The 72,089-nt window shown below is 42.6% G+C and overlaps 1 protein-coding gene and 2 non-coding genes across 6 annotated transcripts; all 3 read left to right on the plus strand.

The window, feature by feature from the left end:
• The first annotated feature begins 1,028 nt into the window (after window positions 1-1,028).
• Window positions 1,029-25,837, plus strand: KANSL2 (KAT8 regulatory NSL complex subunit 2). 4 transcript variants are annotated; one of them, XM_073614083.1, is made up of 10 exons: window positions 1,029-1,180; window positions 4,088-4,337; window positions 9,200-9,378; window positions 10,213-10,330; window positions 14,559-14,722; window positions 22,245-22,411; window positions 22,654-22,750; window positions 24,711-24,964; window positions 25,045-25,221; window positions 25,522-25,837. In XM_073614083.1, the coding sequence occupies exons 2-10, from the start codon at window positions 4,090-4,092 to the stop codon at window positions 25,639-25,641; spliced, it is 1,524 nt and encodes a 507-aa protein (XP_073470184.1). In that variant the 5' UTR covers window positions 1,029-1,180; window positions 4,088-4,089; the 3' UTR covers window positions 25,642-25,837. The 4 variants fall into 4 exon arrangements, with proteins under 4 accessions (XP_073470184.1, XP_073470187.1, XP_073470186.1 ...); XM_073614086.1 differs by having other exon boundaries at window positions 25,045-25,203; XM_073614085.1 differs by having other exon boundaries at window positions 10,216-10,330.
• On the plus strand, window positions 24,127-24,256 carry LOC141130743 (small nucleolar RNA SNORA2/SNORA34 family). The gene has a single exon (XR_012242505.1). It is a non-coding gene; the product is annotated as a small nucleolar RNA SNORA2/SNORA34 family (small nucleolar RNA).
• LOC141130742 (small nucleolar RNA SNORA2/SNORA34 family) lies at window positions 25,312-25,445 on the plus strand. Its single transcript, XR_012242504.1, has one exon. It is a non-coding gene; the product is annotated as a small nucleolar RNA SNORA2/SNORA34 family (small nucleolar RNA).
• Window positions 25,838-72,089: the final 46,252 nt, after the last annotated feature.

The following is a 72,089-nucleotide window of genomic DNA, read 5'->3' on the forward strand; positions in this document are numbered from 1 at the left end:
CCTATAATAAGGCTTACCTGAAGCTACCCTGGATATCTCCTAAACCTGCACAGTTTAGGAGATATCCCTTGTATCAGCATGTGCCGACGTCATTGGCACACGTGCAGTGAAGCAACGGCATGTCCATGCCGTTGCTTCAGCTAGTATGCCATTACCGGCGGCTACCGCGACCATTCACGGGAATTACGTCTTTGCGGCTCTGGCCAATCATAGTGCTGGAGCCTGTGATACCCAGAAGTAACTCCGGGAGTGATGTCGCTGGTTGGAGCGGTGTTACAAGGACTGCTGCGGGGGGCTTTGATCTAAGGTGAGTATTACATAATGAGCTAGTATGCCATGCACACTAGCTCATTATGCCTTTGTCTTGCAGGGTTTTTTTTTTTTCTGGGGGGTTTACAATCACTTTAAGTTGGGAGTGTAATGAGAGATTTGCAGCCTGTGTGTGTTCTCATTCCACGTTTCCCCTCACAAAAAATGCTGACACATCGCTGATAACACTCTTGAGAGGGAAATCTCAGGGCTTCTAACCCGTCCACATTACAGCCACATACCTCCCAACTGTTTGAGAAAGGAATGAGGGATACCTATTAGTAAAAGCATGAAGGCAAAGGACACACACCCTCCTGTCATGCCCCCCTTAAAGGAGAATTATACAAAAAAAAGTTTAACTAAACGCACAAGTGCTTCTTTTTACCACTACTATTCCTTTATATTGTTTTTTGAAGCTTACAAAATCAGCAATTTAGAAATCAGATGAAAGGTTTAGCACTGGGAAACACTTTTTGAAAGATAACAAGTGCATTTTATATACAACTATATAGATCAGACCAAAATGAGGGACAAATGAGGAAGAATGAGGGACATTGCTCCAAATCAGTGACAGCTGGGAGCTTATACAGCCACGTCTCTAGAATTCTCAAATGCAAATATGGCGGCCAAGTGCCGACATCTCAAGCATGGGAGAAGCGCCTCGCTCTGTAATTGGAGGGTTGAGGGTCTCGCGATATCTAGTGATCGCTGCCATCGAACGAAGCAGCTCAAGCCAGCAAAGCACGTGACTTCCTCTTTTCGTACACAGATTGCGAGAGCCAACCAGGGCGCCCAGAGGCGTGTCCGGGCGGGAGATGATGACTCGGAGCCCTCAGAGATCTTGTCTCAGTGTGAGGAGAGCGGCCGGCAGGTAAAATGGCGACTTGAGGGTTGATGAGAGCTGAGTCACTTCAGCCTGTGGGGTAACGCTGGGATAGGTGTAATAGGAGGGGCCTTTTATCTTATGTCGCTCCCTGGCTTTAGTTGAGGTATCATTAAAGACGGAAATAAACAGTGTAGGAAGAAATTTGTCTTTTTGTGTGCGCCTCAGCCAGCCGGAGTGTATAATAGGCTCGTGTGTGTCTGAGAGGAACGTTGTAGTGCTGGGCCAGCATGAGCAATACGAACCTATGTAGAGCCTTTGTGCTGGGATACAAGAGGCACTACTACTACTTGTAGCTATGTGTTCCATGTATATAACGATAAGGCCTCGTGCTCAATTTCTCACAACACCTTTTTCACCTGGCAAGAAAAATCAGCCTGAAACCCGCCTAAAGCCACGCTCAATTGCTAAACGCACATGTCTAGTTTTTTTTTCTGACAAAGCTCCTCTCCTGAATATGCTGGTGACGACTTTATTTTTTTTTTTCTGCCTGTGAACACTCCTATGTGTGTGCGGACACATGGTCTAACATGGAGGTCGGTTTCAGGCAGAATTAAAAAGCGAAACGCCTGTAAAAGTGGTGTGTGTGTGTTTTTTTTTTTTTTTTTTTTACCACTTCAGCACCAGAAAGATTGACCCCTTTCCTGACCGGGCCATTTTTTGCGATTCGGCACTGCGTCGCTTTAACTGACAATTGATCGGTCGTGCAATGTTGTACCCAAACCAAATTGATGTCTCCCCCCCCCCCCCCCAAATAGAGCTTTCTTTTGGTGGTATTTGATCTCCTCTGCTGTTTTTATTTTTTGCACTATAAACAAAAGAATATCGATAATTTTGAAAAAAAAAAAAGCATTGTTTTTTGCTATAATAAATATCCCCCAAAAACATATAAACACTTTTTTCCCTCAGTTTAGGCCGATATGTATTCGTCTACATATTTTTGGTAAAAATAATCGCAATTAGCGTATATTGATTGGTTTGCGCGAAAGTTATAGCGTCTACAAAATAGGGGATTTATAACATTTTTTTTAATTCTATTTTTACTAGTAATGGTGGCTATCTGTGATAAATTTTTTTTTTTTTTTTCGTGACTGCAACATTAAGGCGGACACATCGGACAATTTTGACACATTTTTGGGACCATTGGCATTAGTACAGCGATCAATGCTATAAAAATGCATTGATTGTAAAAATGTCACTGGCAGTGAAGGGGTTAACTGTGTTTCCTGGGAGGTGATTCTAACTGAAGGGGACTGACTAGAGGAAGTGACGGATTGTGGTTCCTAGCTAATAGGAACACACGATATGTCATTCCTTTTCAGAACAGGGAAGTGTGCGTTTACATATACTCGTCCCTGTTCTGTGTCTCCTGCTCACGATCGCTCGTGGCCGGCGGTCATCGTGACCGTCGGCCAGGAGCATCGGCACCCTCGCTGTGCAGCAGGCATGCGCTTGCTATCCCGGCCCCGCGAGCCAACATATAGCTACGTGGTTTCACGCAGGGGAGCCAACCTGCTACAGTGTGACTGCAGCGGCTGGTCGGGAAGCGGTTAAGCACTAAAGTTAAGTAGAGGTCGACCGATATATCGGCTGATATTTGGCGTTTTTTACTTAATCGGCATCGGCCGATTGTGCTGATAAAAAAGGCCGATTGTAACTTCAGCCGTGACTTGCAAATGACGTGTAGAAGCTCTCAGTTTAACCATTTAAAGACTAAATCTTTTCTGACACTTGTTGCTTACAGGTAAAAATCCTGTATTTTCTCTTAGGGGTTTTCCCTTAGAACCCCCAAACATATTATATATATATATATATATATATATATATATATATATATATATATATATATATATATATATATATATATATATATATATAATTTTTTTTTTTTTTTTTTTTTTTTTTTTTTTGCAGAGACCCTAGGGAATAAAATGGTGGTTGTTGCAATATTTTATGTCACACGGTATTTGCGCAGCGGTCTTTCAAACGCAATTTAAAAAAAAAAAAAATACAGTAATGAATTTAAAAAAAAAAACTAAGCAGTAAAGTTAGCCCATTTTTTTTCGTCCAAAAGTTTTGATTACCTGTTTTTGTGTATTTAATATTTAAGATAGTGTTTTTTTTTGTTTTTTTTTTTTCTTCTAAATTATACATACAAGTGAACTGATCGGAGGTTTGTTTTGTTTAATGTTTAAATGTAAAAAATTTTCTGTATTACTTAAGGCTGCTTTCACACTGGAGCGGGCAGGAGTTGATGGTAAAACGCTGCTTTAGCGGTGCTTTACCGTCATTTTAGAGTTGCTATTCGGCTGCTAGCGGGGCGCTTATAACCCAGCTAGCGGCCGAGGGAGGGGTTAAATGCGCCCCTGAAGCGCTGCTGCCAAAACGCTTTGCAGGCGCTTCGGCAGTGGTGCGCATTCATTTCAATGGGCAGGAGTGGTGGAGGAGCGGTATACACCGCTCCAAAGATGCTTCTCGCAGGACTTTTTTTTACATCCTGCCAGCGCATCGCCTCAGTGTGACAGCACTCAGGATATCACACTGAGACTGCAGGGGAGCCGTTTTACAGGCGCTCTTTTTAGCCCAAAAGCGCCTGAAAAATGCCCCAGTGTGAAGGGGTCTAACTGTTAGATTTTATGAGATGAAGGGGAAAAAAAAAAAAAATCGGCCAAATATATCGGCCCAAAAAATCGGCATCACATATCGGCCACCGCGATTTCTAAATATCGGCATCGGCCAGAGAAAACCCCATATCGGTCGACCTCTAAAGTTAAGGGGATGTTGGGAATGAGTTGCGGCATGTGTGTAGGCTGGCTCTATTGTATGCATTTGACATTTTTTTTTTTTTTTTTTTTCTTTTCTTTACAAATTTTGTGTTTTGGTGTTTGTCTTTAGAAATGAACAGGATTCGGATTCACGTCTTGCCCAGCAGGGGGAGACTTACCCCGGTGTCCAGGACCTATGAAGCCCTTTCCTGTGCCTACACACACCGCCCATGCTCCCAGCCACGCATCGAGGGCTATGAGTTCTGCATCAAACACATACTGGAAGACAGGAACGCTCCCTACAAACAGTGCAGCTATGTGTCCAATAAGAATGGGAGGCGCTGTACCGTGGCCGCTCCTAAACCTGACAAAAAGGATGGGTAAGATTTGCCCGTTTTTCCTTGGTCTGAGTGTTTAGAAATGGCTTAGATGTTTACATTATTATTTAATATTACTACTACAGTAACGGCATTAATTTATGCAGCGCTTTACATATTATACATTTACATTAAACCCTGTCCTCAAGCGGCTTGCAATCTAAGGTCCCTAACTTGCATTCATCCATACACATACTAGGGCCAATTAACCTGCCAGCATGTCTTTGGCGTGTGGGAGGAAACCGGAGTCATCAGAGGAAACCTATGCAGGCACAGGGAGAACATGCAAACTTCGGGCAGGTAGTGCTGTGGTTTGTATTCAAATCTACAATCTTTGTCCTGCTAGGCGTAAGTGTTAGCCACTGTGCGGCTATGTTTACATGATGGAGGTCAAAACTTAGTGCACAAAACTGACATTTTAGCCATGTCACTGTACAGTGACATGCAATCCTATCCTGTTTGCTGCAATAAAATAAATGTCTGCATTTGGTCACATCTCACTGCACTACATCTTCAGGGTACATTGCAGTATGATTAGGACACATAGAAAACAATTTTCTGTATGTCCTAGCATGGAAAACTGTTAGTCTCCTCAATATATGTGAACTGGCCCTCAGGGGCTACATTCGCACTAGCAGCAAGAATCTGCAAAGTCCTGCATCAGAAATGCTAGGGGACTGCATGCAAGACAATGGCAGGAATGGTGGCCGCAGCTATTTGTTCACATAGCGATTACTTGTTGTGGCTGGATACACACAATGTGTCTAGCCATGAGGCAGACACAATTTAGCGGAGTTATATTAGTTTATCTAAAACATATTTAATGAAAGTACCTAAATTATGTCTAATTTACTTTCCTGTGATTCTCTGGATAGTAGCTCTAAGACCAGGAGAGGGAGGGTCAGCGTTTGCGCTAATTGCACCTTTGCTGCATTGCACAAGGTTGTCAGTCTTACACTCTTGGAACATGTTAACAGGAGGGGAAAACAGATATGACCTAACCAGGTGCAAAAAAGAGGGTACTGGCCACATCACCGAGTGAAAATAAAAAAAAGAAAATGCCTGATTGAAAAAAAATGAATGCAGACACTAAATCTAAGTATTGGGAATCTGCAAGATATTACCTTTTTTGTTCTTGGTTTTAGATGCAATTCAAGGAAATCTTTGACCTCTAGGCCGCTGGCTTGTAAGTCTGCTGCAGGCAGGGGGAAGCATGTTCTCAATCTTCAAGCTCACTCCGATCACACCGCAATGGCTGCCCTACAAGCAGCAAAGTAGCTCATGGAGCTTTTTGCTGCGTTCCAGTTTGTGTGTTTTTTTTTTTTTTTTTTTGTTTTTTTTTCCATATGGCCTAACACGTGTCTGCTTGTGCATTTGTGCTGCCATTAACAATTAAAGGCACTGCAAGAGTGATGCACATTCTTTTGTGCATTCTGGGAACGCACAGGTGTTAATGGAGCCTCATAATTTTTTTTTTTTTTTTTTTTTTTTACATGACAAAGGGTAAATGTAATCGGGGTATAGACCTTAATAAAAACTTCACAGGTGTTCTAATTCCTCGTTTTGTCTTATACTTTAAACTTGGCCTTTTTATAACAATGCACAAGGAGAGATACCAAAAAGGGTTAATCTGTCAGGAATTTGTAAACAGCCAAGAACTGCACGGAAACCAGGATTCAAGGAACTGATCCTGGATAATGCCTTAAAAAGAAAATGGGTTTATCCTTCTGATTTTTTTGGGGGGGGGGGGGGGTTAGACAAAGGCATTGTCCGGAGAGGTACTGTCACCTCTAAACTTGCCTACGCAGGGACAGATGAGTGTCTCTGCAAGGCTCCTGTCCCCTCCTTTTTTTTACTTGCCTGATTACACTCCTTTGCCGCTCCTTCCTCTGTTGCGACCTGCACTGAATGGTGTTGGCGACCAGGGGCAGGGGTGTTGACACTCTGGTCTTGTGACATCACTTAAAGTGGTTCGTTTTTTTTTTTGTTTTTTTTTTTTTAATTTTTAAAAAAAATTAGGTTAGGAGTTACAAAAACTGGAGCTGCTGACTTTAAATAGGACACTCATCTGTCCCAAGATCCAGTGATGTTATCACTCGGATGGTTTCTTCACCGGGCTTCAGTCCCTGGCATACTAGCTGTAAGGCCCCTTTCACACTGGGGTGGGAGGTGCGTTGGCGGTAAAGCGCCGCTATTATTAGCAGCGCTTTACAGTCATTCTAGTGGCGGTATTCGGCCGCTAGTGGGGTGGTTTTACCCCCGCTAGCGACCAAGAAAGGGTTAAAAACCACCGCAAAGCGCCTCTACAGAGGTGCTTTGCCTGCGGTATTGCCGCGCTGCCCCATTGATTTAAATGGGAAGGAGCGGTGTATACCGCTCTGAAGATGCATCATTTTTTCCCGTCCTGCTAGCGCACCGCTCCAGTGTGAAAGCCTTTGGGACTTTCACACTGGAGACACAGCAGCGGCTGTTTCGGGTCGGTTTGCAGGTGCTATTTTTAGCGCAATAGCGCCTGCGAACCGCCCCAGTGTGAAAGGGGCCTGAGGCTGTGGGGGATGGGGGGCGAACTTTCGCTCAGATGCTGTGGGGGGGCGGGTACCTGCCAAACGCCCCCCCCAAAACATAAAGTGCCAAATATGGAGGAGAGCAGAAGTCCTGCTTTAAACCTAACTCGCAGGCCTGAGCATTGTCACAGGGAAGCATGTGACATGCTCCCTATACCTGGAAGTGCCCAATAAAATCATTAGTTGCAATTGAGCAGGGAATGACAAGAGGGGGCACAGGCAGAGTGAGTACAGTGGGGAAAGTAACTATTTGATCCCCTACAGATTTTGTAAGTTTGCCCACTTACAAAGAAAATGAAGTCTTTCATTTTTATCATAGGTGTATTTTAAATGATAGAGACGAATATAAAAACAAAAATCCTGAAAAACACATGATGCAAATATTATAAATTGAGTTGCAGTTTAGTGAGTAAAATAAGTATTTGATTCCCAAGCAAAACATGACTTGGTGGAGAAACCCTTGTTTGCAAGCACAGAGGTAAGATGTTTCTTCTAGTTCCCAGGATTGCACGCATCGCAGGAGGGATTTTGGCCCACTCCTCTTTGCAGATCTTCTCTAAATCCTTATAGTGGATGTAAACCCGATTCATGAAATTTGACCTGGGCACATCTATCTATAGTGTTTTCTTATCTCTCTCCAAAGCATTGAGTCCTGTGGCTTTCTCCTGCTTGTTAGCTTTATCAGCCTGATAACTTCTGACAAGTTCTCGGACACAGGAGATAAAAAGAAGCCTGAAATTTTGTGTCGTGGGAGGTTGCTATAGATTAGCAGACAGCTTGCCTTCTCACAGCAGAGCTCTGCACGTTACTTCCTTCCTTTGCCAATGTGGAGGGGGGGGGGGTGCCTTTCCTCCAGCTGCCTTGTCTGTATACCAATAATCCACTCCCAGTGCTGAACAGGAAGAGAAAACCTGTAACACAATGTGCACTTTTTAAAGGATATATAAAGCTGAAGACAGCAGTTATACAGGTAAAACTTAGGTAGAGAGATTTGTCTCATCTCTGTATCACCTGTGCCTATTCACTTCACTGGGTATATGTCCCCAGTCTCTGACCATCTCCTGTACCATGTCCCCAGTCTCTGACCATCTCCTGTATAAAAATATTTAAAAAAAAAATAAGTTTCGGTATCGGCACCAAAAAACCCATTGGGTGCGCCCCTAACCACAACCGAAAAAAGTATTAGTTTCAGAGCATTTGTGGGAGTACCGATACTCGTTTAACCCTATTTACCACCAAAGGGTCTTTGTCCTGGAAAAAATGGGTATAATCCATTTTTTAAATAAACACTAAATGACTTTATATTTAACTACTTCAGCCCCGGAAGATTTTACCCCCTTTCTGACCAGAGCACTTTATACAATTTGGCACTGCGTCGCTTTATCTGACACTTGTGCGATCATGTGATGCTGTACCCAAATGAAATTTGCGTCGTTTTTTTTTCCCCACAAATAGAGCTTTCTTTTGGTGGTTGATCACCTCTGCGTTTTTTATTTTTTGCTCTATAAACAAACAGTGACAATTTTGGAAAAAAATTTTTTTTCACTCTTTTGCTAGAATATCCCCAATGTTTTTAAACACGTTTCTTCATCAGTTTAGGCAAATATATTTTCTTGGTAAAAAAAAAACGCAATAAGCATATATTGATTGGTTTGTGCAAAAGTTATAGCGTCTGCGAACTATGGGAAAGATTTATGGCATTTTTTGGGGGGGGGGGGGGGATTGTGGCAGACAGATCGGACACGTGACACGTTTTTGGGACCATTGACATTTATACAGCGATCAGTGCTATAAAAATGCACTGATTACTGTGTAAATGTCACTGGTGGGGAAGGGGTTAACGCTAGGGGGAGATCAAGGTGTTAAATGTGATCCCTCAGTGTGTTCTAACTGTATGGGGATAGGACTGACTAGGGGAGGAAACAAATCGTTCCTATGTACTAGCAACAGATGACGTCTCCTCTCCCCTGACAGTACAGGGATTTGTGTGTTTACACACATTCCCGTGCACACGATGGGTGCATGGCCAGCGGCGATCGTGCTCGCCGGCCACGCGCATTGGGTCCTCCGCTGCTCAGCAGGTGCGCATGCCCCCTGTTGACTCTCAAAGGGTGACGTACCCATACGGGACTCTGTGCACCCGTGCCACTTTGCTGACTTATGTCGGCGTGAGCCGGTTGGCATATGGTCAAGAATTCATGGGCACTGAACATGTCACTAACAATTTGAAGTTTACACCTGCTGCAAAATAGATGTATAGTGGAATGTTGTCAATAGTTAATACTGACATTACTATTGCAGAATTTCATTCTGTGCTGAACATGCACGAAGAAATGTACTGGCTCTTCAGGCTCAAATGAAGAAGTCAAACACCGGGCCAACCAATGAATCTTTGCTGTACCAGTTGAGTTCCTATGCACGTGGAGAGCTGGGCACCCAAAACCAGGAAAGCAGCCGAAGCGAGTCAAGCCGGATACTTGGTATGTTACCCACGTTTGTAACAGTGGTAATATGAAGATGATGGTTTCATTATGTTCAGCTCATAATTTGCTCAGGTCAAAGAATGCCTTCCATATCCTCCTGTAAAAAAAAAAAAAAAAAAAAAAGAAGAGGTGTAGGCTACAATGCACTAACAGTAGTTTGAGGTTGATTCATACTTTTTCATGGGATAGGTACAACCATACTTTGTGTATTACTACTAAGAGAGAAATATGTGCTATGGGAGTTAGGACTAGATGACCCTCTTCCTTAACGTGTTACTAAACCCAAAACAGTAAAAGCAGTCTGTATATGCAATAAAGCATGCTTGTTATACTCACTGTGGAACCTAAGGGATTAATCTCTGCATTGTGTTAAAAGCTGTTTCCTGTCTCCCCTGATCTCTTTCCACTGTCTCCAGAAAATAACCTGATATTTACAGAGCCAGGGGACAGGCTGCACATGCTCAGTTTGGTGTGTATTGCTAGAGGTTTTTTATTTTTCTTGGGAGAGTACATGTGATCAGCACAGGGCCAAGAATGTTACACCTGTATTTAGGGTGTAATATGCTCCTGCACCCCCGTGATCTACTGATTGCAGGTGCAGTGCTCTGAAGGCTCCTCTGAAAAAAATAAATGCACTTTTTTTTTTTTTTTTTTTTGGAAGAATTGTTTTTAATTTTTTGTTTACTGTCTTGTAAAGGATCAGGGACGGTACATCCAATATTGCTAAAATTGTCTTTTGCTGTGGCTTACAAATGGTACCATTTTATTGGTTTAGTGATTGTAGTTGTGATAGAAAAGTCTTATATTGGGAATCCTTTTATTTTCATAAAGTAGACGAGGACAGCTGCAGTGATAGCGATCATGAGGCAGTCACTGTGGATCAGACATGGATGGGAGATCTTGACAGTGAAGCTGACAGCCTGGACAGTGATCAGGAGGACCCGCTGAAGTAAGCATAACTTATTTACTTCCATAATGTTAAGTTAGTCTTGACATAATATCTGGTTACATTGCTTAACACTTTATGTATTAGACTATTATTTACCAATCCTGCATAGTTACCGGGGGTGTGTTTTGTTTTGTTTTTTGTTACCAGTATGTTTGGCAACACATTTTTACATCTCCTTCTACTCACCGGTCAACTAGATGTTGCTGTCCTTCCCTTAAAGCAGTAGTAAACTATGTTAAAAAAAAAATCTGGTCTCCCTGCTGGGTAATGTGCTAGTGTGCACTGCCTACTAGCACATTATGGTACTTGCCTGTGAAACGGATGCCTCCAGCAATGCCCTGTCACCACTGACGTGGAATCCATCTTCACCTGGTCTTCCTTTCTGTTTGCGGGCTCTGGCTGTTTGGCTGAGCCGTGATAACATCACTCCTGTGGCATAGCTCTCAATGGATGGCATGTGCCTGCTTCACATGTAAATATCTCCTAAACAGTGCACATTTTAGGAGATATTTACTGTACCTACAGGTTAGCCTTACCTCTAAGTACGAAACAAAAGTTTACTCCCACTTTAGGATCTAGCAACTGTGCTCATTCATGAATGTGTTAATTTAGCCACCAAATGATTTATAACACACTCATTGTACCAATATTCAGTCTGCGCAATCCAATATGTGAACCACAACAAGATATAGTGTTAAAAAAGTTGTTGGCCGACACCCATAAGTGATTCTAAGCTATACTAAATAGCAATTTTTTTTTATTATAAAGTCGAGTGGAAACAAGGTAGGTTTAAAATATGCAGTCACTAAGGCCGGGTTCACATATATGCAAATTGAATGCGGGTTTTCCCGCATTCAATTTGTATGACAGGTGAGTGTAACGGCTCTCGATGTAGCGGGTTCACACAGGTCTGTGGCGGCTGCGGTCCGCATTCAAAAAGGGTCCTGTGCATATTTTGGGTCTGATTTCAAGCAAAAAAATCAGACCTGAACTGGCGAACGTGCACAAACATGTGGCCGCACATATGTGAACCTGGCCTAAGACTGTGGGGCCTTAACACCAAAGTGGAACACTTTTGCTTTCAATTAAAGTCAAATGCCAAGAGTTCTCTTGGAGCCACCATATCTCTTTTCAACTTTCCGTGCTCACAATTTGGATGCCAATTACTCAGTCATGCAATGCTACCCAAACAACATTTTTGTGTGAAAAAAAAAATGCTTTCTTTTGGTATTTAATCACCACTGGGTTTTTTTGTTTTTGTTTCTATGATGACATTTTGCAAATAAGTAATTTTTGTTCATAAATTTGGGCCAAAATGTATACTGCTACACTTATTTGGGTTATTTTAACCAAAGATATGTATTTGGTCTGTGTGAAAGTTAGTCTACAAGCTATGGTGTCAATCATTGAAATTTGATCACACCTGATGTACTGACAGCCTATCGTTTCTAGAGTTCAGGAAAATACAATTACCACCCCCCCAAATTACCCCTTTCCAAAAAGAACAGTCCAAGGTATTAAGAGGCATGGCGAGTTTTTTTGAAGTTCATTTTTTCTTTTTTTTTCCCCCCACAATTCTTGGGAAATCTAAGAAATTATCTTTTCCTTCCACACAGCATATGCATACTTCCAATTGCACCCCAAAACACATTCTGCTACTAGTGTGGCGATACCACATGTGAGACTTTTACACAGCCTAGCCACATGGAGAGATCCAACATGCAGGGAGCACTGTCGGGCGTCAAGCATAAATTGTGCACAAAATTTCCTAAAGGACCTATTAAGGCCCTGGAGCACCAGGATAAGTGAATTGCCCAAAAAATGACCAATTTTTTGGAAAGCAAACACCCCAAAGTATATTCTATGAGGCATAATGAGTCTTTTTGAACAGGGTTTTTTTTTCCACGTTTTCCAAGTCTTTGGAAAACGTGGGAAGAAAAACTTTTTTTTTTTCCACACAAAATTTGCCAATTTATGATAGTTCTAACGCAGCATGTACATATCAGAAATGACACCCCAAAATACATTCTGCTGCTCCTCCTGAGTATGGTGCTACCACATGTGTGAGACTTACACAAATTGGCCACATAGAGAGGTCCAACATTGAAGTAGTACCTTCAGGCATTCTAGGAGCATAAATTACACCTAATTTCATTCCTGCCCATCACATTTTGAAGGTCCTGGAGCACAAGGACAGTGGAATCACCCACAAAATAACCCCATTTTGGAAAGCAAACACCCCAAGGTATATTCTGAGGCATGAGCTGTGGGTACTCGTATGGGCTGGTGACGGGTACTCCTTTTTATTACTGGTGGGCAGCAATCAGTGTGTTGGTGTGCACTTTAAGCAATAACGAGCTGTTACCGCAATCTCCTCCTCACACACGTTACCTCTCGGAAAATGTCACACAACACCTAGTCCAGAGTTTATTGTGCTTGACTCAACATCTGGTTGGTCACATTAAAACATGCGAGAGGAATAAAAACCTAGATGGTGTGAAATCTCAAACAGAACCCCTTAAAACATCAACTTACCCACAGCATAAACTTATATTTGCATGTATCTGCTCTGGGCATTAAGCTCAGCCACCCAGATGTATGAGTAATGTATAATATCATAGTGGACATGAGCTGTGGAGAAACATATAGCCATAACTCCGATGGGCAGACCTTTGTTCGACCAGCTTCAGTCGTACCGACTGCAGTACACAAAGGCCGAATGTCTGACGGTTTCTTTTGAACCAGCAGATGGCCTCCGACATTCAGCCCATGTGTACGTGGCTTAACAGCCGAGTCTGGTTTTTCATCCTGACCGGCTATCTTGCTGGATATGAGTGTGCTCCGTCTTCCCATGAGACCCACTTGTTACCTAACCAGCTTGGCACTGCAGCTTCATATAGGCAATTGACCCATGACAGGATAATAAAGGATTCATTTCAGGGGAGCAGCATAGTAGCGAAAGGAGATTGGAACACTTAACCTGACACACACTGGAAACCTTCTGAAATCCTAAGCACTTAACCAATAAAGGATACATTGTTTACACTTACAAAGAGCATAAGACTCTATAGTGAGCACTGGAATCTCCTTTGTGTTTTGTCTAGTTATAATGGATATTATAATTCAGTGGCTAAGTACTTAGTATATTCGCTTAGCAGCACTAGAGTCCTTGGTTTGAATCACAACCATGGCATTACCTGCCTGGAGTTTGCATGCTGTATGTATGTATATGTGTGTATATGTATGTATATGTGTGTGTATATATCATTTGTCAATGGAATAGACTTCCTGTGTAAGTGAAAAAAGTTTAACCACTTAAACACTAAACCTTTTTCTGACATTTGGTTTCAAGTTAATAATTTTTTTTGCTAGAAAATTACTTGGAACCCCCAAACATATATATTTTTTTAGTAGACACCCTAGAGAATAAAATTGTGGTTGTTGAAATATATGTTTTGTCATACTGTATTCGCACAGTGGTCTTTCAAATGCAATTTTCTTTGAAAAAATTACTTTAATGAATTAAAAAAAAAAAATCTAACCAGCAAAGTTAGCCTTTTTTTTTTTTTTTTTTTTTTTTGTATAATGTGAAAGATTTTACGTCGCGAGAATCGTGAGAGAATCGTGATCTTTTTATGCTAAGCAAAAAAATAGTGATTCTCATTTTGGCCAGAATCGTGCAGCTCTTAAAAAAAAAAAAATATATATATATATATATATATATATATATATATATATATATATATATATATATATATATATATATATATATATATATATATATTATAAATATATATAGATCGATATAGAAGTGCCTATAATAAAATGGTTAATTTGTAAGCTCACGTGAGCAGGGCACTCCGGTCCCTCGTGTTGAATCTAAATGTAACTGCATGGCTTCCTTTTCATATTGTAAAGCAAATTTGCACATATAAACATGCTTTGTATGATAATTTACATTTTATCTGTTCCCGCCTCGGAAGAGAATTGCTTTTAAATAAGCATTAGTGGACCTTCTTGTCTGTCAGTTTGTGTATCCTTGACTGTAGGGGACACTAGGATGGTGTTTTTCTTAGTTGGCTTTTTTTCCTCTGAGATGTCATATGGGCTCCTTGATGCACTGATTATTTGTTTGAGATTTATCAATACAAGAAATAAAAAACAAATACTACAACTTCCCTCCTTCTCCTTTTTTTTTTTTTTTTTTTTTTTTTATCACTTGATGTAGGCATGCTGGAGTGTACACCGCAGAGGAAGTCACACTCATAATGCGTGAAAAGCTAATCCGTTTGCAGTCTCTCTATATTGACCAATTTAAGCGGCTACAACACTTATTAAAGGAAAAGAAAAGGAATTACTTGCACAGTGTTAAGGCTGAACATGAAAGTTTTGGTAAGTGTAAATTTTACTCTTAAGCATGCACAAACTGAAGAACTATAAGCATTCCATTTGCCACCTTAACATAATGCTGTATAATAAAGCAATGGAAAACTGTTTAGTCTGGATTTTTTTTTTTCTTTTAGAACACTAAAGCCTGAACTACATTCCTCTTTCAAGGTCTTAACCACTTGAAGACCAAGCCTTTTCTGGCACTTTGTTCAAGTTTAAATCAGTATATTTTGCTAGAAAATTGTTTAACCCCCAAACATATATTTGTATTTATTTGCGCAGACTACGTCGCACTGTATTTGTGCAGCGGTTTTTCAATCGCAATTTTTTTTTTTCTGGCTTTCTTACAACAACCGATGTGGCTAAGCAGCCACTCGATTGTTATCACAAGCAGCGGGAGGGGATGTCTCGTCACCGCCCCCTCCTTCCGTGGCTCTCCTGTCCCACCGGGAGACCGGAGCGACAAGCCAAAACGTCCCCTGGCTGCCCGGAGACACGCACAAACTCAGAATCTACTTTGATCGGATTCTAGTAACCCGGAAGCGATGTCATGACATCACTTTCAGTTTACAGAAGCCCCAAAAATTGGGCAAACTTTATTTTATTTTTTTTGTTTTGAGTTTTTCTTCCAAAATTGCATTTGAAAGCTTGCTACGCAAATAGTGTGACACAAAGTATTTCAACGATCGCCTTTTTATTCTCTAGGGTCTCTGCTAAAAAATGTTTGGGGGTTCTAAGTGTGTTCTAGCAAATTACTGATTTTAACTTGTAAGCAACAAGTGTCAGAGAAAGGCTTTAGGCATGAAGGGGATAATGAATTAAAAAAAAAAATCTACCTCCCAATTTTTTTTTTTTGTAATATGACAGATGTTATTAGTAAAGTGATACCCAACATGTCACATTCTAAAATTGCGTATGTTCGTGGTATGGTGACAGACTACGGTACTTAAAAAACTCCATAAGCCCCCTTTCACACTTGTGGGACCTAAAAGTTGTGCGATTTTCATGCGACTTGAAGCAATGCCTATGTAATTTAAAGGTCTATGGACCTCAAGTAATTTCAAAGTCTGACCGAAGAAATTGCACAGATATGAATGGTACTTATTGGAAATCATTGGGTTCGACTTGTCATGCGACTTTGCAGTCCCAAGTCGCACAGGTGTGAAAGGGGCCTTAGCGATGCTTTAAACACCTTTTACAGGTTACCTAGTTAGAGGAGGTCTAGCACTAGAATTTTCTTTATCATACATCATGGAACACAGAGCCTTAAGTAATGTGTTATGGGCCACCTTCAGGTGTTGACACTGGTATACCCTATACAGAAAGTTGACTCCCCTATATAACCACTCCTTCCAGGAGTACCTCGGTTTTTTCGCCAGTGTCTAAGGTGTTGGTAACGAGTGAAGATTTGCTCTGAGGATCTCCAGGAGGGATCCATGCTAGATTTAAAAAACTTCCACAATCGGATCCATCCACGCCACTGCGGCCACAGGATGGTACCCGGGCCTCGCATAGAAAAACAAGGTTTTGCCTGTAACGCTTCTCTTGAGGGCTGGACCCTAGGAACCAGGACGCTTTTTGGTCTTGCTACATTACCTAAAGTTGTCCTGAGGGGTGCTATACAGGTCCAAAGGAGTGGAACCCCTATTAAAAGGGACCCGGTCTTTAAAGGTTTAACTACGCTTCCCGCCGTGATGGGTGAAGTTTGGCTCTGTCTGTTTTCAGCAGTATCCTGCAGCGAGGAAAAGAGAACAGCTTAGGAACTGCAAAGTCCACCTATGCCTTTTCTTTCATATTAACAGTATAATGCCTTTAAAGCCTCCTCTAGAGGGAGTTACAATACACTACCCTTTCAATCTGTACTACAAACCGCGTGTGTCCTAGCAGCTGGAGGGGGTTCTTTAGTCCTCTCCCCTCAATTGGAAAACTGAGTGGCCGGTACAGGTACTGTGAAGGTACAATAAACATCCTGTAAGCAGTGGGAAGTGTGACATTTCCCTGAAAACAGCACACTTATAATAGCCTCAGATCGCTAAGAACCCCCTCATCCCCCACCCCCAACATCGAGGGGTGCGGGCCACTTTTTTAAAAGGAAACCTTTACTTGCTTTTACACAGGGTTTTTTCTCATAGCATGCCGCATGGCGGCTGCAGCCTCTCCTCCCTGGTCTTTGTCTCAGACCTGTAACGCGCGAGCTGTGTCTTTCCTTGAAAGAGGAGGGCGGGTCGGGAAAAGGAGGTGTGGTTAAAGGGGACAGCGCCATGTGCGGACTCGGCATCCTGTGAAGCACAGGCAATCAGGTTTACACCTGAGAAGGGGGGATGATAAAAGCTGACGATCTTATCACTATATGTCTACAGAGCAGCTGAAGGAGAGCCGCCACAGGAGCACTGGAGCACGTGAGAGGTGTACACAGGCATTTTCAGTACAGGAAAAGACAGTATTGTTTAGCATCAGTTTAAACTGTGCTGCCATTGTTTGTACTATTTACTGCAATAGAAGAAAAAACATTCTTAGAGTACCTCTGCTTTTGTGCTTTGCACTATGGCTTCCAAGGCTACTACTAAGGCAAAAAAAAGTTCCACCCCCAGGCGATGGGAACTCCAGTCATGCCTCCACACTGTCATCCTCTCTGGAGATACCTGACATGGCAAGCCAGGGTGAGTCTTTGGAACCGATTGGTGGTACAACTGCTTTTCACACTTCAGCTCCTGCATACGTGACTGAAGATGCATTCTCCTCTACCTTACAAGGCTTAGAAGGAAGATTAGCGGCTTTAATCGCATCCTCCATTCAGGGGAAGTAGGAAGTGTGCTAAATTTCTGTCCCACTTCAAACCCTTTACCAAGGGAACAGTGCGGACAGGATGAGGAATTGCCCTCAGACGATCGACAGAAAGAGCAAACCGATTATTCCTCTGCGGAGGAAACAGTTGATTCAGCTTCACAATCTCAGGTACAAATCCTTACGGAGATGGTTCGCTCCAGTTTCATGCTACCCCTAACAATCAGCTGAAAGTCCGGTTTCTTCCTTGGGTTCTTTGAAACCTTCACAATCTTTGCATGCGTTTCATGTCCACGCGTTACTAGAGAAGCTTATTTATGCTGAATGGGATCATCCGGATAAGCATTTTCTCCCTCCAAAGAGATTCTTAGTTCTCTATCCCATGGAGGAAAAAATTCACCAAAAGATGGAAAGTTACAGCAGTTGATGCTACGATTTCCAGTGTGAATAAGAGTTTGACTTGTCCAGTAGACAATGCACAAATGCTTAAGGATCCAACGGATAAAAAAATTTGAATTCCTGTTAATCCTCTTTTTCCTTGGCAGGGACTACTCAACCTGCAGTTGCCCTAATAGGCATCTGTCAGTCCTTAAAGGCCCAGTTTACAGATGCTCTTAAAGAGGTCCCTGCACAACAGGCCCGTGAGTTGGCCGAACTACCAAAGGCGTTATATTTTGCTATAGATGCTATGAAAGATTCTATTCACCAGGCGTCCCACCTTGTGCTAATACACATGCGTAGAACCCTTTGGTTAAAGAATTGGGCAGCCGAAGCACCTTGTAAAAAGCTTCTGACTAGTTTCCCTTTTCATAGGGAGCGATTATTTGGCGATGATTTGGATAAATACATCCAGACAATTTCTAGTGGAAAGAGTACTCTTTTGTAAGTCAAAGGAAAGTATAAACATCCTTCATTTAAACTGACTTTTTCTCCTGTGCCAGGGGCATCCAGAACACTAAAGCCTCATCATGAAGAGGCGTCCAACCCCCCCCCCCCCCCCCCCCCCCCCCCCCCCCCCCCCAGAGTAGGGTGAAGACTTCTGAAATACTCCGAAATCTGGCAAATGGAAATTCAGGACAGATGGGTTCTCTTCACGGTGTCTCTAGGATGCAAACTAGAATTCCGGTAGTTTCCACTATTTGAGATCAAACGTTTCCAGGGAAAAAACTATCCCTGTTTCAAGCACTAGACCGGTTATTGGCTCAAGGGGTAATCATACAGATTCCCACACAAGAACAAGGTTCTGGGTTTTATTCAAACCTGTTTATGGTACCAAAGACAAATGGGGTATCAGACAAGGGTGTCCCAAAGCCTCAGTTGGTGGTTACTAACCCAGAATCTGCTCAAAGGAAAATCCTTCAGACCAATTATCTGGAAAGTAGTAACGACAGATGCCAGCCTCTCAGGCTGGGGAGCAGTTCTAGAGAAAATGACTGTCCAGGGACAGTGGTCAAGATCCAAAAGAACCCTTCAACATCCTAGAGATTTGGGCAGTGTGTCTGGCTTTGAGATACCTGGACTTCCAGGTTAAAGAATTGTCCTGTCAGGATCCAATCCGACAATGCCACGGCTGTGGCCTATATCAATTACCAAGGGGGCACCAAGAGTCTCAGCTCAGAGAGAGGTGAACCATATTCTAACTTGGGCAGAAAAGAATGTCTCATGCCTATCGGCAGTTTTCATCCCGGGTATAAAGACTTGGCAGGCGGACTACTTAAGTCGCCAGCAGTTATTCCCAGGGGAATGGTCTCTTCACCCCGACGTCTTTCGGGCTGTTTGCCAAAGATGGAGGGTCCATGGCTCTTCCCACTAAGGCCAGACCTGCTTTCACAGAGGCCGATATTCCATCCTACTTTACGAACGCTAAATTTATCGGCCTGGCTATTGAGACCCACATTCTGAAGAAACGTGGGCTTTCCAGGTCAGTTATCTCAACTTTGCTTAATGCAAGGAAGCTAGCTCCCAGAACTATATATTATACAGTTTGGAAGGCTTATGTTTCCTGGTGTGAATCCAAGGGTTGGCACCCTCGGAGATATATCATAGGCAGAATTCTTGCCTTTCTACAATTAGGCGTAGAGATGAAGTTGGACCTGAGGTCTATTGAGGGCCAAGTCTCAGCCTTATCGCTTTTATTTAAAAAAAAATAACGCATTCTTTAGTCCGAGGTTTTATGCAGGGGGTGATGCAAATTAATCCGCCGGTTAAAACACCTTTGAGCCCTTGGGACTTGAATTTAGTTTTGTCAGTGTTACAAAAACAGCCATTTGAACCAATACAGCATATTCCCTTAGTCCTTCTGACAAGGAAGCTGGTACTTTTGGTTGCTATATCCTCAGCAAGGAGGGTTTCGGAATTGGCTGCTTTTTCTTGTAAAGAGCCATATTTGATTATTCATGAGAACAGAGTGGTGTTACGCCCTCGTCCAGGTAGTTTTCATGTTTTCACCTGAACCAAGATATTGTCCTGCCATTGTTTTTTCCAAAACCATGTTCTAGGGAAGAAAAGTCACTACATTGTCCTGATGTAGTGTGAGCAGTGAAAATCTATTTAAAGGCAACTGCTCAGATTCGTAAGACTGATGTCTTATTTATTCTGCCAGAAGGTCCTAAGAAAGGACAGGCTGCGTCAAAATCCACTGTCGCTAAGTGGATTTGGCAAGTTATTATTCAAACTTATGATTTAAAGGGTAAGATTCCCCTTTTCTGGTCAAGATGCATTCTACCAGGTTGGTTAGTGTTTCTTGGGCAGTGCGTCAGCAGACCTTCATGGCTCAGATCTGCAAGGCCGCAACTTGGCCTTCAGTGCATCATTCACAAAATTTTATCAAGTGGATCTAAGGAGGAATGAGGATATCTCCTTCGGGCGCAGTGTGCTACAGGCAGCAGTATAAGTCCTCAGGTCTGGGGGTCCCCTACAGGTTGTCTCCCTCCCCTCAAGTAGCATTGCTATGGGATGTCCCATTAAGTAATTACTTAAGGCTCTGTGTCCCATGATGCACGATAAAGAAAATAGGATTTTTATAAGGGCTTTCCTGTAAAAGCATGGGACACAGAGGTCCCTCCCCTCTTTTTTATGAGGTTTAAGTATATTGCTTGGCTACAAAAACTGAGCTCCTCTTGGAAGGAGGAGGGGTTATATAGGGGAGTCAACTTCCTGTATTGGGTATACCAGCGTCAACACCTGAAGGTGGCCAATAACCTATTAAGTAATTACTTAAGGCTCTGTGTCCCATGATGTACTGCAAGTAAGTTTACGGGTAAGCTGTTATAAAAATCCTATTATTGCTCCTGTGGCGATACCTCATGTGTGGTGCGAACACCGTTTATATATATATATATATATATATATATATATATATATATATATATATATATATATATATATATATATATATATATATATATATATATATATATATATATATATATATGTGTGTGTGTGTGCGTCTTGCATATTCGTTCGCTTCTGCACACAAGCACTGAGGGATGGGGGCACTTTACATTTTTTTTTTTTTTTTTTTTTTTTTTTTTTTTATATAACTTTTTATTCCTATTACAAGGAGTGTAAACATCCCTTGTAATAGAAATAGGGATAACGGGTCTTTATGCAGAGATCTGGGGTAAAAACACCAAATCTCTTTTTTTTTTTTTTTTTTTTTTGCTTTTTAAAAAAAAAAAAAACTGATTTATTTTTGCTTACAAAAACAAATTGTGTTCTGGTCCAGGGTGGACCTAGTGATGTCATGTCACTCCGGTCCTCCAAGACCATAGAGGTTATGAAAGACAATCTAGTCCTTTATCGCCTCTGTGACCTAGCCGGCTGCACCATTAAATCATTTCTCGGGTGAGCTGGAGAAAACAGTAAGCCTGGGGAGGAGGAAGACTGCCCGCCGCTTCTGAAAGTGTTCCAGAGGCTCATGAGATGCTCGGAATGCTTTTAAAAGAGCCAGCCGCTGGCTGAAAAAACAAATACTGGATTTATGGCTATCTTCAGCCATAATCCCGGTACACCACTTGCAAACTTGGAAACACCACTTGGGCGGCACAGTGGTGTAGTGGGTAGCACTCTCACCTAGCAGTAAGAGGGGTCACTGGTTCAAATCCCAACCACGACACTGCCTGGAGTTTGCATGTTCTCCCTGTGCCTGCGTGGGTTTCCTCCCACACTCCAAAGACATGCTGGTAGGTTAATTAGATCCTGTCTAAATTGTCCCTAGTATGTATGAATGCGAGTTAGGGACCTTAGAGTGTAAGCTCCTTGAGGGTAGGGACTGATGTGAATGTACAATGTATATGTAAAGCGCTGCGTAAATTGACGGCGCTATACAAGTACCTGAAATAAATAAAATGATAAACTGCTACTACCCAGCCATACTCATACTTTTGTAAAATCTGATCTTTTGAGTGTTTTGACTTTTTATGCCTCAAGTAAAATGTGTACTAAGCAGGCAGCTCTGGCCCAATCCTTATTTCAAAGGAGAACAATATGTTTGGAAAAATCAATTAGAGTAGAGGGGGTGTCTGTAGAGGTTTTGGACTGACTGTAGGTGTACAATTTTCTGACCTGACTATAGTCACCTGTCAATCATGTCTGTGTGCAGTACTACATTCATAGCTGTCATGTACTTTTCAGTGTCTGACAAGATGCATCTCACACCTCCATGTATTACTACTTTTTTACATTTTATTTGTAGTCTATTTTGGTCAGTAAGTTGTATCTTTTTTTTTTACCTTTTTAGGGAGTAGTCTTCTTACTGGACCTGAAGGTCTGTCTCCAAAGGAACGTGAGAACCTTAAGAAACTAAAAGCGCTGCGTAGATATAGAAAGCGATATGGGGTAGAAGCTCTTTTACATCGGCAGTTAAAAGAGCGACGTCTATTAGCTACAGAAGGTGTATCGCAGCAGGTAGGTCGTTTAATTACATTGGAGCAGGTGTTAGAACTAGACCTAAGTCTGACCCCACGCCTACATAATGTATGTTCTCATTGCCTCGGTCTAGATTTAATTCTGGCACTCTTGTTTTTTCCTATAACCCAATTTTAAATGGCTAGTTCCTGCAGTATAGAGAACTGTGGAATGTCTTTTGTAAGCAAATTGTGTATTTCTATTGTGACATGTAGAATTTGTGCTTGTGTGATTTTTATCAGGGTCACACGACCAGATCCAGTCAACGTTGCCTGGCCTTTGTAGAGGATGTGCGTTGTTCAAATCCAAGCCTGCCTATGGCTAGACACTGCCTTTCACGTATCCTTTTATATTGAGTAAAGTTTTATAGCTGTTACATGAAGTACATCTCTTTTTTTGATTTCTGCTTCAAGGATTTACTAAAACATATGTAGTCACCGTAAAATATTCCGAAAATTGGCATTGCGAAACAATTTTGGTTGATGAGCTATACTTTACCAAGCAATTGTACATTTTGCTGTGTCCCCGATAGGATGATTCACACTATCACCAGGACTCCCCAATGGAACACAGACAGCAAGAACTGATTTTACACTTTTATTTAAGTGACCCATTACAGGGATACTTAATCTAAGCCCACAATGTAAAAGCAGATGCTCTCTACTTTCCCTCCTGGTGGCTTTTGTCTGCAAACTCTACCGCTTTGCAGATCCATATACAGTGCTGCCATGCGTTATAGCGATGCACATTTAAACATAGGTGCTGTGGAGTGGGCAAGCATCCATTTGTGGTCATTCACATGCGACAGAAGTTACTACAAAAGGAAAAAGGTTTGGGATTTGAGCCATGGCCTGATAAGGTCATATACCTCCATCCCTGTCAATATGAAAGAAGAAGCAAGGAGGGTGAAGCATGTGGTTGCAAATTAGTAAAATGGTCTATAGTAAATGTTTATTACTACATATTTCTTGATGTCAACTTCTGAAACCGCTCTACATAATAAATTGGTATAAGAATGACATCACATAACATTTCAAAGTTCATGCATATACATACACATATTGCAGAGTAGTGCCTGCATAGCCTATGGCCCCACTAATCCCTGTTATGATGAATAAAGGTATATATGTAATAGCATGAAAATCTGATAAGGGCATAGTTTGTATAAAACACGGCATCTGATAGCTCTACGCGATTCGTGGCTTTGAGGCACTCTTCAGGAGCAAGCACATGATGTATCTGTAATTAGAAAATGAATTGTCTTAGAGCGCATCATTTTGCTATGGGTGCAGCACCATCTATTGGCTAAAGGGGCCAAGGGACACAGGGTTTCCTTTATTTTTGTATACTGTACTTCCTTTCCTTTTTTTTTTTTTTTTTTTTTTTTTTTTTTTTTTTTAGACCTTTGGACCCAAAAAAGTAAGATGCTGATTTATCAATGTTTTTCACTAATTGCACTTCCCCACAGCCACCTATGGGATTTGGCCATTCAGGATAGATTTAAAGAGAAACTACAATCCTTTTCATTCTTCTTGGATATAAACATGAAAGAAAACCTTAGGTTTCCCTTTCGCATTTATATCCCAGATCTGTTGTTTATCTAAAATATATATGTTATGCGCTGACATGTCAAATGATTATGTACTGTAAAACTCAGTCATTTTTAATGAAGACCTAGAAATGTCACCTTTCCAACCAAAGTCTTTTGTGGGACAATGGCCCTGAATCAAGACTGACAGCTTGTGGCTGTGAGTTTCAAACAGGAGCCTATAGAAATCCTTCCTTTGGTCTGTTTGCTGTGCTAATATACTTAAGGCTCAGCCTATTCAGATGGAAGAAACAAAATGTTGGCTACATTACCCTCCTTTTTGCTGGCTAGGGCCGTCACCTTTTAAATGGGCCTTGAGGCCTCAAGCCAGTAGGCAGAGCGCCCAAACTTGTACAATGCTGACTTCATCAACTTGCCTTCCAGCTATCATTAGTTGATGGAAACGGTCGGTCGGTATTTTTTTTTTTTTTTTTCTTTTGAAATGTGCCAAATTACCATTGCTTTTGATTACTTTTAGATAAATTATAGAAAGTAAGACATTAATTTTAATTTGCTGTAGCAAAGTCCCTTTTTTTTTTTTTTTTTTTTTTTTTTTCCCCTTCTCTCTCTCATCAGTGTGTGGTATTACTTAGGCACTTGAAGCGTTTGCTAAAAGGAATGAATAGTGTTTTTAGGGTATCTGTTTTATTATCCCCATATCTATATAGTTTTCTAATGTTTTTGTAATTTCTTTAACCTCATTCTGAGCAGATATCTGTCAGGACAGCAATCAGGTCCTTTTTAAGATGTGTGCAGGCTCTGAAGAAGTTCCTTGTAACAAACCACTTCCAATTAGCCTATCCGAAGAACCTTGTTGCCCCTTACATTATCGGTTACCTTCTCCAATGTACAAGTCTGAGCCAGTGTTGCCTGCTCCAGAGCAGATGGATGTGTCTCCCATGGAGCTTTATTTGAGTACGGCTGAATTGCAGCCTACAGAAAACCTGCCCCTTGAATTTAGTGATGTGAGTCCTGTTCTGCAGTCTTCATATTCTCATTCTGGATAATGGATCCAGATTCTTATGATTCTTTCTCCTTCTGTTAGGACCTTGATGTAGTAGGGGATGGAATGCAATGTCCTCCATCGCCTCTGCTGTTTGACCCATCTGCAGACATGGCCATTTCAAGAACACCAATTGACATACTGGCTGATGATACAGAACGGAACAGTACAAGTCACTCTTTACGCACATCAGAGTCACTGGTGCGTTCTATCGGACAGGTATATGTTGTATCCTATACATTATAGGTCATTTATATACAATAAAAAGTACACATTTCCCACACATGTCACTGTGCTGGCTGAATTAACATTGCCCTAAATCAAGGCTGGTGGCTTACTGTAGCTTCTGGCTTCAAGCAGGTGCATAAAATAACTTCTTCCTGTGGTCTGTTGGCTGTGAAATTATTTTTATGACCAAGCCTATTCAGTTGGAAGAAATAATGACATTTTTAAAGGTTTTGTATTTATATTAGAACAATGTACAGTAAGTAACTAAATATATTTTCTTCTGTTCTTCAGAGTCAAGTCCAGTCACCAGAAGAGTCCCATATGCAAATGACAGACCCAGTCAGTGATGATGCAATAACACCAACCATGTCCACAGCCAATGGGAATGCAGAAAGTGCCTCTTTCAGTTGAGTTTTGCATCGTGTTAGGCATGGTACCATTATCAAAGTTTATTAACAAATACTTTTTCTACCTTCATATGAAGACTGGATAGAACCACTTAGTAATGTTAAGCTCCATTTTGACAAAACTGTAGAGCATGATCACATCTGAATATTAACCTACCTATACATTCAAAAATAAAATTGAGTGGTTCTTTTATGAAGAATGTTTGTGTGGTTTGTTTGTGGTGCCGCCCCCCCCCCCCCCCCCTTAACATTTCATATATGTTCATTATTTCTTCAAATTCCTTCTATGTCTACCATCTCGTGTAGCAGAGAAGGGTGGAGTTTGTTATGCACTATTCACCTCCGCTTCCTTTTATTTTTTGTAAAAATTATTTAGCTTAATACATAACCCCCCCCCCTAAGAAGGTATGAGCTAAGCCATCATTTTAGGCCCAGAAGACCATATAGTGAAGATGTGTTTATTTGTATGGTACATAATTAAATATGCTGCTGATGAACCAAATATAGCTAGGTATTCAAGAGTATATAACTAAAGAAAAAAAAAAAAAAACTGACCGATCCCTGCATTAACACAAGTGCTAATCAAATCTTCTGTTTAAGACCGTGGTACACACATACCTAAAGCCGGCCAGTTGCAGCTGCACCAACCCACCTAATGTTGAAGATGCTTGGACCTTAAGCATCGATGTCGGGCTCCTGAAAATACAGTGATATCTGTCTTCTGGGAGTGCAATAAAACTTGTTATGCCTCATGTACTTTGCTGCTGGTAAACAGACGTTCAGAGGCAGTTGGATGCTTTTTTTCTCTGCCAGTGAACTCATCCAATGTTATCTTATGTGTACATGTACACAGGTTCTTTTATTGTTGCTTTTAGGCAGTTGCGTTTTTATAGGCTTTTCTTTTGAAGGCAAAAAAATTAGTTCAGAAGCTGAAGTTTCAAACGCCAAGCCTGGTAACGCGCGTTTAGTTTACAGGCGTTTTTAATTTTTGGCTATTTTGAAGAAAAATTTTCTTCAAATGCGGCAAAACGGACGGTTTAAACGTGGGTTACTATCTGTCAAGTTAAATTGTTCAGGAGAGGTTGTAAAAATGTCCCATGTACATTAAGCTTAAGATGTAAATAAGACATAAGCCCAAGAGATGACATGCACCTCCTTGGACTTAGTTACCTTCGCTTTTTAAAAGAAGCTAGATTCCTGAAATTCAACTTTAACAATACATATAAGAGTACAGTCTCGTCAAGTAAGTGTATGCAATACCCAACATATCCAATAAATATGCTGTGCCAAAGCTCAGTAAACAACCACCATCTTAATAACCTACAAAGCAGTAGCATGTAATAACAAGAATGGAGAGTCCCCTTTGGAGCATAATGACTTTTGATGCAGTGGTAATAAAAGGGGGGGGATGAAATCTTCCAGCGGGGACGGCCAGGGATTTCCTTACGCCTGTTTTTTTTGCTATGGGACAGGAAGGGAAATCTCCCCATTAGTGCACAGATGGCAGTTTATACCTCCCCTTACTGGTTTCAAAATAGGAGAAAAAGTTTTGCCCTTAGTTTAAAATAGTAAATATTTGAAATGCAAAATAAACTAAGCATATCCTTATAGTATCAATCAATAGCAGCACCTAGCATGGAGCCTGGCAACATTCTCTGCATGCATCACTTATGGCAGTTTTCTCTAACCCCAGGAAATCCATGGTGACAGGCCACCATCACCGCCCACCTTATACCACACAGCAGGTGATTGACAGCCTCAATGAATCGGCCATATTTCCTAGCGAGGCTGTGTAAATGACTGGGGGGGAGGAGAATATTTGTGCCCTCTCATCAGGGCTCAGATGATATTCAGATGTGCTGGCGAGTGTGTGGTCAGGTCCCTTCCCCCTCTGGAAGCTGAGAAATCTGCTGTGTGTGCTTTGGAGAAGAGAGGGTTAGCTGAAGAGGGAAAGCTGATGTGGGAGAAAAAAAAAAATTGTCCCAGTAGCAGGATCACTTCCTCAACCCCCCCCAATCACTTAATCCTGTGCCCATCTGTAGTGGCTTTCTCCTTGCCCTCCACCCTTCAATCAGGACAGTTCCACCAGGACGGATTGATCAGCCTAGTGAGAATTGGGTGAGGTATGGGCCATATTATCCACCTCTACATGGTAGGACATGGTTGGAAAAAAGCCCATGGTTTAAAGAGGAACTGCAGTCTGCTCACATAATTTATAATAAAAACATCTTTGCCATTCTGAAGCTTCCCTCCAACCACTTTGCATACCATTTTATATATACTGTGATTCTGTACTTGCAAATATGCTGCAGAAATCTCCCTCCACTGAGTCTGGCTGCAACCATTTTAACTGGGCAGCTGAAGCTGTGGCTTGTTCACTTCCTGGATTTACACAGCACACCTCCAGCTCTGCAGCCCTCATTGGCCCTCTTCATCCCCCTCCCTTCCTGTCAAACTCTCACAAGAGTGAGAGAGCTGTGCATGATGTCAGGCTTTTTGCCAGACAAGAAACAGGAAGTGGGCTATATAAGGTATTTACTGGCAGAAAAAATGTTTTACTATCTAAAGTTAAATCATTAACAAGGGCAGAATATTTAAAAGATGAAAAAATTACTGAAAGGTCCGCTTTGAGGAGTAGCTAGCCACTAAGCAGTAGTAAGTCATAAAAGGGGCTTGCAAAGAAGGCTGTGCGCTGAACCCCAACACAAGCATGTAAATTGTAACCGCAGCCAGGTGCATAGGTTGCTTTGGGCAGCCTTAAAAATGGCCACTAGGGTAGTGGAACAGATGAAGGGCAAGAAAGATCACAAGTGCTCCAGTTTAAAAAAAAAAAAAAAAAAGGGAAACTTGTATGCATATGCACACAGTCTGGGGGTTCAAGAAGTTCAACATAAAATAGTGTCCAAGAAGGAAGATACTGTTGGACTACATACACCCGAATCACTGTACCCGTGTGCTTTTTCTTTAAAGTGGTAGTAAAGTCTTGTGTGACATTTGTACCTACAGGTAAACTTATAATAAAGCATACCTGTAGTGAAAATGAATATCTCCTAAACGTGCATCATTTAGGAGATATTCCAGGGACCAACAGCCAGTGACATCACCAATCCATGCGCTTGTAAAAAGAACAGCATACCCGTACCGGACCTTCAGAGTTCTGTGCTGTGCCTGAGGAAGGGGTGCCGCGTGGCCCCGAATAGTCGCTTCTATTTATTTTTTTGATACTATGAGATTAAACTTTTGGACCCAATTTTGGAGATCCTGGTGTGCTGGTGACACTTCCTTTTCATGATTGCAGTCTGTTCCAGCCGTTGGTCATTTCAGCACCCAATTTAAGATACAGCCGTTTATGCAGGTACATGTGTGTTGGGAGTATTGCATTGGAGGTGCCTGGGGCTCCCACAAGCATGTGCTGAAGTGACTTAATCACAGCTCTGCCAATCGGATGACCAGAGCTGGCGAACCCGGAAGGAAGACCGAGTGAAGATGGAAGCCTTGTCAGTGGTGACAGCGTGCTGCTGGAGGGCTTTGTTTTAAGGTAAGTCTTTCATAATGTGCTAGTATGCAATGCATACTAGCACATTATAGTATTGCCTAGCAGGGTAAAAAAAAAAGTTATTTAAGAAGCTTTATTACTGCTTTAATGCTAGCCATGCTGCAACACTACTATGCTGTGTATCTCCATAAACTGTTAAAACCCTTGTGAATAATAAGCGTACGGAGCCTGCTGTTTCACTGCCTTGGTGGCTGCGTGATCTGCGCATGGCAAAGCAGGGTTATCAGATGGAGGGCAATCACTCCTGGTTGGGCATCACTGTTGCTGTTTACACCAGCCCCATCAGAGGTGTTTTTTTTTTTTTTTTTGTTTTTTAAATTGCACTCTTGCTTCTTGGTGCAACATAGTGTGGAACAACAGCATGATTTGACAGGCCTAGAGTAAGAGTGAACCTTTCTAGACTGGAGTATGTTTTCAAGCCTAGAGGTTGTAGTTACCTTACATATTTGAACAAATGTTCATTTTGAGAAATAAAATAGAAACCACTCGGTATGTTTAGCTTTGCTTTTGAGTCCTCAAAGCAGGAGATGCATTGCACCACAAAACTTTAAAAAAAAAAACTTTACCCTAGAAGCCATGGAATTGTATTTCTTGGTACTACACACAACTGATAAGTAGGTTTCTGAAAGCAAACAATCCAGTCATTACACATCGCCTGCAGACTAAAAGCATATAGGCTAGAAGGGAAAAAGTTTAACCACCTCAATACAGGGCACTTTCACCCCCTTCCTGCCCAAGCCATTTTTCAGTTTTCAGCGCTGTCGCACTTTGAATGACAATTGCGCGGTCATGTTACACTGCACCCTAATGAACTTTTTATCATTTTTTTTCCCCACAAATAGAGCTTTCTTTTGGTGGTATTTGATCACCTCTGCGTTTTTTACTTTTTGCGCTATAAACAAAAGAAGAGGGACAATTTTGAAAAAACACAATATTTTTTACTTTTTGCTATAATAAATATCCAATCCTTTTTTTTTTTTTTTTAACAAATTTTTTCCTCAGTTTAGGCCATTGTGTATTCTTCTACATATTTTTGGTAAAAAAAAATTGCGATAAGCGTATATTGATTGGTTTGCGCAAAAGTTATAGCGTCTACAAAATAGGGGATAGATTTATAGCATTTTTATTATTTATTTTTTACTAGTAATGGCGGCGATCTGCGATTTTTATTGTGACTGCGATATTGCGGCGGACACATCGGACACTTTTGACACATTTTTGGGACCATTCACATTTATACAGCGATCAATGCTATAAAATTGCATTGATTACTGTGTAAATGTGACTGGCAGGGAAGGGGTTAACACTAGGGGGCGCTCGAGGGGTTAATGTATGACCTAAGGAGGTGATTCTAACTGTGGGGGGAGGGGACTGACTGGGGGAGGTGACCGATCGGTGTCCCTATGTACAAGGGACACGCCATCGGTCTCCTCTCCTCTCTCTGACAGGACGTGGATCTGCGTTTACATGCACAGATCCACGCTCCTGCTCTGTTACCCGGCAATCGCGGGTGCCCGGCGGACATCGCGGCCGCCGGGCACGCGCACCGGGTCCCGAGCGACGCAGCGGGCGCACGCCCCCTAGTGGCTCGGGAGGGCGAGGACGTCATATGACGTCCTCCCAGAACAACAGAAGCCTCGTCCCGCCGTCATATGACGGTGGGCGGTGGCTTAGTGGTTAAAGGATAAGTTCACCTTTCATAACATGTTGCACCCATATTCGGGATGTAACATGTTCAGAATGCACGGGCCCCCGCACCTCCCCGATCCTTGCTGTGCCAGCTAGCGGGGGGTTCTTCCCCTGCTAGCAGTCAACATTTTTTTTTAAATCCGCGCAAAAAAATTTGCATTTATTATTTTTTCTGAAGAGGTGAACTTACCCTTTAATTATGTTAGGAGACACTATAGGTGACAGCACCTGGGTAGATCTGCTGCTTGGTAAGGTTTTTTAAATAATATAAACTGGAGGTAAATTGACAACTGCTAGCTTTCTACTCCACTGTACCACCTTCATTTTAAATGCTTTAGAGTTTGTTCATACAAGCATTTAAAATGCTTGTATGAACTGCTGATCCACTGTGCCGCAGCATTGCACTTGAATGGGCTGCATTTGGTTGCGGCCGCGGCGTGTGTACAGCCCTGAGGGGCTACATCAACTTGTTAGGGGGGGTTATTACTATGGTTCAACCTCCTTTTTTAATGTAACACGTGTGAATGAGCCCTTAGTGATGATCTGAAAGTTGTATATTTTTAAAGCTGTTTACTGAGGTCAGAGAATGCATAAAGTTTCACAGAATCTTTACATATACAGTAATGACAGTGGTTATACAATATCCCCAATAAACAAAAGTACAAAAAATCCTGTTTATTTAGCACAAACAAAGCTGGTTAGATTATAGAAGGGTTTGCATAAGGAGAATCACCCAAGTGATAGTTAGCCATACCATAGTACACAAAAGAATGTAAAATCAAGTGTAATATTTTAGGTAAGATTTGCGTGTTGCCTCCAGCTGTTTTATGGGCAATGCAGTTGCAACTGCTGCCACCTTGTGATCATTGTTTTAACTACATGTAATTTTCTGTAATTCCTTCTGTAGGAATTAAAGTTATTTGCGGATGCCAAGTGTTTGGAGAGTTCAGATTTTTGATGAAGATTGCAGTGATTGTCTCTGCTATATCCAGGCAGCCTCAGGAAGGGATAAGTCACTATTACAACAATTGAAGTCAGAATCATTTGTACGATGGATCCCAGATTAAGGCCTGGTTCACTCCTATGCAGATTGCAGTTTGCGTTTTTAATATACATTTTCGATCCATTGAAGTCTATGGAACCAAATATCAGAAATGCACATATGTGAACTACATCCATGTTAAATGGACTGCAGTGTGTTTCTGCAAAACTGAAAACGCACTAAAAAATGTATAGGTGTGAACCAGGCCTTAAAGGGTAACTCCACTTTAGTGTGAAAAAAATGACCAAATTGACTCAATTCATATTGTAATTGATAGCCCCCCCCGGTCTCGACCAGCCTCAGGCGTTCGCATGGTGGACTTCCTGGGGCCCTATCCAGGTACGCCATCTGTTGACCACACGTACCCTACCAATGTGGTCTGCATTTCGCGAGTCCCATGATGCTCCCTAGTCAGAATTCTTTTTTCTCCAGCTCCAACACTGGATAGCTTCACTGCGGCTTACCTTCTCTTGTCCGTTTCAGACAACCACTTTTGAAGTACATCTGTCTACTTATTTCCACTCTCTATGCATCTTTGAATGGCCAATCATCTTTCACCTCGCTTTCCTATGTGTCACTGTGGGAACCAGATCTTGGTATTTAGATCAACCCGGCGGACTGGAGCAAGGCCTGGTCTTCTGTAGCTAAATGTTCCTTCAATACTGCCATCTTGGAAGCAGCATACAAAGTACTGTTATGGTGGTATTGGGTTCCAGCTCGTATTGCACATGCCAACCCAGTTTCTAGTGATTGCTGTTTCCAGGGATGTGGCCATCGTGGGGATGTTATACACACGTGGTGGACATGCCTGCCACTGGTGGGATTCTGGTGCCGAGCGTTTGGCTGCTTGTTCCATTTAAATGTTTGAAAGGAGGCTAAATTTGCACATTGTTACATTGCCCTATCCCGGATCTACTCGCTCACCAGCAAAAATTGGCAACCTATCTGTTTATAGTGGCTAAAAGGACGATCGCTCAGGAATGGAAGAAACCCATGGCCCCCTTTCAGGAAGTGAAAAAAACGTTTGACGGCCATGATGGTCAATGAACAAATGTCTAATATTCTTAGACACACATGCTAAGTTCCTTAAAGTCTGGGAGTCATGGTTGATGTATGCCTTCCCTGAACTCCCCCTGACTAGTGTGGGACAGTGCTGACTGGTATCCCGGGTCCCCTTCTCCTTCATCTCTACCTTCCTCTTTTGACTTTTCTTACCATTTTCTTCTCTTTCTTTCCAGGGCTTTTAGCCCTCTTTAGCTATTGATGGATGCCCAGGACTACTTCAAGGCTGAGTTACTAGATATTTGTCCTGGTTACTCTTGCATTCCATGGGGTTTACTCCAAATATACAAATGTTGCATTCCGGTTTTCTGTGATTGTTCAATTAGGAGGCTTCCCTCCTCTGTTTGTTTATGTTGTATTTTCCATGTTTTCCTGCGTGGGCAGCCTAAGTACCTCCAACATTATTGTGTGTTTCAGTGCTATATCTGCAATAAAAATGATTGAACCATAAAGTTATTAAAGTACCTTTCCTTTTAAATCTGCAGTGCTGTAATTTTCTGTAAAATGCAATATTTCTACCTGGAGGTGTTGGGTACACAGATGGTGTACAGAATGCCCCCTGACAATGTAATTTACTGCTTGTGTGATTGGCTTACTGATTTTCCCAGAAGTCTACACTGAGATACAAGTCAGATTTTGGTGATCCCCTGCAACAAAAATTAGATTTTTGGTGAGATACTCCCAAAAGGAAATCACGCCTAAAGGGATGCAGACTTTGCCACTTTTTTCATTAGAGCCCTGCGGCGCAGTAGCTGATTGATAATTATAAAACCACTCTCATATAAATTCACTCTGAACACAGACAAACAAGCAGTTGTTTCTTCAGAATAACAAAAGGTAGGAATCTGCAGCAATGTTTGTTAAATTCCTGGCAATGTACTTAGATCACCCGAGGGGAATGTTTTTTTTTTCCCTCAACAACAGTGGAGTTAACCTTTTAAGTATTTAAAGGGTAATTGCAGTTATAAATTACCTTTTTATAGGAGAATTTTATTTGTTAGCCTCTGAGGTGATGGATTTATCCACTTGATTTCAATCATCTTACGGGCCACAAAAGTTTTATACATTTAGACCCCTCCCTTTCACACTGGTAGCGCAGCCACGTTAGCGGTAAAGCGCTGCTAGTTTTAGCGTCGCTTTACCGGTGCTGTGCAGGTGGGAGCTGGGTGCTTTTAACCCCAAAGAAGGGTTTGGGGGGGGGGGGGGTAAAAGCGCCACTGCCGAATCGCTTTGCAGGTGATTTTGGCAGCGCTGTCCATTAATTTCAATGGCAGGGACGGTATACACTGGTCCCGCACCGCCCCAAAGACGCTGCTTGCAGGACTTTTTTTCCGTCCTGCAAGCGCACCTCCCCAGTGTGAAAGCACTCAGGCTCTCACACTGGGGAGACTTGAGAGGCGTTTTTCAGGTGCTATTTTTAGTGCTAAAACACCTTCAGTGTGAAAGAGGTCTTATGCATCAGTGTACTCACAACCTCTTTTTATGTAAACACCTTTTTTGTTTAGGGTTAATTTAAAACAGACCACTACAGAAATGAAGAATCGTTCACAATATAGTGCAGTACTACATTTGACCAGCAGAGAGGGGAATTCTATGCTTCAGCTCCAGGTTCAAAGTAGATCTGCATCCATTAAAGCATTGCTCTTTTGTGGCACCTTGATTCATAAATGTGTTCTGTTCAGTTTCTAATCAGATCCCTCAAACATGAGAAATTTTTAAGGTTTTACTGCCTTTTTGATATCAAAGGTTTCATCCATTCTTCACACACACATGCATTTGATTCCCAGGAGTAAAAAAAAATGCATTGCATAGAATAGCAGCTCACATGTATATTTCAGACTTCAAAAGAGGAGCAATTTTAAAAACAAAGTGCAATGCATCTTACCCTTGAATACATGGAGGAAAAATTTAACTTTTATTTTTGTAAGCATTTATCTTACATAGTTGTTTGGTCATTTCTAAACATGTCCCAATATGAGAAGAGTAAAACAAAATGGTGAAGAGGTAGAAACACAATACCCAAGCAAAGACTCCCTGCCTGGTCATTCTCCACATGTGCTGCTATGTGATTAATTTCTGTGGATAGTCCATACTCTGCTGAAGGCAGCTAAAAGTATGGGTCATCCATAGGAATGAATAGAGCTTAGTGCCCATTCAAACCAAGCTGTGCTTTGCATTGCATTTATTTGAATGGGCTGCCTATTCATAACAGACTTGAAATTAGCTATGCAGCATTTTTTGTAACCTAAGGCACCACACTTTATGGTTGTGTGCTGCTGCTGTGGTAACGCACATGTGTGAATGGGCCCACAAGGGTCTACGATAATTAGCATTGTGTTTTTGTCGCTTCATGAGGTCGCATGCTTATTCCAAGTCAGAGGCGTACTAGGTAAAAAAAAAGCCAGGATAAAAAGACAAACTCCAATATTTCTATTGTACATATAAAGATATAAATGTGGAAGTTGTTATTGCTGACTTGGTTTTCAGAGGTGCAGGCCCTGTGTCTGTCATCCTGAATATGGCTTCCTTATATTTTAAAGTAAACCCTTCTATCCTTTACATCCAAGGAAGATGCCATCTTAGCCTCTGATTTGCAGTTGCCATGGTGTTGCACATGTGATCAGTTGACACCATCTATTTGATAGCTTGACAGCTTGGTTGGGAGCTAACATAAGCAGTAACTGCAACAGTTATCATTTAAAGTGGTTGAAAACCTCTGGCATGAAATATGAACACAGCATATCCCGCTATAGTGTGTACTAGTATAATTTCAGAGCACTACATGTCATTTCTATCCACTACTGCCCTGTTCCTCTGCTATCTGCATCAGTCACTTCTGATAAGTTTTCCTGATACCAAGAGAAAAAAGGTGACAGGAGGGGGAACTCCAGCACACAGTCTGTGATTGACAGCCTCAGCTCTGCTCCTGTGTGCTGTGTCCCTTCCCTCCAATCATCTTGGAAATCTCACTGAGCACTGCAGAGTGTAATTTCAGCTCTCGTTTTTCTATGAATACTCAGACAAGATTTTATAAATTCTGGAATTTGAAAGAATGAAGCGAAGACTGCAGATAAACAGGTGCAACTTATTTAGGAGGATTTTTTTAAATCTGAGTTTCACCTGAGGCCAGCCACTTCACTGGGTATATGTAAGGGTTTACAAGCACTTTGTCATGCCTTGAAGGTAACTGTTGTGGGAAACCGTTACATCGATAAAATTATTTCTGCTTTAAGTCTCTCACCTGGAACAAGTATACAGACAGCAAAAGTCTGAAAAGCCTGTGCCTTCTGCATACTTGTTCCAGGTGACTCACCACTGTTGTTCATCTGAAAATAAGCCCTACCCCAAAAATAAGACTTAGCGTGAGTTTCTGGCATGGCTGCAATATAAGCCCTGCTCTTAAAATAAGCCCTAGTTAAAGAAGAAGTAAATTCTGATTTTTTTTGTTTTCTTCCTTCCCTGCAAAGTAAAGGCATAATGTGCTAGTATGCATCGCATACTAGCACATTATGTGACACTTGCCTGCAAAGGAAGCTCGCGTCGTCCCCGCTGGAGGCCGCATCCATCTTTGCCCGTCTTCCTTCCGGGGCTGCGGACTCTGGCTGTGTGACTGGCCAGAGCTGCGACATCACTCCAGCCCATTCGTGTGGGAGCCACCGGTCACAGCACTGACTTCTGAAGAAAGGGCATGGGCGGCCGTTCCTTCAGCGTGCATGAGCCGATGACATTATTGGCGCAGTATACAGCAAATATCTCCTAAACGGCGCACATTTAGGAGATATTTACAGTACCTATAGGTAAGCCTTATTCTAGGTTTACTTATAGGCACAAATTATACAGGAAGGTTTACAACCTCTTTAAAGTCCTTGTAAAATCATGTAATCCGTTATGTAAAAAGATTATATAATGTGCAGTGTGTCTCCTTGTGTAACTTTATTGTGTAAAATACCTATTTACAGCACCGCTGGGTGCTCATGTGACTGGCCGGAGAGCTTCTCCTCTCCTCCCAGATGACGTCAGTGGCCCCTCCTTCTGCAGTGCTCGGAGCGGGGAAGAAGAGCTCCGGCGGATCACGTGAGTGCCCAGCGGTGCTGTAAATAAGGTATTTTTCACAATAAAGTTACACGTGGAGAGACACACTGCACATAACCTCTTTTTTACAGAACGGATTACATGATTTTACAAGCACTTTAAGGTTTATTTTTGGGTTTACAGATTTTCACAATGCTGACTCCTGAGCATAAGACATACTATAAATAAAAAAGATATCCCCTGAAAATAAGCTCTAGTGTTTTTTTTTTTTTTTTTTTTTTTTTTTGTAGCCAAAATTAATATAAGACCTGGTCTCTTTTTGGGGAAATACAGTGAAGACAGGACAAAGATTATGGGACTAGAACCTTAACTTCAAAAAATCAAGTTAGCAGTGGCAGCTCCCTAATTTCTATTCTCACAGGTTCTGCCGTAGTCTGGTTTTGTAAATAAAGTACTAGGTAGATGTATGGTCAAATTTGTACTGAATGTCCTAATGACTACATTAATCCTGTGAATTTTATATCCCTCCCTATTAATCTACAAGAGTGACACAGATCGAGTTCTAGCCAGCAGAAAACTGACAATGAGCTAATGAACTTATCCAAGAAGAGTCTATCACTGTTTTCCTTATTAAATCTGCGCTGTCCTTAGGTATCCCTTATAAATAGGATATTCTCGAAAGCTATACACAGGCTGTATAAGCAGCTTGTACTACTAAGCTGCTTAATAAAATACAGTTTCTAGACCATCAAAGACCACTGTGATTTAATAGGGGCAGTGGTGTAATTTTGGGTAAACTATAAGAACAGGTTAATATTCTGTTACAACCAAACAATGTACACGTCAAATGGGATTTTTTTTTAAATAAGTATTTGATGTGAAAAGTATAATTTTCTACATTCTTTGTTGCTGTATAATATATACCACAGGTGCTTCCTGGTAGAAAAAAAAATAATGGCACGGAGTGCTTTTTAACAAGTACCTAATTGTTCAAATATGGCTTAATGCCAGAGCATTAACTTCTTTTTGATATGTGCTCAAAAGTGTAAGACCACAATACAAGAACTGGGGGTTTACGTGCCAGCTTGTTACATGCTGAACTCCAACCCAAAAAATTATTTTCTGATGTAGCTAGAGCAGCCTTTCTCAACTTGGGTTCCTCCAGTCCAGAGGTTGCTAGGCGTTCCTTGAGCATTTGACAGTTTCTGCCTCTCAGATAAATAACCACAGACATCAATGTTCTTTTTAACTATCTGTAAGAGAACATTCTTCCCACTGACCCCCGACCACCAAATTAAGGACCACTCATCCCACTGACCACCAATATAAGGAGCACTCTTCCCGCTGACCACCAATCTAAAAAGAGCACTTTTCCCGCTGACCACCAATGTAAGGAGTGGTAATCCTCACTGTCCACCAATGTAAGGATTATTCTTGCCACTGACCACCAATGTAAGGAGCACTAATACTAATGACCACCAATGTAAGAGTTCTTCCCACTGACCACCAATGTAAGTAGCACTTTTCCCACTGATCACCAATATATGGAGCACTCTTCCCATTGATCACCAATGTAAAGAGTATTCTTTCCACTGACTACCAATGTAAAAGGTGCACTCTTTCTGCTGACCACCAATGTAAGGAGCATTCTTCCTGGTGATCACCAATGTAAGGATTGTTCTTTCCACTGACCATCAATGTAAGGAGCACTCATCCCGCTGACCACCAATGTAAGGAGCATTCTTCCCACTGACCACCAATGTAAGGTTTGTTCTTTCCACTGACAACCAGTGTAAGGATTGTTCTTTCCACTGACCATCAATGTAAGGAGCACTCATCCCACTGACTACAAATGTAAGAAGCACTATTCCCGCTGACCACCAATTTATGGAGCACTATTCCCGTTGACCACCAATGTAAGGATCGTTCTTCTCACTGATCACCAATGTTATGGGGTTCCCCTTCCGCTGATTGTCAGTCCAACTTGCCCTTGTTTCGTCAGATTAGGCTCCCCGTCAGATTTTGTAACGGGAGTGACATTCCATCGCCGCCATCTTGCTACACCCCGCACTCGTCCACAGTAAGGACACAGTGAGAAGGCGGCACGTAGACATCTTGTTACCCCCACCGGAGTCTTGCATTTCACACTTATTTTTAACAGTAAACTCGGCTTATATAGTGAAATTCAGTATTTTTAAATACATAAGACTGTTTTGATGCCGATTTTTCAAAGCAGCAGCGTTCTGTCACATTAGCAAACCTGTGTGATCAGCAGACTCACCGCTGCTTTTAAAATTCAACATCCAAACAGACCGATTTTTAAATATCGTAATTTCAATATATAAGCTGAGTTTACTGTTAAAAATAGGTGTGAAATGCAAGACTCTGGTGGGTGTAACAAGATGTCCGCTTGCTGTCTTCTCACTGTAGCCTTACTGTGGACGAGGGCGGGGTGTAGCAAGATGGCGGCGACAGAATGTCACTTCCATTACAAAATCTGACGGGTCGCCTAATCTAATGAAACGCCCTTCCCATCAAGCCTTCCACACTCCATTCATATCTTTTAACCACTTCAGCCCCGGAAGATTTTACCCCCTTCCTGACCAGAGCACTTTTTACAATTTGGCACTGCGTCGCTTTAACTGACAATTGCGCGGTCATGCAATGCTGTACGCAAACAAAATTTGCATCTTTTTTTCCCCACAAACAGAGCTTTCTTTTGGTGGCATTTGATCACCTCTGCGGTTTTTATTTTTTGCACTATAAACAAAAAAAGAGCGACAATTTAGAAAAAAAAAACAACACTTTTTGCTATAATAAATATCCCCCAAATTAAAAAAAAAAAAATTTCTTCATCAGTTTAGGCCGATATATTCTTCTTCTACATATTTTTGGTAAAAAAAATTGCAATAAGCGTATATTGATTGGTCTGCGCAAAAGTTATTGCGTCTACAAACTATGGGAAAGATTTATGGCATTTTTATTAATTTTTTTTTTTTCTTTTCTAGTAATGGCAGTGATCTGTGTTTTTTAGCGACATTGCGATGGACAGATCGGACACTTTTGACACATTTTTGGGACCATTGACATTAATACAGCAATCAGTGCTATAAAAGTGCACTGAATACTGTGTAAATATCACTGGCAGGGAAGAGGTTAACACTAGGGGCGATCAAGGGGTTAAATGTGTGTTCCCTCAGTGTGTTCTAACTGTATGGGGATTGTACTGAGTAGGAGAGGAAACACTGTTCCTAATTACTAGGAACAAACAACATCTCTCCTCTCTGGCAGTGCAGGGATTTGCAGGCGCTCGTGTACGCGGCCACGCGCATCGTGGTCCCCGGGCGTGTGCCCTCTGGTGGCCAAAAAGGGGAAGGACGCACCCATACAGGATTTCGCTCTGGAGAACCATTCTGCCACAGTATATCTGTGTGAGCCGATCGGGAACCGGTTAATTGAGGTAATGCACACTAAAATATGTGTTTTACTGTGTGTTGTAACAGGTTGTAAACAGTAATGAATAGGCTGCCTTAAAGTGGATGTAAACCCGATTCATGAAATTTGAGCTGGGCACATATATCTGTAGTGCTTTCTTATCTCTCTCCAAAGCAATGAGTCCTGTGGCTTTCTCCTGCTCTGTTACCAGCCTGATAACTTCTGACAAGTTCTCCTATCTAGACTCTGAAGTTTGTGTCCTGGGAGGTTGCTATAAATAGATTAGCAGAGTGCTGCACGATGCACAGGAGAGCTCTGCAAGTCTTTGCCTATATGGAGTGGGAGTGTGTGCCTTTCCTCCAATCAGCTGTCTCCCAGTGTAATCCGAGCTACATTGACTGCAGAATGAGGAAGTAAAAATCTCTTAAAATGATGTAAGAATTCATTCTATAGAATATAGAAAGGGGAAGAGAGCAGTTATACATGTAAAACTTATGTAGGGGGATTTGTTTCATCCATGTCTATTATCTTAGTCTATTCACTTCACTGGGTATAGGAGAGGGTTTACATCCACTTTAACAGAGCACACCTTAGGGGTACATGCACATGGGAACAGAATGTATGAACATCAGATATTCCTGGCAGAAACAATGCGAGGATGGACTGAATAACACTTGGACCTATTTGTGTGTGCCTGTACAAGCACATAAAGATTCTTCTAGCTTTCTTTAAACCAAGGGAAGGTGGCGCATATGCACGCAAAAATACTGACTGAAAGCGCAGATTTTTTTTCCCCTGATCTATATGTATATAGTGCATGTTTACACGCCTGTGTGTACAAGCCCATTAAAAAACAATGAGCTGCATGTAGTCTATCATATGATACTTTGACTCACCTGGGACAAGTTTGCAGATAAGAACCTGTCCAAGCATTCTGCACACTTTTTCCATGAAAGAGACTTGCAATACTGAAGCCAGAGCATAATATCCAAGCAACAAGGTCATGAAAATCAGACCTGAAGAAAAATCTTCCTGATAGAGACGCTAGGAAGCAATTAAAATCCTTATGCCCCGTACACACGAATTTCCGTTGGAAAAAAACATGGTCACACAAAAGTTCTCTGAACCTTTGACCGCCTAGAACGTGGTGGCGTGACACTACGACGAGCCGAGAAAATGAAGTTCAGTGCTTCCGAGCATGCGTCGAATTGTTTCCGAGCATATGTGTTTTTTTGCAGGTTGGAATTGAATACAGACGAACGAAATTTCTGTCAAGAACTTTTTCCATCGGAAAAATAGAGAACCAGCTCTCAATCTTTTGCTGGCGGAAATTCAGACAGAAAAAGTTGAATGGAGCATACATACGATCGGAATATCCGACCAAAAGCTCCCATCACACTTTTTTTGACGGAAATTCCGACTGTGTATGCAGCATTACAGGGATTATTAAACTGGCCATGCATTATTCAATTTTCTTATTTAATTTTCTTTAGATTTAACTTCAACTATGTAATGCAAGGGCCTGCTGATTGCATACAAATTGAAAGAGTTTAGGTTTGACCTCCTATTATATGGTTTTAATAAATCTAAAGAAACAAAATTGTATAATGTATGGCCAGCCTTAGTCTTCCCATTCTATCCAAAATGAAAATAAAACATTTTACCCTATGAAAAGACGAAAAAACTTCTACCCATTGCAGACAATTTCTGCTTTTAGCCACCATAGGGGTAAATGAGTCATGAGCCCTGCAACAGTCAGTCATTCTAGGAAGTGTATACTGAAGAGGTATATAGGCTGCAACTGCTGACCTGTACTGCTTAAAATACTAGTCCCCTTGCTGTAGTGCTGCTAATGTAATTTGTTCCTTCTGCTTGTAGAGTCGCAGATAGGGTTGCCACCTCATCCCTTTAAAACCAAACCTATTTGTTCTGTGGCTGGTTAAAGTGGTAATTAAACTTACCTGGTGCCTTAGCTGCATTAAATTCACTTTAGAACCTGTGTAATTCATATGTGTTTGGGTTTAAAGAAATGAGGCTGCAACTCTAGTCTTAGTAGTGTTGACTTTAAAGTAAACCAGTCATAATCGGAAAATGGGGTTGGCTATAGTGGACCTTCTTCTGACAATGCTAGTTCCTGGGCTGTAAGGCTGATTTAGTGACTTCAATGCTGACATGTTAATGACCTGAAACAGGAATGCAATTCAGAAAAGTCAGAAGTCCTTATCTGTGTACTTGCGCTGGGTCAAAGTATTGAAGCTGGTGGATGATCCCAGTAGATATACAACTAGCATTTTCAAGAGAGGTATGCAATGGCAGTCTCTGTTTTTCCCATGACACTTTCCTTTAATGTGGCTTTCATGATTTGTATGCTAGTTTTGGGTTTGTGTTCCTACAAGTACTGATTCCGGAGACAGCCAATCAATTAGCATTTTCCCAAAAGAGATCAGCAATGGCAGGTTCTCCATTAAAACATTTCTTCTCAATTAATAAAACTGGAAGAAAATTGGTCATTTGCTCCCAGGGCTCTGACTTAGACAATAATGTTAGTGCTGCTGCTGTGATCTTTGAAGATGAATTGTTTCACAGTGCCTGCAGCTACACAGGTCAGTAAGCTGAAGTCCCGTAAAAAAAAAGAAATTTGGACAAACAGCACCAGTCCTATATTGTACTTGTAATTAAGTGTGTCCCATGTTCTGCTGGCTGCTGTTTAGTGTAATAATCCAGTGATGGCTGAGTGATGGCAGATACTCCCCACAGATGTGATTTTCTGGTGCTGCTGGGTTGAGAGGCTGCAACTGTGAAGAATTGCGACGCTCGCCCTCCCTGTCCTGTCCCCTTACCCATTCACAAAACTTGTAGTGTTATTTTCACAGCATGTGAATAGAGGAGGGACAGATGAATGACAGAGGTGCTCTCCTCCATTCATAGAACACATTGCATACTGAGAAAATAAAAGTAGGAGCTTTGTGAATGGTCGAAGGGAAAGATAGTGGAGGGAGAGAGGCGCGATTCCTCACAGCCGCAGCTTTCCATCCCCTCACTGTCAGAAGACCTCTGTGGGGGAATCAAGCATCACTGAGTGAAGGATTATTAAACTAATCAACAGCCAGTAGAACATAGAATACACTTCTCTACAGGTGCATTGTTAGACTGGCGCTGTATGCACAAAAATATATGGCAACACTGCAAGGGTTACCTGCTATCTTCTGTTTTGGGAGAAAAGGGACAAGAAAAGCCCCTACCTGATCCTCCGCTTCCCTAGAATATAGTGGTCCCCTATACTCCGGCAGTGGACTCGCCCTTAGCGTCCCCATGTTCAATGCACATTTAAGACCACTGACATGTAGGGGAGAAGAGGCTGCAGGGACCGGTTTAGCATTACAGAGGAGGAAAGTAAAATTGCTGTACCCGGGGACCCCTAGACATAAACACTCAGTTAACCCATGCAGTGCAGGTGCAGCCCCACTGCAAAGGAGGACCTTTCATTTTTATGGAGTTTAAGCTTTAAGAGTATGTAGATATTTGAATGTCCATAGCTTGGCCCCATGTAAACTCTTACAACATACAATTATTTCCAAAATATAGTGGCCTACAATTCAACTTCAGCCAATTTTTGTGCTAGTTTGGAAAGAGCAAAAAAGAGTTACAACCTATTTCAGGTTTTACTTTTGTCTTATACAGTGCTTTGAAAAAGTATTCACACCCCTTGAATTTTTCCACATTTTGTCAATTTACAACCAAAAACATACAGTATCCCTCACATTTTTGTAAATATTTTATTATATCTTTTCATGTGAGAACATTGAAGAAATGACACTTTGCTACAATGTAAAGTAGTGAGTGTACAGCTTGTATAACAGTGTAAATGTGCTGTCCCCTCAAAATAACTCAACACACAGCCATTAATGTCTAAACCGCTGGCAACAAAAGTGAGTACACCCCTAAATAAAAATGTCCAAATTGGGCAGTGTCATATGACTCGTTACTGTCACAAGGTCTCAGGTGTGAATGGGGAGCAGGTGTGTTAAATTTGGTGTTATCGTTCTCACTCTCTCATACTGGTCACTGGAAGTTCAACATGGCACCTCATGGCAAAGAACTCTCTGAGGATCTGAAAAAAAGAATTGTTACTCTACATAAAGATAGCCTAGGCTATAAGACGATTGCCAAGACCCTGAAACTGAGCTGCAGCACGGTGGCCAAGACCATACAATGATTTACCAGGACAAGTTTCACTCAGAACAGGCCTCGCCATTGTCAACCAAAGAAGTTGAGTGCACATGCTCAACATCATATCCAGAGGTTGTCTTTGGTAAATAGATGTATGAGTGCTGCCAGCATTGCTGTACAGGTTGAAGGGGTGGGGGGTCAGCCTGTCAGTGCTCAGACCATACGCCGCACACTGCTTCAAATTGGTCTGCATGGCTGTCGTCCCAGAAGGAAGCCTCTTCTAAAGATGATGCACAAGAAAGCCCGGAAACAGTTTGCTGAAGACAAGCAGACTAAGGACATGGATTACTGGAACTTGTCCTGTGGTCTGAGATAAGTCTGAGATAAACTTATTTGGTTCAGATGGTGTTAAGCGTGTGTGGCGGCAACCAGGTAAGGTGTACAAAGACAAGTGCGTCTTGCCTACAGTCAAACATGGTGGTGGGAGTGTCATGATCTGGGGCTGCATGAGTGCTGCGGGCACTGGGGAGCCACAGTTCATTGAGGGAACCATGAATGCCAACATGTACTGTGACATACTGAAGCATAGCATGATCCCCTCCCTTCAGGGATTGGGCTGCAGGGCAGTATTCCAAAATGATAACGGACCCAAACACACCTCCAAGATGACCAATGCCTTGCTAAAGAAGCTGAGGGTAAAGGTGATGGACTGGCCAAGCATGTCTCCAGACCTAAACCCTATTGAGAATCTGTGGGGCATCCTCAAATGGAAGGTGGAGGACCGCAAGGTCTCTAACATCCACCAGCTCCGTGATGTCTTCATAGAGGAGTCTAAGAGGACTCCAGTGGCAACCTGTGAAGCTCTGGTGAACTCCATGCCCAAGAGGGTTAAGTCAGTGCTGGAAAATAATGGTGGCCACACAAAATATTGACACTTTGGGTCTAATTTGGACATTTTAACTTTGGGGTGTACTCACTTTTGTTGCCAGCGGTTTAGACATTAATGCCTGTGTGTTGAGTTATTTTGAGGGGACAGTAAATTTTTACAAGCTGTACACTCACTACTTTACATTGTAGCAGTAGCAAAGTGTAATTTATTCAGTGTTGTCACATGAAAAGATATAACAAAATATTTACAAAAATGTGAGGGGTGTACTCACTTTTGTGAGATACTGTAGATTTATTTTATTGGGATTTTATGTAATGTGTACACACATGCATTAGCTGGGCACTGCACAGATGGGCTGCATTAGGTGGGCACTGCACAGGTGGGCTGCATTTGCTGGGCACTGCACAGGTGGCCTGCATTTGTTGGGCAATGCACAGGTGGGCTGCATTTGCTGGGCACTGCACAAGTGGGTTGCATTTGGTGGGCACTATACAAGTGGGCTGCATTAGGTGGGCACTGCACAGGTGGGCTGCATTTGCTGGGCACTGCACCGGTGGGCTGCATTTGCTGGGCACTGCACCGGTGGGCTGCATTTGCTGGGCACTGCACAGGTGGGCTGCATTTGCTGGGCACTGCACAGGTGGCCTGAATTTGCTGGGCACTGCACGGGTGGGCTGCATTTGCTGGGCACAGCACAGGTGGGCTGCATTTGCTGGGCACTGCACAGGCGAGCTTCATTTGCTGGGCACTGCACAGGCGAGCTTCATTTGCTGGGCACTGCACAGGCGGGCTTCATTTGCTGGGCACTGCACAGGCGGGCTTCATTTGCTGGGCACTGCACAGGCGGGCTTCATTTGCTGGGCACTACACAGGTGGGCTGCATTTGCTGGGCACTGCACAGGCGGGCTTCATTTGCTGGGCACTGCACAGGCGGGCTGCATTAGCTGGGCACTGCACAGGTGGGCTTCATTAGGTGGGCAGGGCTGCATTTGCTGGGAACTGCACAGGTAGGCTGCATTTGCTGGGCACTGCACAGGTGGGTTGCATTTGCTGGGCACTGGACAGGTGGGCTGCATTTGCTGGGCACTACACAGGTGGGCTGCATTTGCTGGGCACTGCACAGGTGGGCTGCATTTGCTGGGCACTGCACAGGTGGGCTGCATTTGCTGGGCACTGCACAGGTGGGCTGCATTTGCTGGGCACTGCACAGGTGGGCTGCATTTGCTGGGGGCTGCATTTGCTGGGCACTGCACAGGTGGGCTGCATTTGCTGGGCACTGCACAGGTGGCCTGCATTTGTTGGGCAATGCACAGGTGGGCTTCATTTGCTGGGCACTGCACAGGCGGGCTGCATTAGCTGGGCACTGCACAGGTGGGCTTCATTAGGTGGGCACTGCACAGGTGGGCTGCATTTGCTGGGAACTGCACAGGTAGGCTGCATTTGCTGGGCACTGCACAGGTGGGTTGCATTTGCTGGGCACTGGACAGGTGGGCTGCATTTGCTGGGCACTACACAGGTGGGCTGCATTTGCTGGGCACTGCACAGGTGGGCTGCATTTGCTGGGCACTGCACAGGTGGGCTGCATTTGCTGGGCACTGCACAGGTGGGCTGCATTTGCTGGGCACTGCACAGGTGGGCTGCATTTGCTGGGCACTGCACAGGTGGGCTGCATTTGCTGGGGGCTGCATTTGCTGGGCACTGCACAGGTGGGCTGCATTTGCTGGGCACTGCACAGGTGGGCTGCATTTGCTGGGCACTGCACAGGTGGGCTGCATTTGCTGGGCACTGCACAGGTGGGCTGCATTTGCTGGGCACTGCATAGGTGGGTTGCATTTGCTGGGCACTGCATAGGTGGGTTGCATTTGCTGGGCACTGCACAGGTGGGCTTCATTAGGTGGGCACTTCACAGGTGGTCTGCATTTGCTGGGAACTGCACAGGTAGGCTGCATTTGCTGGGCACTGCACAGGTGGGTTGCATTTGCTGGGCACTGCACAGGCGGGCTGCATTAGCTGGGCACTGCACAGATGGGCTGCATTAGGTGGGCACTGCACAGGTGGGCTGCATTTGCTGGGCACTGCACAGGTGGCCTGCATTTGTTGGGCACTGCACAGGTGGGCTGCATTTGCTGGGCACTGCATAGGTGGGTTGCATTTGCTGGGCACTGCACAGATGGGCTGCATTAGGTGGGCACTGCACAGGTGGGCTGCATTTGCTGGGCACTGCACAGGTGGCCTGCATTTGTTGGGCAATGCACAGGTGGGCTGCATTTGCTGGGCACTGCATAGGTGGGTTGCATTTGCTGGGCACTGCACAGGTGGGCTTCATTAGGTGGGCACTTCAGAGGTGATCTGCATTTGCTGGGAACTGCACAGGTAGGCTGCATTTGCTGGGCACTGCACAGGTGGGTTGCATTTGCTGGGCACTGCACAGGTGGGTTGCATTTGCTGGGCACTGCACAGGTGGGTTGCATTTGCTGGGCACTGAACAGGTGGGCTGCATTTGCTGGGCACTGCACAGGTGGGCTGCATTTGCTGGGCACTGGACAGGTGGGCTGAATTTGCTGGGCAATGCACATGTGGGCTGAAGTAGCTGGGCACTGCACAGCTAGGCTGCATTAGCTGGGCACTGCACAGGTGGACTGCATTAGGTGGGCACTGCTCAGGTGGGCTGCATTTGCTGGGCATTGCACAGGTGGGCTGCATTTGCTGGGCATTGCACAGGTGGGCTGCATTTGCTTGGCATTGCACAGGTGGGCTGCATTTGCTTGGCACTGCACAGGTGGGCTGCATTTGCTGGGCGCTGCACAGGTGGGCTGCATTTGCTGGGCGCTGCACAGGTGGGCTGCATTTGCTGGGCACTGCACAGGCGGGCTGCATTTGCTGGGCACTGCACAGGCGGGCTGCATTAGCTGGGCACTGCACAGGTGGGTTGCATTAGGTGGGCACTGCACGGGCGGGCTGCATTTGCTGGGCATTGCACAGGTGCGCTGCATTTGCTGGGCACTGCACAGGTGCGCTGCATTAGGTGGGCTGCATTTGCTGGGCACTGCACAGGTGGGCTGCATTTGCTGGGCACTGCATTTGCTGGGGAGTGCACAGGTGGGCTGCATTTGCTGGGCACTGCACAGGTGGGCTGCATTTGTTGGGCACTGCACAGGTGGGCTGCATTTGTTGGGCACTGCACAGGTGGGCTGCATTAGGTGGCCACTTCACAGGTGGGCTGCATTTGCTGGGCACTTCACAGGTGGGCTGCATTAGCTGGGCACTGCACAGGATGCCTACATTTGCTGGGCGCTGCATTTGCTGGGCACTGCACTGGTGGGCTGCATTTGCTGGGCACTGCACAGGTGGGCTGCATTAGGTGGGCTGCATTTGCTGAGTACTCCACAGGTGGGCTGCATTTGCTAGGCATTGCACAGGTGGGCTGCATTTGCTGTGGGCTGCATTAGCTGGGCACTGCACAGGATGCCTGCAATAGGTGGGCACTGCACAGGTGGGCTGCATTTGCTGTGTACTGCACAAATGCATATAAAAGCAAAGTAGAAGGCCTTCAAAAAATGCAAGGTTGTGGGATAATCATCAGCATTCAGACTTTATAAAGAATGCAACAAGAAATGTAAGGGTGCAATTAGGGTGGCTAAGATAGAACACAAAAGACACATAGCGGAGGAGAGCAAAAAAAATCCCAAGAAATTCTTTAAGTATGTAAACAGTAAAAAACGGAGGACAGACCATATTGGCCCCATAAAGAATGAGGAAGGACATCTGGTTACAAAGGATGGGGAGATGGCGAAGGTATTGAATTTATTCTTCCCCTTCGGGGGGCTTCAGTAACCAAAACTGCAGTGTTTATCCTCATGACACATCACAGGAAGCACCGCCATGGTTAACAGAGGACAGAATTAAAATTAGACTTGGGAAAGTTAACATTAATAAATCACCAGGACCAGATGTAATCATGCCGAGTAATTGCCAGACCATTGTACCTAATTTTTACTAAATGGAATGGTACCAGCTGATTGGAGAAAAGCCAAAGTAGCACCAATATTTAAAAAGGGCCCAAAATACATCCCTGGGAATTACAGACCAGTTAGCCTAACATCAATAGCATGCAGGCTCTTGGAGCGTATGATAAGGGACTATATACAAGATTTTAGTAATGAATCATTAGCAGTAATCAGCATGGATTCATGAAGAATCGTTCTTGCCAAACCAATCTATTAACCTTCTATGAGAAGGTGAGTTGCCATCTAGATAAAGGAAGGCCCATAGACGTGTTGTATCTGGATTTTGCAAAGACATTTGACACAGTTCCTCATAAACGTTTACTGTACAAAATAAGGTCCATTGGCATGGACCATAGGGTGAGTACATGGATTGAAAACTGGCTACAAGGGCGAGTTCAGAGGGTGGTGATAAATGGGTAGTACTCGGAATGGTCAGGGGTGGGTAGTGGGGTCCCCCAGGGTTCTGTGGCTGGGACCAATCTTATTTATTTTGTTCGTAAATGACCTGGAGGATGGGGTAAACAGTATAATCTCTGTATTTGCGGACGATACTAAGCTAAGCAGGGCAATAACTTCTCCGCAGGATGCAGGCCAGTCAAGTTCCTCCACCCCAAACTCGCTCATCCATCTCTTTATGGACCTTGCTTTGTGCAAATTTGTTGGAGGGGGGATTATGGCGTGGGCTTGTTTTTCAGGGGTTGGGTTAGGCCCCTTAGTTCCAATGAAGCGGAGTTCCACCCATTTTTTAGTTTATTAAAAGTCAGCAGCTACAAAAAGCATAGCTACTGACTTTTAAAAAAAAACGACACTTACCTGCCCCACGGTCCAGCAATGTGGCCGCCTGGAGGCTAGCTCCTCTCCCCCTCTTCTCCTCGGCGCCGTCATGGTAACTGTGGGCACAGCTTATGGCTTCATGGCCAGGTGCGCACTGCGCATGCGTGAGTTGCGCTGCGCTCCCCTATTGGCCAGCCGATCTTCTGGAACCTGTGTTGTGTCCCAGAAGATTGGTGACAGGGAGGGGCCACCTAGGGCGAGAGGAAGAGTCGCCTAGGCGGACGAAGCTAGGAAGTAGGACAGGAAGTCCCACGAAAAAAAGGGTACACCCCCCCCCCCAAAAAAAAAAAAAATGACATGCCAAATGTGGCATGTCAGGGGACAAGGAGTGCTTAAAGTGGAAGTTCCAATTTTGGGTGGAACTCTGCTTTAAGGCGTCAGCATACCAATACATTTTGGACAATTTCATGCTCCACTTTGTGGGAACAGTTTAGGGATGACCTCTTCCTGTTCCACCATGACTGCGCACCAGTGCACAAACAAGGTCCATAAAGACCTGGACTTAGCAAGGGTGGTGGAAAATGTACTTCAAGTGCAAAAATTCACATTATAATAATAACTAAAATATAAAAAATTAAGTGTGACAAAAAGTAAAAATTCCAAAGTGCTATGATGTTGTGAGCCTCCTAACTAAAACGTTGTTACACTTGATGTTAATCTGTATAGCCAATATCTATAGAAGGGGTTTCCACCATCCCTGCCAAGTTTCATTTCATGCAGTATGTCTTATTTTTAGTTTGATGTGTATTATATGTGAAGTTGCTTATCAGAGACTGGTATTGTCGTAATATTGAAGGCTATTGAGATTTCCATACCATTATTGTTAAGTTATTGATCAGTAAGTTAGCTCTGCACTTTTTTTGTGGTGTGGGAACAAGTAACAGTGCTTAGCGGCAGGCTTTTTACTGACACTTTTTTTATTTTACCTCCAGTAGTTTATTGTAAATAGTAGTGTAGTGATTACCTATTATATTAAAGATCGGCATGTGGAATTATTAAACATCAACAGATTTCAGTTGTGCCCCACCAGGCCAGCCCCCCTATGGGCAATGTGCCTGGCTGTTGAGTTCCTCACCCCATCCCTGCACTCAGTGCACTGACCGGCACTGATTGGCAGCACTGACAGGCAGCAATCATTGGCACTAATAGAAAGCACTGATTGGCACTGATAAGCAGCAATGATGGACCCTGATTGGCACTGATTGGCAGCACTAATAGGCTGCATTGATTGGCACTAAACGGCAGCCAATCAATGCAGCCTATTAGTTTTTTTTTTGGGAAAAAAAACAGTTTTGTGTTTTAAAAAAAAACAAAACAGTAAAGTTAGCCCAATGTTTTTGCATTTTGTGAAAGATGAAGTTACGCTGAGTAAATATATACCTAACATGTCACGCTTCAAAATTGCACACGCTCGTGGAATGGCGCCAATGTTCAGTACTTAAAAATCCCCATAGGCGACGCTTGAATTTTTTTTACTGGTTACATGTTTTGAGTTACAGAGGAGGTCTAGGGACAAAATGATTGCTCTCGCTCCAACGTTCGCCGCGATACCTCACATGTATGGTTTGCACACCGTTTTCATATGTAGGCGGGACTTACGTATGCGTTCGCTTCTGCGTGCGAGCACACAGGGACAGCGGCTTTTTAAAATTTTTTTTTTTTTTATTGTTAATTAGATTTTCTTTTTTTTATTTTGACACTTTTTTGAAAAAAAAAAATTGATCACTTTTATTCCTATTACAAGGAATGTAAACATCCCTTGTAATAGGAATATGACAAGACAGGTCTTCTTAATAGTGAGATATGGGGTCAATAGGACCCCATATCTCACCACTAGGCTAGGAAGCCTGAAATAAAAAAAATAAATAAAACGATCACCGCTTCCCAGCCGAAGCGGCGCCGTTTTTTTAATGGAGAGGCCGGGCGTGACGTCATAACATCGCTCCTGGCCTCCGATGATCATAGAGACTCCGGCGACCATCTGGTCCCCTGGAAATCTCTATGATCTACATCCGGCGCTGGTGGATCCGCTCTCCGCCTCACCGATCGTAACGGTGAGTCGGAGCAAGCACCGGAGGGCGGCGGGAGGGGGGGGACGTCCCCTCTCGCCTCCCATAGGAACGATCAAGCGGCGGAACGGCCGCTATGATCATTCTTATGGTGTAGAGATTGGCCGGCTGAAACCGGCAATATCTGAATGATGTCTGTAACTACAGGCATCATTCAGATATACTCACTCAAAGCCCAGGACGTTATATGACGGTGGGCGGGCTGGAAGTGTTTTACCACGTTCCAGTACAGTTCAGTGCATAAAAAATCCAGCATATTCTACTTTTTTTTTCTGGAACTGGAATGCACTGGAACTGACCGCACTGGTGTGAACTATGCCATTGGAAACTATTTAACCTACTATCCATGCGTTTCTGATGCAGACAAAACGCACAGTACTGCATGTGGTGTGAATCGGCCCTCTAAAGTAATGGTCGGCCTAAAAAAAGAAAAAAACTGTAGCATACCATTGAGATAAAAAGTAAAAATACCAACAACCCAAGCCATTGGCATGCATATTATATTTTCCAAATGTTTTACATGCTGTATAGATTGTGGTGTGACAGAAGTGCATCTCTTTCCAATTTACTTACGTGCTGATGTGGCATATCTGAACCTCATTGAGGCTGGTTTACCAGCTCAGCCATATAAGTCAGCACAGATGAAACACATATGCCGCATGGCTGTATGCTAGCATTTTACCTAAATTAAGCTACAGTGATTATGACTCATATTAATAAGTGCAAATATGCAGAGAAATTGGGTTCTTTTTGTTGAATAATCCACACCAAATGTTTTTCTAGACTTTTATAGTAAAGGCATATTGAAAACAAACTCTTCTTTCTCTTTTTTGGTTGTATTTATTTTTAACTATTCCCTGATTTTCATGTTTCTTCCAGACTATTATTATTATTATTTAAGGTACTTATATAGCGCTGTCAATTTAAGCAGCGCTTTACATATACATTATCGGGGGCGGACTGACCATTCGGGCACTCGGGCAATGACCAAGGGCCACTAGGGGTGGCCAGGCTCAGTAAAACTAGGGACAGTATGTAAAAATCTGTGTTTTCCTACATCTGTCCCTGAAATGTCCGACACTGACATTTTGATGTGAAAATCCCGAGATTATATCTGCTCCGCCTCTGCACTTCCCCCTCAACCAATAGGAACACGCTGTACACGCCCCCGTCCACAGCGCGGCTTTTTTGACACAGGAGCAGGAGATGCCAGCTGCTGGAGGAGAGGAGAGGGAGGCGGGGACACAGCTTGCAGTGTGGGACGGGCTGCTGCCTGATAAGGTAAGTTGGCTAAGCTTTACAAAATGGATTCTGGTCAGTGGATTATCCTGGTGAGCAGAGAGGGAGAGGGAGGAAGTGTTACCTCTAGCAGAGCTTTTCCTGTCTCTGAGGCTATTTTGTGTGTGAGAAGTGCAATGCTCCTGGAGGAAGGACATGTCCTGAATGTCTCCCCCAATCTCTACTACACCTCCCTACTCATTAGCTGCCCACCACTACACAGGCACAGTCCCCTCCTCTCCTGTATAACCACCTAATGTGTCTGTGAGCTGCTGGGGCACTACAAGTCCCAGCATGCCAGGAGATGGGGGCAGCAGTGTGTTCAATCAGCCTGATTTTTGGGTGAAATGTGCTGGTGTGTGTGTAGGTATGTGTAATTATGTGTATGTATACTGTACAGTGGCGGCTGGTGCTCAAAATTTTTGGGAGAGTGCAAACAAACTGAAAAAAACCCATCAGTTGCAGCCACTGTGCCCATCAAACGCAGCCACTGTGCCTATCAAACGCAGCCACTGTGCCTATCAAACGCAGCCACTGTGCCATCAAACGCAGCTACTTTGCCCATCAATTGCCGCCACTGTGCCATCAAACGCAGCCACTGTGCCATCAAACGCAGCCACTGTGCCCATCAAATGCAGCCACTGTGCCATCAAACGCAGCCACTGTGCCAAACGTAGCCACTGTGCCCATCAAACGCAGCCACTGTGCCTATCAAACGCAACCACTGCACCCAAACGCCACCACTGTGCCATCAAATGCAGCCACTGTGCCCATCAAATGCAGCCACTGTACCCATAAATTTGCGCTACGGCGACCATAGATATATTCTTGCAATACATGAATCTATCTATGGTGATAGAAAGGTGACAGGAGAGAGGGGGCAGCGCCCGTACGCCCTTTGTGGACGCACCACCACTGATACTCTATGTGTGTGTATACTGCATGTATACTGTGTATGTATACTGTATGTATACTGTATGTGTATGTATACTGTGCATATATACTGTATGTGTGTGTATAGTGTATGAATCCTGTATGTATAGCTTATGTGTGTATGTATACTGCATGTGTGTGTGTATACTGTATGTATACTGTGTATGTATACTGTATGTGTATGTATACTGTATGTGTGTATAGTGTATGTATAGCTTATGTGTGTATGTATACTGCATGTGTGTGTATACTGTATGTATACTGTATGTGTGTATTTATACTGTGTGTGTATACTGTATGTATAGTGTGTGTGTGTGTGTGTGTAATTTTTTTTTTAATCTTTCTTTGCATGTCAATGCTGCTGATCTTCTTCAGCTGATTTCTGCCTCTTCTGTCCATGTTTTACTGTATGTGTGTATGTATACTGTGCATGTGTGTCTATATGTATGTATGCTGTGCATGCGTGTGTGTATACTGTATGATCCATGTGTGCCCACTGCTGCTCAACAGAAGTCGATCTAACAATCCCATACCCATGAAAAATGCACTTGTTGCCATTTGGAGCCATCTGATTGGTGCACTGCAGAGCTCGGCCTTGGATCAGGCAGCGGGTCTGGGTACACACCTGTGCAGTGACATCATGGCACAGTCAAGCATGGCCTTTTTTCACATGCCCCACTGCCAGATCTGAGGCCAACCACAGCAGTTCACTATTCTGCTGGCTCTACGACGCACTTGCGCAGTATAGAGGCTGCACCAAGTGGATTTTTTCTAATTAAAAGCCTTTTCCAGACAGCTGCCTGCCACACCAAGCACTAAGGTTCAAAGGTGTGTGTAAGGGTACACTGATGGAAGGTGACACTGGGGGCTCTTCCATAGGCACAATGGGGGGCTCTGCACTCTGGGTGGCACTCTGTGGACTGTGATTTATAGGAAGAATGTTGGGACTTTGATGTAAAGGAGGACTCTGATGTGAGCGCGGCGCTCATCCTGACTGCTGTACTCTATATGTTGTTTTGTTTGTTTGCGTGACGGCCATCTGTAAGCCCGGGAGCCCCATAATCTTCTATTGCCCGGGGGCCCCATGAGTTGTCAGTCCGCCCCTGTACATTATACATTCAAATTAGTCCCTACCCTCAAGGAGCTTACAATCTAAGGTCCCTAACTCACATTCATATACTAGGGCCAATTTAGACCAAAGCCATTTAATCCTGTGGTTAAAGTGTCACAAATAACTCATAAAAAAAATATTACCCACTTAACCTCCTAGAGGTTTACCCCCCTTAATGATCAGACCTTTTTTTATGATACGGTACTGCGTTATTTTAACTGACAATTTTGCGGTCATGTGACACTGTATGCAAAAAAAATGTATGTCTTTTTTCCCCACAAATAGAGCTTTCTTTTGGTGGTATTTGATCACCTCTGCGGTTTTTAAATTTTTGCGCTATAAACAAAAAATGACCATCAATTTTGAAAAAAAAATAAATGTTTTCATTTCTGCTATAAAACATACCCAATAAAAAAACTGAAAAATCAAATTTCTTCATAAATTTAGGTCAATATGTATTCTGCTACATGTTTTTGGTAAAAAAAATCCCAATAAGCGTATATTGATTGGTTTGCGCAAAAGTTATAGCATCTACAAACTATGGGATATTTTTATTTATTTATATTTTTTACTAGTAATGGCAGCAATCAGCGACTTATAATAGGACTGCGATATTGCAATGGACATTCTGACACTAACTGACACTTTTTGGGAACCAGTGACACTAATACAGTGATTAGTGATAAAAATATGCACTGTCACTGTACTAATGACCCTGGCTGGGAAGGGGTTAAATATCAGGGACGATCAAAGGGTTAACTGTGTACTGTATGTGCTGCTTTTACTAGGGGAAGAGATGAAATGTATTCCCTGCTTTACAGGGACACAAATTCCATTCTTTTCCCCCTGTCAGGGCGGCGATCTGTCTCTCGGGTTGAGTACCTGACACCTGCCGATCGGCTTCCGCTGTGTTTTAATGACAGCAAAAGCGAGCCGCCAGTGGCACGCATTTCGCGCCCCCTACCCGGAAGTGTTGGATCACGTATATATACGTGATCCGGTGCCGCTTGATTGATTTACATCTTGATTGGTGGAGGTTTTTCCTCCCCGTTATCCTAAGACACAGGCTGAAGGGGAGTGACAAAAAATAATAAAGGTTTTTTTTTAAATATATATATTTGTATGGTGATTTAAACAGTTTATTGCTATTAAATATTTATTTTTACTCTGTATTCCAGAGGCTTTTTTTTCTGTTTGTTTTTTTAACGTGACCAGCAGCAGAGGACTAGAAGCTCCTCCTGCTTATGTTTCCCTGCAGACAGGCTGGGAAAAAGCTGGGTCATGTGACAGCTGTATATGAAAAAAGTATTTAAATTTTTTTTAAATTAAAATAATTACAGTGCCATCATCCATATACAAAAATAGAAGTGATTATGTAAATGATACCGTGTGTGTTTAGTATCACTTCAAGTCCTCATGCACACTGGGCATTTCAAATGCTGCTTCTAGAGGCATCTTGCATTTTTTTTCTGCCTCTAAACGCCCCTCAATGTTAGCCTGTGCAGGGGCTTTACTAAAACTGGTGTACACAGAATCCTCCTCTCAATGCAGTGTGCACCTAAACCCGGTGCAGGCACATGACATACATGTATGTGATTATGCTTGCACGTGCCGCCTCAACACAGTATATGTAAATATGTACATACAGTGCTCAGCATAAATGAGTACACCCCAACAGATTTGTCAGAAAACCTTTACTTTCCTTTCAGAATCAACATTTTCTATGGGGCACTATACTACAAAACACTACAAAATGCGGGCTATTGATTGCAACCAAGATTTGTTATTTTACACGCACAAAAAAGTATTTTTCCTAACAAATGAATTCAAGACCATGCTGCAAAAATGAATACACCCCAATTAAAGTCTAGATGTAGAGCTAACTTTTAGACAACAAAATCCTAATTAACAAAAATTCAACTACAGGTGAGTCTAATTATTCAGTTAATAACAGTTGTCCAGTAGACAGTTGATTATAAAAGGGCGTTAACAAAGAAAACCCCTTCCCATTTCATGCTGTCAGCATTGGCATCACATGGAAGAGAAATGTCACAAGGTTTCAGAAAGAAAATAATTTCTTTATACAAGAAAGGTGAAGGCTACAAGAAGATCAGCAAAGCTTTACTTATCAGTCAGAATACTATAGCAAAAGTGATACAAAAATGTATCAAAGATGGAACTGCAACCATCTCACAGAGACCGTCCAGGCTGTCCACTAAAGTTAACACCTCAACAGGAGTGTCTTCTGATGAGAAGGGTTGAAGAAAATCACCATGCAAGTTCACTGCAGTTAGCTAAAGAAGTAGAAAGCCAAACTGAGGTGATTGTTTCCCGTGACACAATATGCCATACACGGCAGAGGAATGGCATGCATGGGTGTCCTCCACGAAGGAAGCCTCTTCTAAAGCTCATGCACAAAAAAGTGTGCCTAGAATTTGCCAGGGCCCATGTTGAAAAAGAAGACTACTGAGACTCTGTACTCTGGAGTGATGAGACCAACATAAATGTTTTTAGAATTGGTGGCTTTAAAACTGTATGGCGTCACAAAGGTGAGGAGTACAAAGAAAAATGCATGGTGCCTACAGTGAAACATGGTGGTGGCAGTGTTCTTCTGTGGGGCTGCATGAGTGCTGCTGGTGTCAGGGAGCTGCATTTCATTGATGGCATCATGAATTCACAAATGTGCTGCTCTATATTGAAAGAGAAGATGCTACCATCACTCCGTGCCCTTGGCTGTTGTGTACTTTTCCACTGATCCAAAACACACGTCTAAGGCCATTGTTGCATTTCTGAAGAAGAACAGGGTGAAAGTGATTCAGTGGCCATGTATGTCTCTTGATCTGAACCCAATTGAACACCTATGGGGAATTCTGAAGAGAATAATTTGAGCATCTCTCTCCATCCAGCATCCAGGCTCTAAAAGAAGTCATTCTTGAAGACTGGAAAAAGATAAATGTTGCAATATGTCGCCAACTTGTTCATTCCATGCCTAGAAGACTCGGTGCTGTCCTTACAAATCATGGAGGTCATACATAATACTAGATGTAGTAGTTTTTGTTGTAAGGTGTATTCATTTTTGCATCAACTAATTTGAATAAAACTGAACGTTCTCTAATCTAAATTATATTATTAACCTTACTTTCATGTAATGAGCTAAACAAATGTTCTATAAAACTCAGTTTTGCTAAAATATTGGAGATTGTTCTTGTGTTCATTGAGATATCGATTAAAATCGTACTTTTCAAAAGGGGTGTACTCAATTATGCTGAGCACTGTATGTGGAAGGTTGGCAAGCGGTTAAGCTGGCCATACAACAGTAGAATTTTGTTCAAAAAATGTTTATTTTTGGAATGTTTATTTGAATATCTAATAGTGGGGTCAAATCAATGTTCATTTTTACCTGTAGTGATGAGAAAATAGGAGCAGGGTAGAAACTTTTTCTTGAGGAACAAAGTTTTAACTGTGCCTGTGGTTTTAATTTAGGAAAAATCATACTGTAATTTATTTATATAAATAATTAACCACTTGTTTACTGGGCACTTAAACCCCCTCCTGCCCAGACCAATTTTCAGCTTTCATAGCTGACACAATTTGAATGACAATTGCGCGATCATACAACACTGTACCCAAATGAAATTTTTATCATTTTTTTCACACAAATAGAGCTTTCTTTTGGTGGTATTTAATCACAGCTGGGGTTTTTATTTTTTGCTAAACAAACAAAAAAAGATGGAAAATTTAGAAAAAAAAAATCATATTTTATAGTTTGTTATAAAATTTTGCAAACAGGTAATTTTTCTCCTTCATTGATATGCGCTGATGAGGTGGCACTGGTGGGCACTGATAGGCACAGATAAGGCGGCACTGATGGGGACAGATAAGGCAGTCCTGATTGGCACAGATAAGGCAGGACTGATGGCCACTGATGGGCCCTGATGGGTGGCACTGATAGGTGTTACTAATAGGTACCACTGATAGATGGCACTGATGGGCACTAGTAGGTGACACTGATGGGCAGCACTGTTGATGAGGCACTGATTGGTGACACTGATAGGTGGCACTGTGGGCACTGGTAGGTGGCACAGGTGGGCACAGATGAGCTATCCCACTGACAGCCGCTGGTGATCAGCTTTTTTTTCTCCTCACGCTATTAGCGCGAGGAGAAAAAATAGCCGATTATCGGCTCTGTTTACATCACATGATCAGCTGTCATTGGCTGACAGCTGATGACGTGGTAAGGGGTCAGGATCGATCCCTTACTCCGATCCGTAATCAGCCAAGTCTCATAGACTCGCTGATCACACAGCGCGCCTTACGTGCCCTGCAGGGGGAGCACAGGCCGCTCGAGCATGGGAGGACGTCTGTTGATGCCCTCCTGGCAAAGTAGGTCCGTGCTATAGCCGTCATTCGGCTAGAGCGCGGATATGAAGAAGTTAATGTAAAAATTGTAATGGAACCTGTTTACATGTGGGATTCCATTCAAATAACAGGTCTGGATGAAATTTTAAGGGCTTCCAAATGAAATGATTTGACCCAATGATGGCAAAAACTAATGCTCTAAGGAACGCTTCCGTATAAGGGCCGGTTCACACTGCTGCGATGCGGGAACCCTGCAAATCCACTGCGGGTTCCCGCATTGCATGTTTCCCAGCAGCAGTTCACACTGCCCTATGTGAACTGCTGGGAGTGTGAACACCCATGCCATCCGATTCTGCTGCGGACAAAAAAAAGGGTCCTCCGCGAGTTTGATGCAAAATTCAGCCATACGAATCGCGTCACACAGAGATCGCATGTGATTTTCACTGCAGTGTGGTGCGAATCACATCCGATCTCTGACATTGCACCAGTGTGACCTGGCCCTAAATGTTTGAATGAAAGTTCACAGATAACTAAAAAGATCATTGTTGTTGGTTGTTTTTTATTTAAAAGGCAGAAATTGCTCATTGCTCAAGGAAACTCTAAAATCCTTTGACGGAACCTTAGTTAGCTCAGATGTCAGTTGATGAAGATGCTTGGCTTTTGTCCAGTATTATGCAGAAATATAATTTCTATTTTTAGCACTTTTCGTGGCTGGGAGCAAAGAAAAAAAAAAAAGCAGAATAGAAATCCCACTGAGTCACTCGGTTCCCTCTCCATTCCAGCTGTGGCTGTCATTGATATGAAATGATCTGACCATGAATTGTCCTGTCACTCTTGACTTTTACTGGGTTTCCCTCAGACAGCTGCCCTGGCACTAGGCCACAGCATAAGTCTAGACAACGTCATTTTTATGTATGAGTGTGGCTGTGTAAGTGAACATCTGTGTGTACAAGCCTGTGCTATGCTTCACTCACAATCAGAGGCATTATTATGCTTTGCTGGCCCAAAACTCATCATGGTTTCCAGTTTCAGACAATGGTTCAGACTGCTTGAGAATTCTTCTCTGCACATTCAGAGCAATGAAAGCTAGGGGCATGGCATGGATTCTTCAGGTTGTCACCACATTTCACAGCAGCAGGGGTCAGAGCAGCTAAAAACCAAAAACCAAGTCAAAATATTGACACACTCTTCTAATGCTGTACTGTGCAGCATTTAAGGGAGTCTGGCATTTCACTAATTCTTGCTATTAGTAGCAGATTTTCAAATAAAATATTTCTGGAAGGGAACATACACTTTGCATGAAAATTAAGAACTATTCCATAAACGCCTGTTTGAAAATGTTTCTCCTGTTCTGCCTAATGAGTGCAGATAGAACTGGTGGTAAAATCCAAAACCTATATTTAGAATTTTATGACAGGTTTTAAAAGTGTCTAGTTCAGGTATGCAAAACATTTTAATGGCTGTTCATGTTTTAATATCTGTGTGTATCTTTTTTAAAGGTGAATCTATATATGCACTATATTGTCAAAAGTATTGGGACACCTGACTTTACACGCACATGAACTTTAATGGCATTCCTGTCTTAGTCCGTAGGGTTCAATATTAAGTTGGCCCACCCTTTACAGCTATAACAGCTTCAACTCTTCTGGGAAGGCTGCCCACAAGGTTTAGGAGTGTGTCTATGGGAATGTTTGACCATTCTTGTGAATCAGACACTGATGTTGGACGAGAAGGCTTGGCTCGCAGTCTCCGCTCTACTGCACCCCAAAAGTGTTCTTTGAGGTTGAGGTGCAGGCCAGTCAAGCTCCTCCACCCCAAACTCGCTCATCCATATCTTTATGGACCTTGCTTTGTGCACTGGTGTACAGTCATGTTGGAACAGGAAGGGGCCATCCCCAAACTGTTCCTACAAAGTTGGAAGCATAAAATTGTCCAAAATGACTTGGTATGCTGATGCTTAAGTGTTCCCTTCACTGGAACTAAGGGGCCAAGCCCAACCCCTGAAAAACAACCCCACACCATAATCTCCCCTCCACCAAATGATTTGGAGGGGTGGCCCAATACTTTTGGCAATATAGTGTAGATGAGCAAGCAGTACACTGGTCTTCCTAGTGAATGGCTGTGCAGAGGCAGGCATGTCAGCGCAAGTCTAATCATTGGAGGAGAGCAGGCTCAGTTCCCAGCAGAGCTAGAAAACTGACCATGTTGTGTTCTTCTGCTTAATAAGAAAGCAGAGGGGCTTGCAGGAACACCAGGGATTTCACATAAAGGAAGCAATACAAAGAGAATAGGAGACTTTCTCATTCAAGTACATATCAGGAATATGAAGTGTTGGGTTGCCATAAGGCAGATTAAGGTCTGCAGATCTTTTTACAAAGAAGTCTTTGCTCTTGAGATGAGCTAGAGTTTGAATCCCAGCAATTTATCCAAAAGAACTGACACTCAGGACTCCTGAGGAAGTCTTGGCCATATGACGTACGCTCAAAAAAACTTCATTCAAATATTTTGGATGTATTTACAAAAACAATTTTCATCTGAAAAAAGTAATGAAAAAGTTATAGCCAAATAGGAGAAATAAAAGAATTTATTAATTAGGGCTGATTAAATTTAATAAATTAATAAATAATTAATTAAATTAAGAAACGAATAAAGGGTTAAATAGAAACAGTTTTTTTTTTTAATAACTCTTTTTTATTGCATATTTGCTGGAACAACTTTATGTGCAGGCATTTCCTTATTTTGTTTAGCATCTACACCAGGGTTTCTCAATTGGGGATCCACGGAACCCCTAGTCTTCAGTGATTACCCCACTATTCTCCGATGTGGTGGATATATATCTGCCAAACGGTGTTCGCAATGTGTGTAGATGCTGCGGCGTTTGGCACGGGAGTGGGTTGGATGCAAGGTAGATAATTATAGATTAGTTAAGGGCGGCAGGCTAAGGATGCTTATTCTTAGAGTGTCATTTTCTGTGTACAATTAACTCCTTGAGGGGTGTGTGTGTGTGTGTGTGGTGGTGGTGGGGTGGGGGGGTTGTTATGTGATGTCATTAACACTGCCAACAGCGACAAATGCAGCATGAAGGGGTTAAATAAAACTGCCACTGGCCAATACTGCTATACTGGCCAGGGGGCAGTATTAATTAACCCCATCCTGATGCAAATAGATGCCTGTGTTAATTAACTCCTTTGTGCCGGATTAGTGGCGAGTGGCAGTGTTAATAACCTTTCATGTTGCATTATGAAGGGGTTAATAAACACTGCTTCTGGCCACTGTTGCAGCAAAAAAGGGTTAATTAACACTTCCATTGGCCACCAATGGGCAGGGAAGTTTTAACCACTTAAGGACCGAGCCTCTTTCTGAGATTTGTTGTTTACAAGTTAAAAACAGTTTTTTTGCTAGAAAATTACTTAGAACCCCCAAACATTATAATTTTTTTTTCTAACACCCTAGAGAATAAAATGGCGCTTGTTGCAATACTTTCTGTCACACCGTATTTGCGCAGCGGTCTTACAAGCGCACTTTTTTTTGGAAAAAATACACTTTTTTGAATTAAAAAATAAAACAACAGTAAAGTTAGCCCATTTTTTTTATATTGTGAAAGATAATGTTATGTCGAGTAAATTGATACCCAACATGTCACTCTTCAAACTTGCGCCCGCTCTTGGAATGGCGACAAACTTTTACCCTTAAAAATCTCCATAGGCGACGTTTAAAAAATTCTACAGATTGCATGTTTTGAGTTACAGAGGAGGTCTAGGGCTAGAATTATTGCTCCCGGCAATACCTCACATATGTGGTTTGAACACAGTTTTCATATGCGGTCGCTACTCACGTATGCGTTCACTTCTGCACGCAAGCTCGTTGGGACGGGGCGCGTTCAAAAAAAAAATTTTTTTTTTCTTATTTATTGACCTTTTATTCTTACACTTTTTTTTTTTTTAACCACTTGCCGACCGCCGCACGACTATATACGTCGACAGAGCGGCACGGGCAGGCAAAAGGACGTGTATGTACGTCCTTGCCTGCCCGCGGGTGGGGGGTCCGATCGGACCCCCCCCCGGTGCCTGCGGCGGTCGGCAAATCTCCCCCGGCGATCGGAGGTGAGGGGGAGGCCATCCATTCGTGGCCCCCCCCTCGCGATCGCTCTCAGCCAATGGGATCATTTCCCTGCCTCTGTATTGTACACAGAGGCAGAGGAAATGATGTCATCTCTCCTCGGCTCGGTATTTTCCGTTCCGGGCCGAGGAGAGAAGACTGCAATGTAAGTGCACCAACACACTACACACAGTAGAACATGCCAGGCACACTAAACACCCCGATCCCCCCCCCGATCGCCCCCCGATCCCCCCCCAATCACCCCCCCCCCCCGTCACAAACTGACACCAAGCAGGTTTTTTTTTTTTTTTTTTTTTTTTTTTTTTTTTTCTGATTACTGTATTGGTGTCAGTTTGTGACAGTTACAGTGTCAGGGCAGTGAGTGTTAGGCCCCCTGTAGGTCTAGGGTACCCCCCTAACCCCCCCTAATAAAGTTTTAACCCCTTGATCACCCCCTGTCACCAGTGTCGCTAAGCGAACATTTTTCTGATCGCTGTATTAGTGTCGCTGGTGATGCTAGTTAGTGAGGTAAATATTTAGGTTCGCCGTCAGCGTTTTATAGCGACAGGGACCCCCATATACTATCTAATAAATGTTTTAACCCCTTGATTGCCCCCTAGTTAACCCTTTCACCACTGATCACTGTATAACCGTTACGGGTGACGCTGGTTAGTTTGTTTATTTTTTATAATGTCAGGGCACCCGCCGTTTATTACCGAATAAAGATTTAGCCCCCTGATCGCCCGGCGGTGATATGCGTCGCCCCAGGCAGCGTCAGATAAGCGCCAGTACCGCTAACACCCACGCACGCAGCATACGCCTCCCTTAGTGGTATAGTATCTGTACAGATCAATATCTGATCCGATCAGATCTATACTAGCGTCCCCAGCAGTTTAGGGTTCCCAAAAACACAGTGTTAGCGGGATCAGCCCAGATACCTGCTAGCACCTGCGTTTTGCCCCTCCGCCCAGCTCGGCCCAGCCCACCCAAGTGCAGTATCGATCGATCACTGTCACTTACAAAACACTAAACGCATAACTGCAGCGTTCGCAGAGTCAGGCCTGATCCCTGCGATCGCTAACAGTTTTTTTGGTAGCATTTTGGTGAAATGGCAAGCACCAGCCCCAGGCAGCGTCAGGTTAGTGCCAGTACCGCTAACACCCACGCACGCACCGTACACCTCCCTTAGTGGTATAGTATCTGAACGCATCAATATCTGATCCGATCAGATCTATACTAGCGTCCCCAGCAGTTTAGGGTTCCCAAAAACGCAGTGTTAGCGGGATCAGCCCAGATACCTGCTAGCACCTGCGTTTTGCCCCTCCGCCCGGCCCAGCCCAGCCCACCCAAGTGCAGTATCGATCGATCACTGTCACTTACAAAACACTAAATGCATAACTGCAGCGTTCGCAGAGTCAGGCCTGATCCCTGCAATCGCTAACAGTTTTTTTGGTAGCGTTTTGGTGAACTGGCAAGCGCCAGCGGCCTAGTACACCCCGGTCGTAGTCAAACCAGCACTGCAGTAACACTTGGTGACGTGGCGAGTCCCATAAGTGCAGTTCAAGCTGGTGAGGTGGCAAGCACAAGTAGTGTCCCGCTGCCACCAAGAAGACAAACACAGGCCCGTCATGCCCATAGTGCCCTTCCTGGTGCATTCGCCAATCCTAATTGGGAACCCACCACTTCTGCAGCGCCCGTACTTCCCCCATTCACATCCCCAACCAAATGCAGTCGGCTGCATGAGAGGCATTTTTATGTCCTCCCGAGTACCCCTACCCAACGAACCCCCCCAAAAAAGATGTTGTGTCTGCAGCAAGTGCGGATATAGGCGTGACACCCGCTATTATTGTCCCTCCTGTCCTGACAATCCTGGTCTTTGCATTGGTGAATGTTTTGAACGCTACCATCCACTAGTTGAGTATTAGCGTAGGGTACAGCATTCCACAGACTAGGCACACTTTCACAGGGTCTCCCAAGATGCCATCGCATTTTGAGAGACCCGAACCTGGAACCGGTTACAGTTATAAAAGTTACAGTTACAAAAAAAGTGTAAAAAAAAAAAAAAAAAAAAAACACAAACAAAAATATAAAATAAAAAATAATAGTTGTCGTTTTATTGTTCTCTCTCTCTTTATTCTCTCTCTATTGTTCTGCTCTTTTTTACTGTATTCTATTCTGCAATGTTTTATTGTTATTATGTTTTATCATGTTTGTTTTTCAGGTATGTAATTATTTATACTTTACCGTTTACTGTGCTTTATTGTTAACCATTGTTTTGTCTTCAGGTACAGCATTCACGACTTTGAGTGGTTATACCAGAATGATGCTTGCAGGTTTAGGTATCATCTTGGTATCATTCTTTTCAGCCAGCGGTCGGCTTTCATGTAGAAGCAATCCTAGCGGCTAATTAGCCTCTAGACTGCTTTTACAAGCAGTGGGAGAGAATGCCCCCCCCCCCACCGTCTTCCGTGTTTTTCTCTGGCTCTCCTGTCTCAACAGGGAACCTGAGAATGCAGCCGGTGATTCAGCCAGCTGACCATAGAGCTGATCAGAGACCAGAGTGGCTCCAAACATCTCTATGGCCTAAGAAACCGGAAGCTACGATCATTTTATGACTTAGATTTCGCCGGATGTAAATAGCGCCATTGGGAAATTGGGAAAGCATTTTATCATACCTATCTTGGTGTGGTCAGATGCTTTGAGGGCAGAGGAGAAATCTAGGGTCTAATAGACCCCAATTTTTTCAAAAAAGAGTACCTGTCACTACCTATTGCTATCATAGGGGATATTTACATTCCCTGAGATAACAATAAAAATGATTAAAAAAAAAAAAAAAAATGAAAGGAACAGTTTTAAAATAAGATAAAAAAGCAAAAAAATAATAAAGAAAAAAAAAAAAAAAAAAAAAAAAGCACCCCTGTCCCCCCTGCTCTCGCGCTAAGGCGAACGCAAGCGTCGGTCTGGCATCAAATGTAAACAGCAATTGCACCATGCATGTGAGGTATCACCGCGACGGTCAGATCGAGGGCAGTAATTTTAGCAGTAGACCTCCTCTGTAAATCTAAAGTGGTAACCTGTAAAGGCTTTTAAAGGCTTTTAAAAATGTATTTATTTTGTTGTCACTGTACGTTTGTGCGCAATTGTAAAGCATGTCATGTTTGGTATCCATGTACTCGGCCTAAGATCATCTTTTTTATTTCATCAAACATTTGGGCAATATAGTGTGTTTTAGTGCATTAAAATGTAAAAAAGTGTGTTTTTTCCCCAAAAAATGCGTTTGAAAAATCGCTGCGCAAATACTGTGTGAAAAAAAAAAATTAAACACCCACCATTTTAATCTGTAGGGCATTTGCTTTAAAAAAATATATAATGTGTGGGGGTTCAAAGTAATTTTCTTGCAAAAAAAAATAATTTTTTCATGTAATCAAAAAGTGTCAGAAAGGGCTTTGTCTTCAAGTGGTTAGAAGAGTGGATGATGTGTGACATAAGCTTCTAAATGTTGTGCATAAAATGCCAGGACAGTTCAAACCCCCCCCAAATGACCCCATTTTGGAAAGTAGACACCCCAAGCTATTTGCTGAGAGGCATGTCGAGTCCATGGAATATTTTATATTGTGACACAAGTTGCGGGAAAGAGACAAATTATTATTTATTTTTTTTTTTTTTGCACAAAGTTGTCACTAAATGATATATTGCTCAAACATGCAATGGGAATATGTGAAATTACACCCCAAAATACATTCTGTTGCTTCTCCTGAGTACGGGGATACCACATGTGTGAGACTTTTTGGGAGCCTAGCCACGTATGGGACCCCGAAAACCAAGCACCGCCTTCAGGCTTTCTAAGGGCGTAAATTTTTGATTTCACTCTTCACTGCCTATCACAGTCTCGGAGGCCATGGAATGCCCAGGTGGCACAAACCCCCCCCAAATGACCCCATTTTGGAAAGTAGACACCCCAAGCTATTTGCTGAGAGGTATAGTGAGTATTTTGCAGACCTCACTTTTTGTCACAAAGTTTTGAAAATTAAAAAAAGAAAAAAAAAATTTTTTTTTTTGTCTTTCTTCATTTTCAAAAACAAATGAGAGCTGCAAAATACTCACCATGCCTCTCAGCAAATAGCTTGGGGTGTCTACTTTCCAAAATGGGGTCATTTGGGGGGGGTTTGTGCCACCTGGGCATTCCATGGCCTCCGAAACTGTGATAGGCAGTGAAGAGTGAAATCAAAAATGTACACCCTTAGAAATCCTGAAGGCGGTGATTGGTTTTCGGGGTCCCGTACGCGGCTAGGCTCCTAAAAAGTCCCACACATGTGGTATCCCCGTACTCAAGAGAAGCAGCAGAATGTATTTTGGGGTGCAATTCCACATATGCCCATGACCTGTGTGAGCAATATATCATTTAGTGACAACTTTGTGCAAAAAAAAAATAAATAAATAAATAAATTGTCACTTTCCCGCAACTTGTGTCAAAATATAAAATATTCCATGGACTCAACATGCCTCTCAGCAAATAGCTTGGGGTGTCTACTTTCCAAAATGGGGTCATTTGGGGGGGGGTTGTGCCATCTGGGCATTTTATGGCCTTCAAAACTGTGATAGGTAGTGAGGAGTAAAATCAAAAATGTACGCCCTTAGAAATCCTGAAGGCAGTGATTGGTTTTCGGGGCCCCGTATGCGGCTAGGCTCCCAAAAAGTCCCACACATGTGGTATCCCCATACTCAGGAGAAGCAGCTAAATGTATTTTGGGGTGCAATTCCACATATGCCCATGGCCTGTGTGAGCAATATATCATTTAGTGACAACTTTTTGTAATTTTTTTTTTTTTTTTTTTTTCATTATTCAATCACTTGGGACAAAAAAAATGAATATTCAATGGGCTCAACATGCCTCTCAGCAATTTCCTTGGGGTGTCTACTTTCCAAAATGGGGTCATTTGTGGGGGTTTTGTACTGCCCTGTCATTTTAGCACCTCAAGAAATGACATAGGCAGTCATAAATTAAAGACTGTGTAAATTCCAGAAAATGTACCCTAGTTTGTAGGCGCTATAACTTTTGCGCAAACCAATAAATATACACTTATTGACATTTTTTTTACCAAAGACATGTGGCCAAATACATTTTGGCCTAAATGTATGACTAAAATTGAGTTTATTGGATTTTTTTTAGAACAAAAAGTAGAAAATATCATTTTTTTTCAAAATTTTCGGTCTTTTTCCGTGTATAGCGCAAAAAATAAAAACGGCAGAGGTGATCAAATACCATCAAAAGAAAGCTCTATTTGTGGGAAGAAAAGGACGCAAATTTCGTTTGGTTACAGCATTGCATGACCGCGCAATTAGCAGTTAAAGCGACGCAGTGCTAAATTGTAAAAAGTGCTCTGGTCAGGAAGGGGGTAAATCCTTCCGGGGCTGAAGTGGTTAAATATCACTTTTATTCCTATTACAAGGAATGTAAACATCCCTTAGTAATAGAAAAAAGCATGACAGGACCTCTTAGGTGTCCTTTTATGAAACTGAGATCAGCAGCGATCCCGAGTCTCACCGCTGATCTCAGCTCATTACCAGTTTATGAAACTGAGATAATCAGCGGAGAACATGTTCTCCGCTGATTATCTCAGCACAGTGAGAATTTGTAACTGACTTCACAGAAACGGCCAGTTTATGAAGGTGCGATCTCAGCACCTCACTGGCGATCTGTGACAGAATTCTCACTTTCTGATTCACCATTTCAGAAGTGGAGAATCAGAGTGAGAAGCCTGAAACTGGCTGATATTCTGGAGAAAGTACACACCCCAAAACCAGCAGGATAGGAATTTATAGTGTGTGTGTATATATATATGTATATATATATATATATATATATATATATATATATATATATATATACGTATATATCTATATAGATATATATATAGATCTATATAGATATAGATATGTATATATCTATATAGATATATATATATATATCTATATATATATCTATATAGATAGATAGATAAATAGATATTTATTGCTATATATAGACTATATCTATCTATAGATATATCTATATATAGATACATCTATTATATATATTTTTACATATATATAATCTATATATAGATATAGATATATATATATATAGATATATATATATCTATATATATATATCTATATATATATATCTATATCTATATATATTTTTTTAGATGTTCACCTCTCTGGCTGGGTTCACACTTGTGCGATGCGTGAACCAGCGTGATTCCTAAGTGGGTTTTCACATCGCACCTACATTGACATCTGCGCACCACTGCGGGTGTCAATGTAAAGTTAATGACACCCCCAGATCATTTCACAGATCGCAGTGCGAACTATGTAATGGTGCAGGAATCGGATCGCATGGGTGTTCACACCCATGCGATCCGATTCCAGTGCGGACCAAATAAAGGGTCCTGTACCATTTTGGTGCAAATGCAATATGATTTAGGGCCAGTTCCCACTGCTGCGGTGTCCGAGATCGGATGTGATTCGCACCGCACTGCAGTGCAAAATCACATCCGATCTCTGTGCAATGCGATTTCAGCCATACAGATAGTATTGCTAAATTTGCATTGCACTCGGACCAAACTCTTACAGGACCCTTTTTTTGGTCCACAGCAGAATCGGATCGCATGGGTGTTCACACCCATGCGATTCGATTACTGTCCAAGTTTGCAGATCACACTGCGATATGCGAACTGATTTGGGGGTGTTAACTTTTAGGCCCAGTTCACACTTGTGCGATGCCGGACATCGCACAGGCATCGCATGTAATTCGCAGCACACTGCCATTCACATTACATGCGATGTCTGTGCGTTGCGATATCAGCTGTACAGGTAGTATGGCTGATATCGCACCGCATTCGGTGCAAACACGCACAGGACCCTTTTTTCTGTTCGGACCAGAATCGGATCGCATGTCCGGACTGTCAGTTCGCAGTGCGATATGCAAGCTGAACTGGGGGTGTCCTTAACAATGTATTGACACTCCCCAGCGATTCGCATATGGCAGTGTGAACTGACATGCGAGTCGGTGCGATGCGGGAACCCGCAGTGGATTCGCAGTGTTCTCGCATTGCACCAGTTTATCAATTTTTATGTTTATCAATTATGAAATATATTTTATTTTAATTTATTAATAAATATTTATACTTGTATACTTTATTAAAATTATTTTTTTAATGATTATAAATGTATTTTGCATTTATATGAATGGTGTATAGCTGCATTACATATGTGCATTACATTCATTTACTATACACCATTCACATTTAAATAGGGATATGTATGATCTTTAAATATTGATAAAAACAATGTTTTTTTTATAATTATTTTAATGTATATTATGTAGGGGGAATTTAACTTTATTATTTTATTAATATGTTGGGGAATAATGTGTGCTGATTTGTGTTACACTTTGTATTTTATGGTTCCTCATACTGTAATCCCGCTATATCACGCGAGATTACAGTGAGAGGAGACATTCTAGGAGTTCCCGGCGTTTGTAGATCGCTCCTCAACTTAGCATGAGAAGCGATCTACAGACCTTCATAAACAGGCACTCAGAGGAGAGCGATCTCCTCTGAGAATGCCTAAGAACTGAAAAGCGGTATTTTACCGCACTTTCATAAAAGGACACCTTAAATATGAGATCTGGGGTCAAATAGACCTCAGATCTCATATGTACACTAAAATCCAATAAAAAAAAATAATTGTCATTTAACAAAATAATTGATTAATTAAAAAAAAAAAAAAGGCCCTTTAAGAGCTGTGGGCAGAAGTGACGTTTTGACGTCGCTTCCGCCCTGCAGTGTCATGGAGATGGGTGGCCATCTTCCCCTCACTCGTCTGCATGCACAGCAAGTGA

This window comes from Aquarana catesbeiana, linkage group LG02 (genome assembly GCF_042186555.1).
Source record: "Aquarana catesbeiana isolate 2022-GZ linkage group LG02, ASM4218655v1, whole genome shotgun sequence".
NCBI classification, from domain to species: Eukaryota; Metazoa; Chordata; class Amphibia; order Anura; family Ranidae; genus Aquarana; species Aquarana catesbeiana.

Excerpts from the sequence above, each read along its gene's own strand:
- KANSL2 (XM_073614083.1), top strand. The coding sequence starts at position 4,090 with ATGAACAGGATTCGGATTCACGTCTTGCCCAGCAGGGGGAGACTTACC. Across the intron at positions 10,331-14,558 it reads GATCAGGAGGACCCGCTGAA|GCATGCTGGAGTGTACACCG; the intron begins GTAAGCATAACT and ends CACTTGATGTAG. Across the intron at positions 22,412-22,653 it reads CAGAAGGTGTATCGCAGCAG|GGTCACACGACCAGATCCAG; the intron begins GTAGGTCGTTTA and ends GATTTTTATCAG.